The 72,089-nt window shown below is 42.2% G+C and overlaps 1 long non-coding RNA gene across 1 annotated transcript; it reads left to right on the forward strand.

The window, feature by feature from the left end:
- Window positions 1-24,222: 24,222 nt before the first annotated feature.
- Window positions 24,223-27,385, forward strand: LOC310842230. The gene is made up of 3 exons (XR_014563019.1): window positions 24,223-24,336; window positions 25,612-25,729; window positions 27,268-27,385. It is a non-coding gene; the product is annotated as an uncharacterized lncRNA (long non-coding RNA).
- The last annotated feature ends 44,704 nt before the right edge of the window (window positions 27,386-72,089 follow it).

Raw genomic sequence — 72,089 nt, forward strand, 5'->3', positions numbered from 1 at the left:
AAAAAAAATGTAGTTTAGTGTTACATGCAAGGTGCCTTGGAATAATTTCCATTCCAAGGATTGTGATAAAAATAAGTTATCAATGCAATAAGTTATTAACGCAATCAGAAAGATCTAAAGGAAATAAAAAGACAGACAGAACAAATTAGAGGAGAAATTACAGAAATGAGTAGGGCACAGGAGGAGATGTTGGATAATTTATCTACTCTGGAGATGTGTCAAAAGGAGCAAAATCTGAAATTCAGGGGCCTCCCAGAGACGCCAAATGAGAACATAAGAGATAAAATAATAAGAGAACTGGTTGGGTGGATGGAACTAAGAGAAGAAGATATTGGCCCAATGATAATGAATGTCTTTAGAATAAAGGTTAGATCAGTGAAAGCAAGGGCAAAAAAGCTTCCTGGAGGTGTTCTAGTCATGTTTAACTCATTGGACATAAGAAATAAAATACTGAGACTGAATTACAACAAAAATCTATGCATAGATGGAGTGAAAATCTTGATTTTTAGGGAGATCCCTGCCAGGTTTCTGAAACGAAGGGGAATTTATAAACAAATGGTGAGTCTATTGAAAAGAAATGGAATTCAGCATAGATGGGAAATCTCTTTTTACTTTAAAGATAAAAGATTCAAACTAACTAGCCCCCAAGAGTTAGAAGAATTCTCTAGAAGATACGACAAAGAGTTAGGGAGGACAGGGAAAATAAAACCAAGACAGGACCAGAAAGAGGAAGGAAAGGAAAAGGAGAAAGAAGAAGAACATCAGGAGGAAGAGGAGGAACAAGAAGAAGAGAGAGAGGGATCAGAAGAAGACAACAACAAAGAACAGTAAACTTAGCGCAACTGAGTGGGAACTCTTAGACAAAAGAAATAATGAACCTGAAAGTATTTTCCTGGAATGTCAATGGGATGAACAATTTAAATAAGAGATGAAAAGTTAACCATGTTTTGATTAAACGAAACCTAGATATCATATGCCTGCAAGAAACACATGTAGCAAAAAAGCACAAAAGAATTTTAAGTAATAAAAAACTGGGCCAAGATTTTATCGCGTCAGATTCAAACAAAAAGAGAGGTGTGGTAATATATGTAAAAGAGAAGCATGATCCAAAATTAATTTTTAAGGAGGATGAGGGAAGAATATTGATTGTACAAATTGGGTTTAAAGGGGGAAAATGGCTGATTGTGGGGATTTATGCACCAAACGATAAGAAAGCTGAATTTTATACAAAGTTGAATGAAATAATGTTAGAGTATTTAGATCAGAAATTGATACTACTGGGAGATTTCAATGGAGTGGTGGTACCGGATTTAGACAGATTAACAAAGAGGCGAAATACATATGAAGGTAAACTGCCGAAGGCCTTCTTTGATATGGCCAATACATTGGGAGTAATTGATATCTGGAGATTAAGGAATCCAACAGTAAGACAATTTTCATTCCACTCTGAACCAAACCAAAGCTTCAGCGGAATAGATCAGATCTGGGTTTCTAAGATTCTAACACCAAGAGTAACTAGAATTGAAATTCTCCCGAAAACCCTGCCAGATCATAATCCGCTATATATGGAATTAAAAGGAAAGGACCCCTCTACACATAGATGGAGAATGAATGAGAGCTTATTTAATGACCAGAGAGTAGTGGAAACTGCAAAAGAGACAATAACAGATTATTTTAAATGGAATCTAAACAAAGAAACACCATTTGAAACAGTCTGGGACGCAAGCAAAGTGGTGATAAGGGGTTTCCTGATTCAAAAAAACAGCTTCCAGAAAAGAGGGAGAGAGAAGAAGAAAGAAGAGATCCTGTCCCAGCTCATGGAGAACGAAAAACAGCTTATAACAAAACCTAAAGATGAAATAATAAAACGAAATATAAAAATGTTGCAGTCTCAGTTCTCCATGGTGGTGGGACAGGAGATCGAATGGAAAATAAAAGCCATGAGACAAAAAAAATTCGAGTCGGCCAACAAAGTTGGGAGATTCCTGGTGTGGCAAATAAAAGCAAGACAAAAACAGAACACATTTTGTAAAATAAAAGATGGGGATAAAATGATTGAGGACCCGAAAGAAATGAGAAAAGTATTTCAGAGATTCTATAGAGATCTTTATAGGAAAGATAAAGAAGACAATAAGAGAATAGAAAAGTATATCCATGACCATAAATTGCATCAAATCTCAGAAAAAGAAAAAAGAATGCTTAACCAGGAGATAACAGAACAAGAGGTCATAAAGGCAATAAAAAGAATGAAAATAGGGAAGACCCCAGGACCGGATGGTATCTCAGCAAAGTATTATAAAACACTATCGCAATAGCTGACACCTGTTCTATGTGAAGTAATGAATAAAGTCTTAAGAGAAGGAAGGATGCCAAACACTTGGAAAGAAGCCTATATTACACTGATCCCGAAGAAAGAGGTGGATATATTAGATGTAAAAAATTTCAGACCGATTTCGTTATTGAATAACGATTATAAGCTATTTGCGGATATACTAGCGAATAGACTAAAAATGGTGTTAAATAAGGTGATACACAAGGACCAAACAGGCTTTCTGCCGGGAAGGCATCTAAGGGACAACGTAAGAAACTTGATAAATATAATTGAATACCTTGAAGTCAGAAATGAGAAACAGGCAGTATTAATGTTCATAGATGCGGAAAAAGCGTTCGATAATGTTTCTTGGTATTTCATGAAAGAAAACTTAAAAGTATTAGGAATTGGTGAAATTTTTTTGAGAGGTATTGACATGATCTATTCAGACCAAAAAGCAAAGTTAATAATTAATAGCAACATATCAGATAATTTTGAGATAACTAAAGGTACTAGTCTCCCTTGCTATTTATTACCGTCCTAGAGGTCTTGAACAAGTGGCTAAGAGAATCATCAGAAGTCAAAGGCATTAAGGTGGGACGAAAAGAATTTAAGTTAAGAGCCTTCGCAGATGATCTAGTCTTAACGTTGGAAGAACCAAGACAAAGTGTGAAAGAGGCAATAAAAAGAATGGAAGAGTTTGGGAAGGTATCAGGGTTTAAACTCAACAAAAACAAGATGAAAATGCTAGCAAAAAATCTGAAGAAAGAAGAGATGGAAGAATTACAAGTAGACTCAGGAATTGCGATAGCTAAAAAAATAAAATATTTAGGAATTTGGATGACAACAAAAAATATAAACCTGTACAAGGACAACTATGAGGTGATATGGAAAGAAATTAAGAAAGATATGGACATATGGAGCAGACTAAAATTGTCATTATTAGGAAGAATCTCTGTGATAAAAATAAATATACTACCTAGACTGTTATTTTTATTTCAAGCAATACCAGTGGTAAAAGGGATAAGACAATTTAAGGATTGGCAAAAAAAATTAGCGAAATTTGTCTGGCAGGGGAAAAGGCCAAGGATAAAAACGAAGATACTAGTAGATAAGAAAGAAAGAGGAGGTTTTGATTTACCAGACCTGACTTTATATTATGAAGCTTCGTGCTTGGTATGGTTAAAAGATTGGTTGAGTTTAGAAAATACTGACCTATTAGATCTAGAGGGCCACGACAATAGATACGGTTGGCATTCGTACCTATGGTACAACAAAGTAAAGGTACATAAAGGTTTTCTAAACCATGTGATCAGGAAATCTTTATATGAAGTATGGAATCGGAATAAAAACCTCCTGGAAAGATATCCTGGTGGATATCACCAATTGAGGTGCTGACAACAAAAAAAGTAAACATGGAAGGGGAAAGAGTAACATATGAGGATATTACTAGGAACACAGACCAAGGGATAAAGCTCAAACCATATGACCAAATTGAAAAGATGTTAACAGGGTGGCTGCAATACCACCAGATCAGTGACTTATTAAAGGAAGACAAAAAGAGAAATGGGTTCGAAGATAAAAAAATCGAAATTCCAAATCGAGTTAATAGACTGTAAAGATAAAATTTTATCAAGAATGTATAGTTTATTGCTAGAATGGTATACAAAAGACGAAGAAGTAAAGGAATCAATGATAAAATGGGCAATTGATATTGGGCATAACATTGAATTGGATGCGTGGAAAAGATTATGGAAGGAGGGTTTGAGATTTACAGGATGCATGGCTTTAAAGGAAAACTTGCTAAAAATGATGTATAGATGGCATTTGACGCCAGTAAAATTAGCTAAAATGTATAGGAAAAAAGAAAGAAAATGTTGGAAATGTAAAAAGGCAGATGGCGACTATTTCCATATGTGGTGGACCTGCGATAAGGTAAAAAAATTTTGGGAATCAATTTATAATGAACTCAAAAAAATATGTAGATATACTTTCCCCAAAAGACCGGAAGCATGTCTATTAGGCTTAATAGGAACAGAAATTAAAATAGAAGATCAAAATTTGTTCATGTATGCTACAGCTGCCGCGAGGACCCTTCTGGCCCAAATATGGAAAGTACAAGATATACCAACTATTCAGGAGTGGCAGGCAAAGTTGACAGAATATGCAGAACTTGCCAAACTGTCAGGGAGGATCCGGGACCAGGGAGATCAAAGATACCAAAATAACTGGAGTAAATTTCAAAACAATTTTTTTTTCTTCCAGTAGCACCTTAAAGACCAACTAAGTTAGTTCTTGGTATGAGCTTTTGTGTGCATGCACACTTCTTCAGATACAATAGAGCACATGAAAGCTCATACCAAGAACTAACAGTTGGTCTTTAAGGTGCTACTGGAAGAAAAAAAAAATTTGTTTTGACTATGGCAGACCAACACGGCTACCTATCTGTAACTGAACTGGAGTAAATTTATTAAATATTTAAAGAAGAATTGTAAAGAGGTCAAGACACTAGCAGGATTGACATAATACCTCCAATGTATAATAGTACTAATATGAGAATGATGTACGTGATGGAAAGAGGATAAATATACCAGTTGTGGGGAGGGAGGGGGGTCGCGACTCGGCAGAGTCAAAGGGAATGTATGGTGCTATTACAATTTGTTGGAAAAGAATATGTAAGGAAAACAATAAAAATTCACTTGAAAAAAAAATCTTTTTTTTTTTTTTACTTATTCTTATTCTTTCTTTTTCATTGAATCATATGTTAGCGTTCTTGGGCTTTAAGACCCATCAACCCCCATCAATGCAGATAGAGATTGTGGGACTTGTAGTCTAAAAAGTATGGAGGGCACCAGGTTGGAGATGGATGCACTTTTGCCCGATTTGGTTCACTGTTTGCAAATAGGCGACACCTGTGAATTTTTTTTGGTGAAAATTCACTAAAAGGCTCCACAATTCCTTTTATTTTTGATATCCCGCCCCCAAAGAAAAACCTCAACAATTTTTTCCACCCCCAAAAAGTAGCTCAAGAACTCCACCCCCCCAAAAAAAAACAGTTCTGTCTGAATATTAACATTTTGAAACATAAAAAATTCCTTCCAGTAGCACCTTAAAGACCAACTAAGTTAGTTCTAGGTATGAGCTTTCGTGTGCATGCACACTTCTTCAGATACACTGAAACAGAAGTTACCAGACCCTTCTATATAGTGAGAAGGTGGGGAGGGGTATTACTCAGAAGGGTGGTGGGAATGGGTGATTGGCAGATAGCTGTGATGAGCCTGTTGACGACTCTTAACGACTGCAATAGGTCTTACAGGAAAAGCAAGGGGTGAGAAGGTGAAAAATGGCTTTGTCATGTATAATGAGATAAGAATCCAATGTCTTTGTTCAGACCAGGTCTCTCCATGGTTTTAAGTTTGGTGATAAGTTGCAATTCAGCAGCTTCTCTTTCCAGTCTATTTCTGAAATTCCTTTGTAGTAAAACAGCTACTTTGAGATCTTGTATAGAATGTCCTGGGAGATTGAAGTGTTCTCCTACTGGTTTCTCTGTCTTGTGATTCCTGATGTCTGATTTATGTCCGTTTATTCTTTGGCGTAAGGTTTGGCCTGTTTGTCCAATATAGAGAGCTGAAGGACACTGTTGGCATTTGATGGCATACACAATGTTAGACGATGAGCAATTAAATAGTCCCGAGATGGTATGTGTGATGTTGTTGGGGCCAGTAATGGTGTTGTCCGGGTGTATGTGGCAGCAAAGTTGGCATCTGGGTTTATTGCAGGCTCTGGTGCCAGTGTCTGTGTTAGGTCTGGTTGTAGTATTATTGTGGGTTAGGAGTTATTTAAGATTGGGTGGCTGTCTGTAGGCAATGAAAGGTCTTCCTCCCAGAGCTTGAGAAAGATAACTGTCATTGTCCAGGAGAGGTTGTAGATCTCTGATGATGCGTTGTACTATTTTAACTTGGGAGCTGTATGTGATGACTAGAGGTGTTCCGTTCCGTTATTTTCTTTTTTGGGTCTGTCTTGCAGCAAGTTCTCTCTGGGTATCAGTCTGGCTCTGTTGATCTGTTGTTATTTTTGTTCTGCATATAGTTTTATATCCCTTCTGTGATAAAATAAATTTATTTCTTAATCTGTACTTAGTCTCTTAGTCTTTATTTATATTTACTATTTGTATTTGTTTATTGTAAGTGTATTACTCAAATCCTACTAGTGAGTTCATTTCCATATATTGTTTCTGTATAAATATCTTAAAAGGTTCCCAATCATGTTTGAAGTCATTATTGTCTTTGTCTTTAAGTCTCTCAGCTTCACCATTTCCGTGTATTCCATGTATTCCATTAACTTTTCTTGCCATTGGTATTGCATCGCTTTTCCATCTTTGAGCTAATAACATTTTCGCCACTATTGTCGCATACATAAATAAATTCTTCTTGTCTATTGCTATATCTTGTCCTGTAATACCTAATAAAAAGGCTTCTGGATTTTTAACAAAGGTTATCTTAAACATTTTTTTTCATTTCATTATAAATCATGTCCCAATAATTTTTAATTGATTTGCAATTCCACCAATAAAGTACCCTCCTTTTCTTTGCATTTTCAACACTTGTTAGAGCTCATTTTGTACATTTTTCAACACTTGTTAGAGCTCATTTTGTACATTTTTGCCATTTTCACCATTGTAATATACCATCTATACATCATTTTCATATAATTCTCTTCCAACAGATACCAACAGTATACAATTTGTGAATTTCAGATTACTCTTCCATAGCTTTTCCTATTCTTCCAAATATATGTTATATCCTACGTCTTGTGACTAATTTCACCTCTTCGTCTTTTGTCTCCCATTCTAATAGTAAACTGTAAGTTTTCTTTAAGTTTATTATTCCCTTCTATTGTTTCTTTTTGAAATCTAGAAACAATATAACTGAATCCTTTCTTACTATACTCCTTAAAAATCTCATCTAATTGTCAATGTTGCAGCCAATCACAAACATCATCCTTAATTTCTTCATACTCTTTTAATTTTAATTTCCCTTCTCTTTCTATCAATAAGTCTCTATATGTTAGCCATTTTGCCTTCATATTTATTCTCTTGGTTGACATCGCCTCTGTAGTAGCCACCCGCCAAGGTTTTTTTTGCTCTAATAAATCTTTATATTTTCCCCCTTACTTTTATTAGTTCTTTTCTGATCATATGATTGTGGAATCCTTTATGTATCTTCCCTTTATTGTACCATAAACATGCGTGCCAACCAAATCAGTTATCATGTCCTTCCAAATCTAATAAATCAGTATTTTCTAATTTAATCCAGTCCCGGATCCAAGTAATGCAACTTGCCTCATAATGCAGTTTGAAATCTGGAAGGGATAAGCCTCCTCTATCCTTCACATCTGTTAGTATTTTATACTTTATTCCCAGTCTCTTCCCTTTCCAGATAAATTTAGATATGCCTTTTTGCCCCTTTTTGAGGGAAACAACATCACTTATTATCGGTATTGTTTGGAATAGAAACAACATTTTTGGCAAAACATTCATCTTGACTGCTGCAACTCTTGCTAATAAGGAAAGGTTCATTCTTCCCCATATTTCTAGATTTCTTTTTATCTCATTCCAACATTGTTCATAATTATCTTTATGAATGTTAATGTTTCTAGTTGTGAGATATTCCTAAATATTTAACTTTTTATGGATTTTTTTATGTCATCTATTCTAATGTTTCTTGCCAGGACCTCTAACACTACTATAAATAATAAAGGTGATAACAGGCATCTTTGTCTTGTTCCTTTTTGTATTTTGCATTCCTCTGTTACCACCTGGTTAACAATTAATTTTGCTTTTTGTTCTGAATATATAGCTTGAATTCCTTTCCTAAATTTACCTCCAAAATTCATTTCTTGTATAGTTTATTCCATAAATTCCCAAGAGACATTGTCAAAGGCTTTTTCTCCATCTATAAACATCAATGTCGCTTGTTTTTCATTTTGGACTTCCAAGTACTCTACAATATCAATAATATTTCTAATATTGTTTTTCATTTGTCTGCCTGGAAGAAAACCTGCTTGATCTTGATGTATATATTCTTTCAGTACTAATTTCATTCTATTAGCCATTACATCAGCAAACAGTTTATAGTCATTATTTAGTAATGAAATCAGTCTGTAACCAGTGACCGCCAACACATCGGCTTCCTGTTTTGGAATTAAGGTTATGCATGCCTCTTTCCATGTCTCTGGGACCTTACCTGAAATTAGAATTCCATTCATTATGTCCTGTAGCGGTCTCAACAGCTGGTTACCTAATTTTTTATAGTATTTTGCTGATAAACCGTCTGGTCCTGGCTATTTCCCTGTTTTGGTGGAAGTAATTTCTTCTGATATTTCCTGAGTGGTTATATAAGCATTTAGCATTGCAGATTTCTCTTCTGTTATTTTTGGAAGACTGCTAACTTTGAGATATTGGTCGATCTCTTTACTTTTTCTTTCTTTCTTATATAAATCTGTAAAATAATTAACAAAAGCTCTCCTGATTTATTTTGGGTTATCTATCATTTATCATTTAATTTTACCTTGTTTAAAATATTTTTTTCTCAGTTTTGTTCAACTGCCATGCCAATAATTTTCCTAGTTTATTTGCATGTTCAATAATAATAATAATAATAATAATAATTTATTTATACCCCGCCCATCTGGCTGGGCCTCCCCAGCCACTCTGGGTGGCTTCCATAAAAACCAAAAATACAGTAAAATATCACACGTTAAAAACTTCCCTGAACAGGGCTGCCTTAAGATGTCTTCTGAATGTCAGGTAGTTGTTTATCGCTTTGACATCTGCTGGAAGGGCGTTCCACAGGGTGGGCCCCACTACCGAGAAGGCCCTCTGCCTGGTTCCCTGTAGCTTTGCTTCTCGCAATGAGGGAACCGCCAGAAGGCCCTCGGCGCTGGACCTCAGTGTCTGGGCAGAATGATGGGGGTGGAGACGCTCCTTCAGGTATACTGGACCGAGGCCGTTTAGGGCTTTAAAGGTCAGCACCAACACTTTGAATTGTGCTCGGAAACATACTGGGAGCCAATGTAGGTCTTTCAAGACCGGTGTTATATGGTTTCGGTGGCCGCTCCCAGTCACCAGCCTAGCTGCCGCATTCTGGATTAGTTGTAGTTTCCGAGTCACCTTCAAAGGTAGCCCCACGTAGAGCGCATTGCAGTAGTCCAAGTGGGAGATAACCAGAGCATGCACCACTCTGGCGAGACAGTCCGCAGGCAGATAGGGTCTCAGCCTACGTACCAGATGGAGCTGGTAAACAGCTGCCCTGGACACAGATTTGACCTGTGCCTCCATGGACAGCTGTGAGTCCAAAATGACTCCCAGGCTGCGCACCTGGTCCTTCAGGGGCACAGTTACCCCATTCAGGACCAGGGAATCCTCCACACCTGCCCGCCTCCTGTCCCCCAGAAACAGTACTTCTGTCTTGTCAGGATTCAACCTCAATCTGTTAGCCGCCATCCACCCTCCAACCGCCTCCAGACACTCACACAGGACCTTCACTGCCCTCACTGGTTCTGATTTAAAAGAGAGGTAGAGCTGGGTATCATCTGCATACTGATGAACACCCAGCCCAAACCTCCTGATGATCTCTCCCAGCGGCTGCATGTAAATGTTGAAAAGCATGGGGAGAGGACAGAACCCTGAGGCACCCCACAAGTGAGAGCCCAGGGGTCTGAACACTCATCCCCCACCACCACTTTCTGAACACGGCCCAGGAGGAAGGAGCGGAACCACTGTAGGACAGTGCCCCCAGCTCCCAGCCCCTCAAGACTGTCCAGAAGGATGTTATGGTCGATGGTATCAAACGCCGCTGAGAGATCCAGCAGAACTAGGAAACAGCTCTCACCTTTGTCCCTAGCCCGCTGGAGATCATCAACCAGTGCGACCAAGGCAGTTTCAGTCCCATGATGAGGCCTGAATCCCGACTGGAAGGGATCCAAATGGTCCGCTTCTTCCAGGCATGCCTGGAGTTGTTCGGCAACCGCTCGCTCTATCACCTTGCCCAAGAATGGAAGATTTGAGACTGGGCGATAGTTGGCCATTGTGGCCGCATCTAAAGATGGTTTTTTAAGAAGCGGTTTAATAACCGCCTCTTTCAGTGGGTCTGGGAAGGCTCCCTCACGGAGGGAAGCATTCATCACCCCATGAAGCCCATCGCCCAGTCCTTCCCGGCTAGCTTTTATCAGCCAGGATGGGCAAGGATCCAGAAGACAGGTGGTTGGTTTCACTCGTCCAAGCAGCCTGTCCACATCCTCGGAGGTAACAGATTGGAATTGATCCCACTCAACTTGACTAGACAGAACTCTAGCACTCTCCTGCCCTGGCCCTGCTCCCACGGTGGAGTCTACTTCTTCCCGAATCTGAGCGATTTTATCTGCAAAAAACTTTGCAAAATCATTGCAGGAGAATATGTGGCCCGTACTGGGCCCCGATGTTACAGGTGGTTCCGCTAAATTGTGAACCACCTGAAAAAGTCTCCTGCTGCTGTTTTCTGCAGATGCAATAGAGGCGGTGAAGAAATTCTTCTTCGCCGTCGCTATCGCCACTTGGTAGGCTCGATGTTGAGCTCTAACCTGTGTCCGGTCAGATTCGCAATGAGTTATCCGCCACCGGCGCTCTAGCCGTCTCAATGATTGTTTCATTGCCCTCAGATCCGTGGAAAACCACGGAGCTCTCCGGGCTCCATGCAATCGGAGAGGGCGCTTCGGAGCCAAACAGTCAATAGCCCTGGTTAATTCCGCATTCCAGCGGGCCACCAGGGAATCAGCTGAAAGGCCATCAACATGGGATAAAGCATCCCCTACCACTCTCTGGAAACCATTTGGATCCATTAAGTGGCGGGGGCGGACCATCCGAATCGGTCCCACCTCCCTGCAGAGGGGATGGGTCGCAGAGAAGTCCAGTTGCACCAGGAAGTGATCTGACCATGGCACTTCTTTTGTTTCACTTTTACTTAGTGTCAGATCACCAACATCCATAGAGGTAAACACCAGGTCCAAGGCATGTCCGCAGCTCTGGGTTGGGACAGACTTATTCAGGGACAGCCCCATGGAGGCCATGCTTTCCACGAAGTCCTGAGCTGCCCCTTGTAAGGTCGTGTCGGCATGGATGTTAAAATCCCCTAGGATGACCAAGCTAGGTTTCTCCAGGAGAACATCTGCCACGACCTGAAGCAGCTCGGGCAGGGAATCCTTGGTGCAGCGGGGAGGTCGGTACAGCAAAAGGAATCCTGTACTGCCCCTATTGCCCAACTTCCAGAACATGCACTCAGAAAACTGGGTCTTCCCAATAGGACGCCTGGTGCAAACTAATGACTTTCTAAAAATCACTGCAACCCCCCCTCCCCGCCCACATGACCTGGGTTGCTGTGCGTAAGAGAAACCTGGTGGACAAGCAGTGGCAAGGACAGGCCCATCTGCTTCATCCAACCAAGTCTCTGTTACACATGCCAGGTCAAGTCCTCCATCCATGATCAAGTCATGGATGGCAGTGGTCTTATGAATCATGGACCTGGCATTGCACAGCAGCACCTTCAGGTCATGTGGGTATCCCTTGTTGATTCTAGTATCCATCCGGTCAGGACAGACCCGGAGGCAGGAATAGTCCTCAGACAACGACTAAACCTGCCTCCTCTGTAATGACATGGTCTGGTCTTAGCGTAACTCCTCCTCCTACCCGTGATCACTGAGATCGGTTGTCCCAGTGCATTCCCCGCTGTGGAACATGCCCCAGCCATTTTGTGGGCTGGGGCCCACTCTCCGGCAGCCCTGACCCCTCCCCCTAAGAACAAAATAACAACTTATACAAACAAACTAAACCAATAAAACAATACAAAAAATTGTAAAAATTACAAAAACATCAAAATAAAAAAAATAATTCCCCAAACCCAACCAAATATCCATCCCACCCCTACCCCCCACATACAAAAAATCCAAAAGAATTTTTTAAAAAACATTTTAAAATCACTCTGTGCCCCTCCTGCAGTAACACTGTCCTAGTGAGGCCTGTCAGGCCCCGTCCTGGGCCAGGTGGTAAGTGGGAAGAGCAGGGCCCTCAGGCACTTACTCAGGGGAGTCCTCCTGGGCAGCAGGCAGCAAGCAGCATGCAGTCCTTATGAGGCTTCAGGCCCTGCCCCAGGCCAGATGGTAAGTGGCAAGAGCAGGGCCCTCAAGCACTCACTCAGGGGAGTCCTCCTGGGCAGCAGGCAGCAAGCAGCACGCAGTCCTTATGAGGCTTCAGGCCCCGCTTTGTTTCATTCTTTTAGTCTTCTACTCTACCTCTTGATTTATGATCATTGAGTAAATATTTTCTACTCTTCTTTAAATATACGTTCTTGCTCTCTTATTCTTTCTTTTATCTATGGTGACATTTTATTTATTTATTTTTACTTATAGGCCACTGTTCACACAGAGAAGCACACAAATCTGCCCTACTTCTGCTTTTCATTTAAAAAAAACCAGTGGGGAATAATATAATGTTATATCAAAGGGTTAATTTGCTTGCTTGACTTAACAGGATTTTTATATCTCTTAATCATTCATACTCTCTAAGAAGTTGGCACTGAATGGAAAATATTCCTTTAACTCTTGATAAAAATAAATGTTAAAAGCGAGTTAACCTCAAGATAAGAAAGATTTATATCTATGTGCCTCTCTCTCTTCTTCTGCTCTTACCAGTCATGAAGCTGGTGACCATTTGTTTACCAATTGCTTTACTTTACTTTACTTTATTACCATTACTACAACCTAGTTTCCTGCTGAGTCAACCAATGGACTTTCTGGATCCTCATGACCTCCCTGACATGAAGGCGAAGCAAAGAAAAATCCACTATAAGGTGGTACATGGGCATACATGGTTCCTTGGTTTAGCCCAATCCATATTTGGTTCACTCCCGAACACAAAATAGAAGCTAACACTTCTTGGGGAAACACACTGTTCTAGTCATGCCCTGTTGGTGGACTCCGATATGCATCTGTCTGGCCGCCATCAAAAAAGGCTTCTGGATGAGTTGAGCTGCTGGTCTGATCTCGAAGAATCTTCTTCTGTTCTTACCAGTCATGTCACCAGTGCTGCCAGAAAACATGAGGACTGCCAGGAAACCATCAAGACCCATTAACCCAAAGTGCATATGAACTTAAACCAGAACAGTTCCAACAGTTCTGCATTTACTAAATGTTACCATGTTCCTTTTATATGCCTGTTGTCTTTGTCTATGAGAGTCCCATGGACTGCAAGAAGATCAAACCTCTCCATTCTTAAGGAAATCAGCCCTGAGTGCTCACTGGAAGGACAGATTGTGAAGCTGAGGCTCCAGTACTTTGGCCACCTCATGAGAAGAGAAGACTCCCTGGAAAAGACCCTGATGTTGGGAAAGATGGAGGGCACAAGGAGAAGGGGACGACAGAGGATGAGATGGCTGGACAGTGTTCTTGAAGCTACCAGCATGAGTTTGACCAAACTGCGGGAGGCAGTGGAGGACAGGAGGGCCTGGCGTGCTCTGGTCCACGAGGTCACGAAGTGCCGGACATGACTAAACGACTAAACAACAACAACCATGTTCCTTTAAAAAAAGAAAAACCCTTTTCAGGACAAGTGCTCACTGTACTAATTTCAATGTACTGCTCATTTCATTTCAATAGTAATGCGTGGTAGCAGCCGGAAATAGGAAAGAAAATACAGACAATAAAAACTATGAAAATATTAAAAAAGCATGTTTTCAGTCCACTGAATCCTGAATATACAGTATGTTCAAGTTAATCTACTTTCCTTCCTTCCTTTGGGTACATTGTGATTTCATGAGGAGCAGAGGACCAAGACTTATTACTATCACATCCATTACTTCAGGAATACTGTGTCATCAAGCTTACATGTACACCTATAAAGATCTGAACAAACAGATTTTTGGATAACACAGGAAATCAACAGCACTATTGGTCTTCCTCTTTTGGTTTCTGACTTGAGATTCCTAGTCTTCAGCAATGCAGTTTGGCATCGTTTACATTGTTGCCCTTTCATGGATGCTCTTAACTTTTCCAGGCAAGGCATACATCAACATCAGAAATATCGAGACCTAAAGAAATATAGGCTTGTGGTTCGAGGACCTGATCCCCGCATAGTGGAATGAAAACACAAGGACACATGATATAAGGTTAATGGGCAAGAACTTTATTGATTTCAGCAAGTGAAAAGGTATTGGCTTAGGCATTGGATTACGTCAGTTGACTCCACCCACTCGCAGAAGCCGAAAGGAGACCCCATATTTGGAAGGGGCAAAGTGTAAACTGAATAATCCATCTACTCCTACCTTTGGGATAAATTAATATGCCAGTTTCAGTTTCTCTGCTCTGTTTACCCCATTTCTGAAAAGAATTGCTGATTCTTTTCTAATTTTCACACAAAGCTGTGAACAATCATTGGTGTTCGTTCTCACCCAAAAGATGCTTTTCTGTTCGTAGTTTTACTCACTCTATGTGTAATTGCAAGAAAACTCTCCTGATGTAAGGCATTATTATCCAAATATTTCTCTAAAATAAATCCAATAATAGCTGCATTGTTTTCTACTCCTCCTCCTGATTTAGATTTGCTCCTGAGGTTTCAGGGTTGTGATACAACCATTTAAAAAAAAAATCTGGAAAACTAAATTGTGACGTAGGAAGACATGTGTGCTGCATAGTAGGATGGCTGTGTTTCAGTTCATACATCGGCTCAGGAAATGCAAAGGAAGGAAGTTCACATTAGACTTCTGCACCAAATGAATTTCTCCCCATCGGATCTCACCCATCCCAGGAGTTCTCTGTGCATGGGGGAACATATAGTCCATCCCTTTTCAGTGTCACCCCTGAAGTGCAATGTACAATGCTGAGATAATATCCATCACCTACCATACAAATGCTTCATTTGATGCATTTGAACATTCAAAACGCCAAAACATGCTGACCATCTTCAGAGGCAACCCCATGTATTACATTGGAGTAGTCTAACCCAAAGGTCAGCCTAGCATAGACAACAGAAGTTAGGCTATCCTTGTCCAGGGAGGTGCCACCAGCCGAAGCTGATGGAAGGCACTCTGGGCCACTGAAGCCACCTGACCTTCAAGCAACAGCAAATGATACAGAAATGCCCCCCCCCCAGCTAAGTACCCGCTCCTTCAGAGAGCGAGTAACCCCTTTAGAATCTTCGTGATGCTTTGGTCTGTTGTCTTGTTGGTAAATCCTCACTTGAATGCTGCACTGTAACTCTGTTGGTTTATTTCCACCCTCTAGAACATTTTGTGTAATGTCTCTATTAACAACATAACCCTGGAAATCTTAAAATAAATCTCTTTTCTTTCTTCAGAGTTGCGTAAAGTGGAGGGCAACTAGATTGATCTGTTATTTGGCAGAAAATACTTCTATGGGATAGATTTTTTTAAAGGGGTGGAGGAGAGAATCTGTACTATTTCGAATAAACATGTTGCTGGGAAATATATGTAGACTTGTGTCCTTGTGAGATATGGATCGCCAGTTATGGCCAATTTGCAAAGCGACAGAAATCTTTTTATTCGTAAAGTTAAGGAAATTGCCATGTTTGTTTTTTAGACATATATCAAAAATTGTGCTCAAGTTAAATAAAAAATGGTGCTGAAGTTAAAACAGCACTAGGTGTTGAATTTTTTTGCACCTAGAGCAATTGCCTCTTTGACCTCCCCCCCCCCCACATGCCGCTAGCCACACATTCTTATCAGTGCTAGGAGGACTTTCTTCTATTTTCCTGTTTCATTTTTTAAGCTCAGATCTCAGATGGTTTCACACTCTATGGTTTTTAATTTTATTTTGTATATTTTGAAACTCACATTTCATGTACAATATTCATTGGATGTTCAGTCAAATTCATTCCTTTGTAAATTTTCACTTGAATGCAGGAATATAGCTGCTTTGCTTATTCCCACACTCCAGGCATTATGTGTAATGTTCCAGTTAAAACTAAACCCTGGATTTTATGAAATAAATCTCTTTTCTTTTTTCAATGTTCAGTGGAGAGAACCATCTGATTCTTTCAGCAACTGACAAAACCCAAGCAACTGGATTAATCTGTTATTGACCTCCAGAAAATACTTCAATGGAATGGATTTATTTTGGGGCAGGGAACTGTAATATAATAATAATATAATAATAAATATGTGACATATTGCTGGGAAATGCGGGGGGCAGGCTTGTGTTGAGTTTACAGTGCAATAAACTGTTACCAAAGGTGCTAAACTGTCATTGATTAGTGAGGCAGACACTGATTAGTAGATTTCCTGTCTTGGCAGGCTGCTGGCCTACATGACCTGATATGATAGCCATGTTCAAATATATAAAAGGATGTCACATAGAGGAGGGAGAAAGGTTGTTTTCTGCTGCTCCAGAGAAGTGGACACGGAGCAATGAATCCAAACTACAAGAAAGAAGATTCTACCTAAACATTAGGAAGAACTTCCTGACAGTAAGAGCTGTTTGACAGTGGAATTTGCTGCCAAGGAGTGTGGTGGAGTCTCCTTCTTTGGAGGTCTTTAAGCAGAGGCTTGACAACCATATGTCAGGAGTGCTCTGATGGTGTTTCCTGCTTGGCAGGGGGTTGGACTCGATGGCCCTTGTGGTCTCTTCCAACTCTATGATTCTATGATTCTATGACCTTTTAGGTGCCTTACAATTCCCTTATTCTAGTAGAACTGCAACCCACAAATTCCTGATGCATAGGAACTGCCTGCATGGAGGTGTAAGACTGAATTTAGAGGAGGTCACCTCTTTCACAAGTTTCTAACTACCTTCCAGCATAACACAAAACAAGCTCACTTGCTTCCTGCCCACATAACCAAGAGTGTTAGTGAAATTTTAGACACGCTCCTGACATTCAGGTTCTACACATGGTTTATAACACAACCTTTGCCTTTAGTGTGAAATTGTTTTTTGCCATATCTTCCTTCCACCTTTACTATCTATCAGGGGATGGGGGGCACAGGAGGTACTGTGGTCTAAACCGCTGAGCCTCTTGGGATTGCCGATCGGAAGTTCAGCTGTTTTAATCCATGTGACAGAATGAGCTCCCGTTGCTCTGTCCCAGCTTCTGCCAACCTAGCAGATCGAAAGCAAACCAGTGCAAGTAGATAAAGAGGTACCACTGCACTGGGAAGGGAAACAGCATTTCTGTGTGCTATAGCACTTGTCACAATCCTCCATGTGCCAGTAGCAATGTAGTTATGCTGGCCACATGTCCCGGAAAGCTATCTGTGGACAAACGCCAGCTCCCTTGGCCTGAAAAGCTAGATGAATGCTGCACCCTATAGTTGCCTTTGGCTGGACTTAACTGTCCAGGGGTCCCTTACCTTTACCTTTTATCTGCTGCTCCAAATAATAAAGCATTTATTTACTGACATTATTTGCATGCTGCTCAACAAAAGATCTTGCAATAAATAAAACAAGTTAATAGAAAGTAAGATATAAAATTGCAAAGTGAAGGCAGGTGTCAACACTGATGGCATTCCTCTATGACTGCCACTAATTATGATCAGCTGACATCTGTTTTGACCTAATATTGCCTGCCATTTTATTCTTCCTTCTGCTTCCAGAAATTATTGCACCTGGGCCCCATGCTTACATTTTAAACCCAGCAATATGGAAAGATTCTTTCATTTGCCAAGTACTAGTGAAAAGCGAAAAAGGGGAATTCCCACTTATGCACAATTGGCATGCATGTTCCTTTTTACATGCATGCTGAAAATAGTGCCGGAGATGAGCAGGCTGCAATGGAGAATCCCCACGTACTTGCATCCTCGTGAGGTGCACAGGGGACCAGAGCAGAACCCGCAGAAAAGTGGGGATTGCCTGTATGGTGGTACCTTGGTACTCAAATGACTTGACTCCTGAACAAATTGGCTCCCAAATGCAGCAAACCTGGAAGTAAGTGTTCTGGTTTACAAATGTTTTTTGGAAGCCGAATATGGTTGGGCAAGGGAGTTGTGGATTCAAAAAGATTGAAAACCACTGCCATATGTGCCTGAGAGTCATGAACACATCTGCCCCAAGTAGAGAAGCACAGCATGAGTACTAACACAGACAGCCGGGAGCAGTCCACCTCCCCCTCTCTCTGACACAGAATGGAATGTTGATAAGGCATTAGCAGACAGTGGGGGGGATGAAAAGTCAGTTCACTCAAGAAGCACAGCCAGACTTGGAAAAGCAGAAGGAATAGCATTTCCTCACTGGAAGAGGAGGAAGTTAATCATCTGAACCCAAAGACTTGATGTATGGGGAAGGTATTAGACAGGAAGCAAACCCAGAAAGGTAAAGGTTATAGATTCAGGATGTTCTGCAGAACCAGGAAGCATTCTTCAGAAGGGTCAACTGTTTCGTAAGCCACAGACATTCGGTTAGACTTCCGAGGCTAATTGTGTGTTAAATCTTCAAGCTAACTACGACTTGCGTGCTGTGTTATCCAGATGACAGCCTGGGCTCCTGACACTGAGGACTGCCAGGAAACCGACCTGCCCATTAACCCAAAGTGCATACCAGCCTAAGCCAGAGATTTTGCCCAGCAGGAGGTTTTTGCAGTGCTGTGTGTTACAAAATGTGGCCTCGTTCTTTAAATTAACAAAAACCAAATAGCAACTTGCTTTGCGATTAGTACAGAGGGCTCACTGTACTAATGTGCATGCACTCTTCAGTTCAGTTCATTAGTTTTAGCAATGGACCATAGCAGCCAGAAAGTGGAAAGAAAATACAGGCAATTATTTTTTTAAAAAATAGACATTGAAAACAATAAAAATCATGTTTACATCTGGCTGGACTCTGAATGTACAAGTTAGTGTATTTTACTTCTTTTTGATGCTCCAAGACTTGAGGAGCAGTGGACCAAAACTTTCCTGTGATCACAACCTTTACTTTGGTAATCTTAAATCTGAGGGCTGACTTGCAAGTGCCATTTGCAGACCTATAAATATGTGTGCATGCATTCTTTTTGATGACACATGAAATCGAGAACACTCTTGGTCTCCCTTCCTTGGTTTCTGACTTGAAATTCAAAGTCAAACTTCAGGATGCAGATCAGCATCTTTTACATCATTGCCCTTTCAGGGATGCTCTTAGCTTCTCCAGGTAAGCCGTACATCAAAATCAGAATGTTCAGAGATGATGTGAAAATTGGGATTCAATAACCAAGATATCCTTCTCCTCCAATTCTGCAGAAGACTTTCCCCTGAAGATTAAGATGAAGACTACATGCCCTCGTCTATCTTGCTCTCTCCTCCTCCTCCTTATCTAGATCTCTCTCATTCCCTCTTCACACACCTCTCCTCTCACTCCTTCGTTCTTGCTTCAGTTGAGCAATTGCTGCTGTCCTCCTTGGACTCTTCCACCTGCCCATCATCCTGTCTTGCCCAAGCCATCTCTTTACCGTGCTGCCTGCTCTCGCTTATAAGGGGGTGTGCAGATGAGTTTGAGAGGTGGATTTCTAAAATAATGGGTTTCTTGTTCCTCTAACACTGATAGACATCTAACTTTGAACACCATACAAAATGCAAAGTGGCATGGGCTGGTGAATATGTATCCACAGAAAACTCAGGGGAGAAAATCTCTCAGTACTGTACAAGCAAAAGGAAGGAGTGTGGAATGGATAGGTGAACCCTTCTTTAGAAGAGAGGAAGCATTAGCAGAATAATATATGACTCCCTTCCCTTGTGATGAATTAATCTGTGGGTGTTTGGTTTCTCTGATTTCTCCTGCTTGCATTTCTGCACCAGTCTCTTTTTTAAAAAAATGATTCCACACAAAGCTGTGACCATACATTTGTCTGCATTTTCACTTAACATACAAATTTCTGTTCATCATTTTCCTCCATATATGTGTTTTCGCAAGCAATGCATTGTCACCAGAAAGTACACAATGCTAACCAAAGGACAATGCATGCTGAACTTCAGTACAGTGGTACCTCAGGTTACATACGCTTCAGGTTACATACGTTTCAGGTTTCAGACTCTGCTAACCCAGAAATAGTAGCTCGGGTTAAGAACTTTGCTTCAGGATGAGAACAGAAATCGTGCTCTGGCGGCGCGGCGGCAGCAGCAGGAGGCCCCATTAGCTAAAGTGTTGCTTCAGGTTAAGAACAGTTTCAGGTTAAGAACGAATTAAGTACTTAACCCGAGGTACCAATGTATTATTATTAGAGGGTTAAAGGGTAATCCGTTCCATTCCAAAGCAACAGCAGCAGGTTGCGATCTATAATTATCAAGTAAGAATGAGTGAATCCCTTAATCAAACAATGTTCCCTTTCTCTAGGATCTGCAACTTGGCCAAAGAAAGCAGAAACTAGTGAAGATTGCAGTAATGCTGAAGGATTTTGCACTGACGAGCCTAAATGCAACACACCTCAACCAGACCTAGGAACATGTGGGAATGGAACATTATGCTGTACAGCGTAAGATTAATATTTTATCTATGAACTCTAATGGAACATGTATTTCAGCCTCCACGTCTCTGTTCCTCATGTTATAATCTGATGGCATGATCTCAGAAGTCACTCCTCAACTTGGAATGAGAAGGATTTGGCTGTTCCATCTTTCAAATATGTTTGGTGACATTTTTATATATTTATTTGTGTTTATATACCACTGTTCATCCACATAGGTCAAGAGGTCGTTTGTGGGTCTCCCCTTACTCCATTATTTAATAAATTAACAAAGTTGGCGATAAAAAGCCAGAACAACCACGTACTGTTTAATCAAAGGATCCATTTGTTTGTTTGATTTAACAGGAGTCTTATATGGCTTTATCATCCATAATTTCTAAGAAGTTTACATCCCATATAAAGTCAAACATTAAAAGCAAAGTTAATCTTGGGTTGCCATATTTCAAAATGTGAAAATTCAGACAGAGTTGTTGAGTTTTTCTCTCTTTTTTTGAGGGGAGTTCTTGAACTGCTTTTTGGCTGACAGAAAAATTATTAAGGTTTTTCTTTGAGGAGGATTTTTTTTAAAAAAAGGAGTTGTGGAGGTTTTAAATGAATATTCACCCCCCCCCCAATAGTGCATGGAACAAAATCGGGGGAAAGTGCATCCATCTCCAACCTGGCGCCCTCCATACATTATGGACTACAGGTCCCACCCAAAATAAAAACATTCCTTCCATTAGCACCTTAGAGACCAAATAAGTTTGCTATTAGTAGGAGCTTTCGTGTGCATGCACGATGGGGGTTGATGGGTCTTAAAGCCCAAGATCACAAACATATGATTCAATGTTCTGAAAAAGAAGAAGAAGAAGTAGTAAAAAAAAATAAGAAGACTTATTTATATCACAATCCTTGGAATGGAAATTATTCCAAGGCACCTTGCATGTAACACTAAACTACATTTTTTGCAGCGCACACACTGTATCGAGGTCAGGGGTGAGGGAAGTATTCAGCCTGAGGGCCTCATTCCAGTGGTGGGTGTGCTGTTTTGTTTTGCATTTTCCCCCCGTGCATTATAAAAGTCAGATTTAGTGCTGCATATTAGTTGGATGTTCAGTCAAATTTGCTCATATGTAAATTTTCATTTGAGAAATTGTCAAAATTAATAATCTACAGGTCATTGGCATTTTTGTGACATGAAAGTTTGTTGCTTATGGAGTTTCCCCCATATGTTTGTGTGTGTGTGTGTGTGTGTGTGTGTGTGTGTGTGTATACTGTCTCTGTGTTAACACATAATCACAGAATATATGTTTTTCTTTCTGCAGATTTCATTAAGGGTAAGGTGGAGAGCAACTTTTGCTTATTTCAGCAACTGATATTACCCAGATGAATAGATTGATCTGCTGTTGTTTGGCTTCCAGAAAATAATTCAGTGGAACTGAATTATTTGAAACATCAACAACAACCCTGTATACAATTTTGAATAAAATGTAATATGTTGCTGGAAAATGTGTGTGGGCTTGTGTTCTTGTGAGATGTGAATCCATTCTTGCAGAGGATTTACGAACTTCCAGAAAGCTTTCCAGAAAGTTAAGAAAACCATCAGGTCCTCCATGTTGGTTCTCTATGGGTATACCAATAATTCTGAACATGTTTTCTGCAAAGACTCCCCATTGCTAGCAAAGTGGTTTAAATACCATTTGGCTATCAGATGACCGAAAGCCACCACTTCATCAATATTAACACATTTCTCTGAAGTATTATGAAAAACGTCTCAATGGGATGCCTTCATTGACAGGAAAACAGACTGTCCCTGTTGATAATAGACAATCCTTGATTAGTGGGTTTGGTGAAGAGGCTCAACCAATACCTATTATTGATGGCATATGAGTGGATTTCTTGCTTTGGGGCCTTTGAGGTTCCTTAGAATTCCCCGATTCTGCTGGAGATGCTACCCACGAATCCTGGATGGATGGGAACTGCCTGAAAGGAGATGCAGAACTGCCCTTAGAAGAACCCATCGATTTAGCAGGCTTGTAACTATATATAACAAAGATACTAGCTCACTTACTTCCTGTAACATAATCCAGGTGGCTAGGAGCCCAACATTCAGGTTGTAAATGTGGTTCATCACCCAGCCTTTCCCTTTAATGTGAATTTGGGTTTTGCATGATTCACCCCTCCACCCTTGAGAGGTCGGAGTGCTGTGTACAGGTTAAAAGCTTTGACTGGTACCTGTTTATATGAAAATTTGCTATGGAAAGCTACCCTATCTGTGTTAAACCTGCTCTGCATTCTAGTTCCAACTCCAGTAGTTATTCAGGAGCAAATTATATCTCTTAAGAACAAAGTTATGCTTCCCCCATTTGCATTCATTACTATGGGTTTTGGTGGAGCCTGCCCTGTGGAATGCTTCCCATCAGATGTCAAGGAAATAAACAACTTTCTGACTTCTAGAAGACATATGAGGACCGCCCGGTTTAGGGAAGTTTTAATGTTTGATGTTTTATTGTGTTTTTAATATTCTGTTGGGAGCCGCACAGAGTACTGGGGAGACCCAGTCAGATGGAATAAATTATTATTATTATTATTATTATTATTATTATTATTATTATTATTATTACCACCATAATTTTTAATATTTATACTTAGATGCCAATGGTGAAACAGCATTCCCCACCACCCAAACACACATGAAGATTATCCCTGACAAATTTCAGTAATTACAACTTCAATGTCTTCTCAGAGAATTAGAGACTCAGAGACTTAAGGTCAGGAGTCCAGTCCCAGCCTTGATAACACAGAGCCTCTGAATACCACTTGTGGGTGAGGCACACTCCTGTGGTTATGTCTTATTGGTGGGCTTCCCATGGGCATCCGGCTGGCCACTGTCAGAACAGGATCTTGGATGAACCTTTGGTCTGATCCAACAAGGCTCTCCTTTTGGCCACATCTTCTTGCCAGTCATGGGAGCAGTGGTGCCAGAAAACCTGAGGACTGCCTTATCAACTGAAAGTGCACACCAAACTCATCCAGATATTTTGCCCAGTTGGAGTTTCCCCCCGAGTTCTAGATGTGGCCTTATACTTTAAAATAATAACAACAAGGAAACCTTGTTTTAAGACAAAGAGACTCAAAGTGCTCACCATACTAATTTGTACATCCTGTTCAGTTCATTAGTTTTAGCCATGAACTATAGCAGCAGGAAACAGGAAGAAAAATACAGGCAATTTAACAAAAACACAGAAAACAATAAAATTACTGTCTTGAGCTGACTGGACTATCAATGTACAAGTTAGTGTATTTTACTTCTTTTTGGTCCACCGGGACTTTATGATCTGTACAGGACTTCCTGCTATCGCATCCGGTACTTTTAGGACACAAAATCCTAGGGCTGACGTGTAAGTGCTGTTTGCAGACTGATAAATACGTGAACATGCAATCTTTTGGAAGACAGAGGAAATCGACTCTTGGTCTCCCTTCTTTGGTTTCCAACTTGGCATTCCCAGTCAAACTTCAGCAATGCAGATCAGCATCTTTTACATCATTGCCATTTCAGTGATGCTCCTAGCTTCTCCAGGTAAGGCATAGATCAAAATCAGAATGCTCAGACATAATGTAAAAATTGGGATTCGTTAACTAGCATGGCTTTCTCCTCCACTTCTGCTAAAGACTTTTCCTTCAAGGCTAATATGAAAGCCATATGGCTTGATCTGTGATGCTCCCCCTCCTCTCTCTTTCTATACCTCTCTCTTTCTCTCCTTCTGCACCTACTCTCAACACTTCCCTCCTTCATTCTTGTTTCCCTTGATCTATGCTGTCACCCTTCTCAGACTCTGCTCCATCATCCAATCCTGTTCACACCATCTCTTTGCTATGCTGCATTTTCCAGATTTATGAGGGTGTGTGTAAATGTGTTTTGAACATGAGATTAGGATTTCTAATATAAAAGATTGTCTGACATTCATAAATATTTGCCTTTTACTGCCATATGAAGTGCAAAGTCTGATATGTCCAAATAAAGTTCATTGGGGGAAAATATTGAAGAACAAGCAAGGTCAAGCAGGAAAAGGGTTTGCCCGGGAAGGTGATTCTGTGAACTGTGAGAGCCCTGAATTAACAGAGACAAGACACCAGACATTGGTTTAAATCAGGACAAAACTTTATTGACTGCAGTAGGCAAGGCAGGGTTGACATGGCAGTAGGGCAAGGTTCAGCTCTTCATTCCACTAGCACTTACTGATGGGGTACAAGCTGTTGGGAAGTACTAAGCCCCTTCCCTGGACGTCACGCAGCATTGAAACCTTGAATACTGCAAGCCAAGCACCCAAGCCAAGTGAGGATTTCAGACCAGAAAACCAGGAGAGTCAGAAAGGATAGAGGAGGAACTGGAGAAGGAATGGGAAGAGTGGGAGAAGGAAAGCTTTCCTGCATTCCTGAAGAAACTGTCCCAGGGATGAGGAGGTGTCACTGCTGTGGCCAAGGAGGCAGGAAGGTGAGGGCAGCAGCCAGAGGCAAATCTGCTACCCCTTCCAGATTGCAACTTGTGGCAACTGCCTCTCCAGAGGTTTGGCCCTGTTCACTGGAGGAAACATGTAATCCATTACGTTCCAGTGTCACTCCCGAAGTGGAAAGCTCAGTGCAGACATAGTAACACCCACCTTATGAAAACTGAATTGAAATCATCTGAAAATTCAAAATGTCAATACATGTTGATCTCTGGTATTCTTATGAGATGGTTAAAGATAGTCCACTGCAGCTCAAAGAAGCAGCTGCAATGGCGGGTGATAATGGGGTCAGGAATGTCAGAATGTGGAAATGCCTTCATAAAATAAAATAAAATCTCTCTATCTAGGATTTGTCCATGCAGGGGATACTCATACATGCCAGTCGGTTGGTGGGAAATGCAAGTCTAAATGCGAGAAGGTCTTGAGTGATGCAACTTGTCTTACAGGCGTGCCATGCTGTGCACCGTAAGTTCTCTTCCTAGTTCTTCCATGGAACTCAAATGGAACATGTTTCTTAAATTATTGATAAAATAAAATGCTTAAAGAAATTAGTCTCGAAACTTAGATTTCTTTATAAAGGGCTGACTTCAGGTATCTTCTAAAGGTTGTATAGTTGCTTATCTCCTTGACTTGTGGGTCACATAACCCCATACCCTCCAATGAAAATAGAGACATCCTACAATGCCCTCCAACATGTCTCCAATGAAAATAGGGATGTCCTCAGAAAAAGTGGGACATTGCTGAATCAAATCTGAAACTGGGAAAGCTTCTGTGAATCTGGGACTGTCCCTGGAAAATAGGGACACATGGAGGGTCTGCAGTACATTGAGGCCATGTTTAGTGAGATGTTTTTAAAAACCAAGAGCCATATTTCCTTTTGAGCATCGTTCCAAGGGCCCCATCCCATTGGTGGATGGAGTCAGAGACAAATGTGGGTGTGGCAACAAGAATAATTCTGACTTTTGTATGTGTGCATACATCTCCCTGTCTTCCTTCTGTCTTGCCAAATGCAAGATGGTTCTTTTAAGTTTAGATTCAGAATCAATACCAACGCTAGTGGTTGAGAAGATAACAGATTTTATTCCAAACAGCAAGCAGTATATACATTACCAAGCACACACTGCAATCAGCCACTGGGAAGCCCTGTGGCGAAGTGGCAAAGTTACCCCCAGCCTACGCAGAGCTCCCAACTGGCATGCTAAGAAACTAGGTACCGTATTTTCCGCTCTATAAGACGCACCAGACCACAAGACGCACCTAGTTTTTGGAGGAGGAAAACAAGAAAAAAAATATTCTGAATCTCAGAAGCCAGAACAGCAAGAGGGATCGCTGCGCAGTGAAAGCAGCAATCCCTCTTGCTGTTCTGGCTTCTGGGATAGCTGCGCAGCCTGCACACGCTCCATAAGACGCACACACATTTCCCCTTACTTTTTAGGAGGGAAAAAGTGAGTCTTATAGAGCAAAAAATATGGTATTTTATGGATGCTGTGCCCTGTTAGGATAATACAGGCTCAACTACGAGCGATTCTACATCCAAAGACAAAAATGCCAGGCTATACATCAAAGGCTTTGCTGACCAGTGTCACCAACACATCAAAATACCTTTTCACAAGGGATATTGAAAGCAATAAAACACAGAAACCAAAGTCAGGAAGGGACCAGAGGCAGAAAAGCTGACCATGCCAGATCATTATCTCCTCGAAGTACAATAATCTTCTGCAATAATTATCCCATACACCTTCCAAGAAAGAGGAAGGGATTATTTCAATGACACATTCCTGGCAGGCAAGGTAGATCCAGTATTTTGTGTGACTTTGAGAGAGAATGTGTAGCTCTGGCTGTCAAGGGTCAGATGGGGAGGCCTGGAAGGCCACATTCAGACACTGGCTTTGAGTCTTCCCCCCACTCTGGTTCAGTCTACAGAAATGTTTGTGTGTCTGTGTGCTCTCTCTGTTAACACATAAACCTGTGAATCACTAAAGAAATCTATTTCCTTTATTCAGAACTCCTTAAGATTAAAATGGAAAGAAACACCTGCTTCTTTCAGCAACAGATATAACCCAAAGAATGAGATTGACACGCTGCTAATTTGGCCTGCGAAAATACTTCCATGATGTGGGGATTTTGAGAAAATTTGTGTACTATTATGAATAAATATTTGATATGATGCTGGAAAACGTGTGTTGGTTTATGCCTTTCTGAGATGTGGATACCCCTTGTGGACAATTTGTGAAGCTACAGAAATCTCTCTTTTTTTGTACAGTTCAGGAGGTCCATGTTTGTTCTCTACATTTATACCACAAATTGTGCTCAGGTTAAATAACACTTTTCTGCCAAGACTCACCATTAGTGCCAGTTTGGTTTTAATGCCATTTGGCCTGCAACAATAACAACACATTTCACCAAGGTATTAGGAAGAACCATGATTAGTTACTTTGAGGAAGAGACCTATCACAGATGTTGATTTCCTGCCATGGCAGGTCTCTGGTCTACATGAGCTTTCACGTTCTTTGCAATTCTCTGATTCCGCTGTTCATTCTACCCACAAAACCCACTTGAATGGGAACTGCCTGCATGGAGGCGTAGAACTGACCTTTGAGGAGGTCACCCATTCTTCAAGTCTGTAGCTACATAGAATCCAGCTAGAGGGTAATTTACTTCGAGAGGAATAACTCACATGTCTAAAGGCCTGAGTGACATGTCACACACACTCCTGACATTCAGATTGTTGATGTGGTCACAAGAGGAAGTTCACCTGTTTCTGGTGGCGCTGGAAACACCCGACTTAGAAGGGACATCTTTGATTTATGAATGGATGACTACAATAGCCACTCCAGAGAACTCTGTTTGTTCTTGCATTAAATCTTCTTTTTAATTAACTATGCTTGTTGTTATCAAGAGTCCCCAACAGGGATTGTATCTGTAGCGATAGAAATCCACCCAGTCTTACACCTGATTTGTGTCTTCTTTCCAATAGTTATTCAGAAGGAGATTAGGGACCCAGCTACATTAGGTGTGGGTGGTTGTTTTTTAAGTGCTTTAAATACGTTATAACACTGCGATGGAGAGTTCGAACATTCGGCAAATTGATTTCCCATTATAAGCTTTACAATGCTTTTCCCTGAAACACTTCTTTTGCTGTTTCTAGAGCCAACCTAGGTCTGTTAAAAACAAAGTTTTCTGCTCCTCCAATTCTTCCTAGGGGATTTGGTATGTGCCCAATTTATCCCCCACTCGAGGGTGGGAGCAAAACTGCTTAAGAATAAGGCACCGTCAGTTTCCTTCCATTACTCACCTTCAATGCACCTCAGAACAGTACACACTGGTGAACATCAGGTCTTTGATATTACTGAGAACTTGGAGAGCATTCTGTGATTATCTTCCTTCCTTCCTCTTCCCCTTGAAAACCCAAATGGCACTTTCACGTCAGCCCTAGGATTGAAGATTACCAAAGTAAAGGTTGTGGTAGCAGGAAGTCTTGGTCCAGTGCTCTTGATGAAGTCTTGGTACACCAAAAAGAAGTAAAATACAGTAGCTTGTACATTCAGAGTCCAGCCAGATGGAAACATGATTTTATTGTTTTCAATGTCTACTTTTAAAAAATTAATTGCCTGTATTTTCTTTCCATTTTCTGGCTGCTATGGTCCATGACTAAAACTAATGAACTGAACTGAACAGTGCATGCAGATTAGTTCATTGAATATTATGTGCCTCTTTGTCTTAAAACAAGTAGTTATTCTGTTTGGGTTTGTTTGTTTTTAAGTAGAAGCACAGGGAATCTTGATCTCACTCTTGGTCTCCGTCTCTTGGTATCTCACTTGAGATTCCTAGTCTTCAACAATGCAGTTTGGCATTGTTTACATCATTGCTGTTTCATGGATGCTGTTAGCTTTTCCAGGTAAGGCATACATCAAAATCAGAAATATCAAGTCCTAAAGAAATATAGACCGGGGGGGGGGGGGGCGGAGGCAAAAAGATGGAATGTGGCCTTCTCCAAAAATTCTGCTGAAGACTTTACTTTGTTCTCTCTCACTCTACTTTTCTAGATCTCTCTTTTTTCCTCTCACATGTCTTCCATTCTTCTTTCACTTGATGAGTTCATAATACTGCTGTCCTTCTTGGAGTCTCCTATGACTTTGGTATGCTATCTTCCTTTTGTTTAAAGGGGCCTTTTACGTGAGAAACAGATGTCAAGGTACAGGGTTGGGGATTTGGACACTACTGCTTTGCCCCCAACTGTGGCCCCAGCTCCAGAGCGGTCACTAATGGAAGGTGAGGCTCTACCTACATCTTCCTCACAAACTGCTGGCATGGAGCTGAGCCAAGCTGTTTCAGTGGGTCTGCCTGGCTCTCCAGAGACTTGGAGAACTGCCGTGCCTGACTGTCCACCAAGTTTGCTTGCATGATAAAACCTCAAACTTAAACATCTGTCCTCAGATGTCTTCTAGAAGTCAGATAGTTGTTTATTTCCTTGACATCTGATGGGAGAGCATTCCACAGGGCAGGAGCCACCAAAACTCAAAGCAATGAATGGGAATGGGGGAAGCATAACTTTGTTCTTAAGAGATATAATTTGGTCCTGAATGACTACTGGAGGTGGAACTAAAATACAGAGCACGTCTAACACAGATAGGGTAGATTTTCATAGCAAATTTTCATATAAACAGGTACCAGTCAAAGCTTGTAACCTGTACACAGCCCTCCGACCTCTCAAGGGTGGAGGGGTGAATCATGCAAAACCCAATTTCACATTAAAGGGAAAGGCTGGGTGATGAACCACATTTACAACCTTGGGTGTGTATCTAAAATATCACTTGGGCTCCTAGCCATCTGGATTATGTTTCAGGAAGTAAGTAAGCTAGTATCTTTGTTATATATAGTTACAAGCCTGCTAAATCGATGGGTTCTTCTGTGAATGGTTTCAGAACTCACAGGGTTAAGGAGTTCTGAAAGTCGTCTCTCCATTCCTGAGTTGTGACTCAGAAGGAGGGAGGAGTTATTCCTCACTGCCTGTTTTTCTCTGTGTCCGAAAGAGACCGAAGTAAAATGTGTGAGCTGAGTCCAGGAAAGCTCCGTAATTGTTTTACTGCTTCAATAAACACTGACAAATAAACACACTAATGACTGAGTGTGTTTCATCTTCTAAACACCGAGAAGCAACAGCCGCTGTGTTTACTCTGCATGCGTGGCGAACGGTGAATCGGAGCAACGAAGAGGCGCAGCTAGAGGGAAACGTGCCAGGCTCCAGTTTGATTAAGCTACGGCTAATTGGGGTCGTAAACCAATTAGCTACGCCACGCCCCAATATCTTCTAAGGGCAGTTCTGCATCTCCTTTCAGGCAGTTCCCACCCATCTAGAATTCCATCTCCAGCAGAATCAGAGATTTCTAAGGAACCTTAAAGGCCCAAAGACAAGAAATCCACTCATATTCCATCCATAATAGGTATCGGTTCAGCCTCTTCCCCAAACCCACTAATAAAGGATTGCCTATCATCAACAGGGACAGTCTGTTGCCCTGTCAATGAAGGCATCCCATTGAGACGTTTTTCATAACACTTCAGAGAAATGTGTTAATATTGATGAAGTGGTGGCTTTCGGTCATCTGATAGCCAAATGGTATTTAAACCACTTTGCTAGCAATGGGGAGTCTTTGCAGAAAACATGTTCAGAATTTTTGGTATACCCATAGAGAACCAACATGGAGGACCTGGTGGTTTCCTTTACTGTACAAATAAAAAGCTTTCTGGAAGTTTGCAAATCCTCCCCAGCAGTGGATTCACATCTCACAAGAACACAAACCCACACACATTTTCCAGCAACTTATTAAATTTTATTCATAATAGTATACAGGGTTGTTGTTGATGTTGTTTCAAAAAATTCAATTCCACTGAAGTATTTTTTGGATGGCAAATAAGAGCAGATCAATCTATTAATTTGGGTAATATCAGTTGCTGAAATAAGCAAAAGTTACTCTCCACCTTACCCTGAACCAAATCTGCAGAGAGAAAAAAAAATATATTCTGTGATTACTAGGTTTATGTGTTAACACAAAGAGACAGTACACAGACAAACACACACGTATTCGGGGGACACTCCATAAGCAACACACTTTCATGTCACAAAAATACCAATGACCCGTAGTTTATTAATTTCAACAATTTATCAAATGAAAATTTACAAATGAACAAATTTGAACAAAGTCTTGGAGCATCAAGTAAAATACAGTAGCTTGTACATTCAGAGTCCAGCCAGATGGAAACATGATTTTAATTCTTTTCAATGTCTATATTAAAAAAATTAATTGCATGTATTTTCTTTCCACTTTCTGGCTGCTATGGTTCATTGCTAAAACTAATGAACTGAACTGAGGAGTGCATGCAGATTAGTACTTTGAGCACTTTGTGCCTCTTTGTCTTAAAACAAGTTGCTATTTGGTTTTTGTTATTTTAAAGAACGAGGCCACATTTTGTAACACAGCACTGCAAAAAACCTCCCACTGGGCAAAATCTCTGGCTTAGATTGCTATGCACTTTGGGATAATGGGCAGGTCAGTTTCCTGGCAGTCCTCAGTGTCAGGAGCCCAGGCTGCCATCTTGATAACATAGCACGCAAGTCATATTTGGGTTGAAGATTTATTGCAATACAAGCAACCAGGAAGTGATCTCACCATGACACTTCTTTTGTTTCACTTTTACTTAGAGTCAGATCACCCACATCCATACAGGTGAACACCAGGTCTAAAGTTGAAAAACATCAAAGCACAGGACAGTGTGGGGGAGAAATTTCTGGAACAACAATGAGATATCAGCTCTGCCCAAGGCATGACAGATAACAGCAACAACAGGGGGGAAATAGACATAACATTTTACAAGAACAGGAAGAAACACCACAGACAGAATAATTGCCACACACAGGAAGAACAAGCATATAGTTTGAGTGCCTTACTTATAAGTTTGTAAATCATTTAATGTGTCAACACAAATAGAAGTTATTAATATTGCAGTTGTTGTATAAGCGATTATTGATAATGACCAGAATGTAATTTAAATTAATAAGATTTTGGAATGCAGAAATAAAGAAAATCCCCAAAGCATCAATTCTAGCATGCGGGGGGCCACCTTATCAAAATTATATAATTCAGTATTTGAATGATTGGTATTAACAATTTTATTATAAATTGGTATTGATATAATGAGGTTATTATTGGATTGTAATTGAAAACTATAAAATATATTATCAAGAAAAAGAAAAGAAAATCAATAGCAGTTAAAAATTAAATTCTTAGGCAAATTGAGACCATATGGAATGAACGCAAAAGGCCCTAAAGAATTCATTGTTTATTTTATTCCCCCTTTCCAAAAACACCCCCTGCAACTGAACACTATTTGCAAAGTTTAATGACCTGCTTCCTGGTTTCTAATTGAGCACAGTGAAAAACAGGGTGCTGGGTTTAATTGGTCCCTGTGTTTCCCTTTATCCCACTAGTCCTCTTATTCTTTAGTTCCATAACTTATGTCTAATTGTAATTTTGATGTATGACTTACCTGAAGATACCAGGAGCATCAGTGAAAGGGCAGCTATGAAAAGAGAGCAGTTTTGCATGGTCAACGCTTCAGTGTACAGTCAAGTTAGAGTGTCATCTGAAAAGCTGAAGACTCTTCCATTTATAGGGTTTCTATGCTTAGGTTTCATATATACACATTATGTTCATGATGCAACATGCATTTTGGCACCAATGCTTATTGCATTATTTCTTTAAAATGCATGATGTGCCCAAAAGAGGAACTACAATACGGTACATTAACGTTGTATTCCCCCAAGACTGTTCTCAGGGTTCACTGGTTTGGAAATAAGGTTAGAAAGAGTAACTCTCAGAACAGCAATATTTGTTTAAATATTGTGGACCTGTGTGGTCAGCACATGAAGATGGTAAGCCTACCTCATAGACCAGGGATCACCAATCTCTTTTGACCTGTGGGCACATTTGTTTTTTTTTTAAAAAAACATTTTTTTATTGCTTTTTTAAAAGTACAGAAATACAGAAAAAAGAATAAAGAGTGGTTATAAGAAAGAAAGATATAAATAACAAATTTCCATATTCTTTTTCCATCTAACCTATAGGACTTCCCCACATCCTCCGAACCCTGCGTTCTCTGTCTTATAAAGCATCAGCAATTTGTTAACTTATTTCAAAACTTATTGTAACTTCCATTTTATCATGTTCCCTATTTTCAATTTTACTGTCGCTCAATTCTTATATGTTTTATATTAAACACAATAAAGTTATTTCATTATTTTACCTCTGAATTCTTGTGTCTTAATTTTCATTCCAATAACTTACATTTGCTGAAGCTAGAATTTCCTGAAAGGTGCATTTTTTTTAACATTCATACAACTTATAGTGTTTTTTCAAATAGTCCTTAAACTTTTCCCAATCCTCCTCAGTTGTTTCTTCTCCCACGTCTCGGATTCTGCCAGTCATTTCAGCCAGTTCCATATAGTCCATCAACTGCGATTGCCATTCCTCCAGCGTGGGTAAATCTTGTGTCTTCCAGTATTTTGCAATCAGGATCCTTGCTGCTGTGGTAGCATACATAAAAAAGGTTCTGTCCTTCTTAAGCACTCTCTGGTCCACCATGCCCAGAAGGAAGGCCTCTGGTTTTTTAGGTAAGGTAAATCTCAATACCTTTTTTAGTTCATTATGGATCATTTCCCAGAAGGCCTTCACTTTCGGGCAGGTCCACCAGAGATGAAAGAATGTCCCTTCCGCCTCTCCACATTTCCAACATTTGTTGTCAGACAGATGATATATCTTGGCTAACTTGACTGGGGTCATGTACCACCGGTATACCATTTTCATAATATTTTCCTTCAAGGCAGTACATGCCGTGAATTTCAAACCGGTGTTCCATAACCTTTCCCAGTCTGCAAACATAATGTTATGCCCCACATCCTGAGCCCATTTTATCATAGCGGATTTGACTGTCTCATCCTGTGTATTCCACTTAAGCAGCAAGTTATACATTCTCAAAAGTAGTTTACTTTTTGGTTCTAACAATTCAGTCTCTAGTTTCGATTTTTCCACCTGGAATCCAACTTTTTTATCTATTTTAAATACCTCTTGAATTTGCGCATAGTGCAACCAATCTCGTACCTTAGTTTTCAATTTCTCCAAACTTAGCAACCTCCAATTGTCTCCAGTTTTTTCAATTATTTCCCAATATTTAGGCCAGTGGGCCTCCATGTTGGGTCTCTTACGTGCCTTGGCCTCCACCGGTGAGAGCCACCTCAGAGTTTTACTCTCCAATAAGTCTTTGTATTTTATCCAGACCCTCCAAATTGCTCTTCTGACAATATGGTTTTTAAACAATTTGTGCACTTTGGCCTTGTCATACCACAAATATGCATGCCACCCAAACGCATTGTCAAACCCTTCCAGATCCAGGACATCAGTGTTCTCCAATAAAATCCAATCTTTCAACCAGCAGAAGGCTGCAGATTCATAATATAGCCTCAAGTCTGGCAGGGCAAATCCCCCTCTTTCTTTCGCATCAGTTAATATTTTAAACTTTATTCGGGGTTTTTTGCCCTGCCAAACAAACTTAGAAATATCCTTCTGCCATGACCTGTGGGCACATTTGCAAGCTGGACAAAATATCAAGGGGACACACCTCATTGAAAGATGGACTGCAAACTATTCTATTGGCTACAAAAGAATCCTCATTTTAAGCTTAGTTTCAGTGAAGGGAGGGAGGGAAAATTTGGACGCCATGAAGGTCTTTATGTACCCCTATTGTAACAAGGGTTACTAGTCTGGACTTTTAATACAGTGAAGCAGGCATAATATGAAAGGTATCCTTCCTGAACTTTCCATGACCCTGGTACATCTCCTATCTCTTATGAGACCTAAAGTTTTGGCAATTAAATCCTGCCGTCCAGTCAGCGCTTCCCTGCGTAGCTCTGCTGGGGCTGACCTGGGCAAGAAAAACAGAGTCGCAGCGGTCCTGCCATCCGTGTGAGATAGAGGGATAAATCAGTCCAGAGACAGTTCGTTGCTATCTCTAAAAGTGTTTATTTACACAGCAATAAATCCATCAGAACTTTCCGGCATCTCTCCGGTGCTTAGAGCACACGCAGCTTCTTTTCAGCGTCTCTCAGTCTAAAGTGAAACCAACTTTCACAGACAAAGACGGACAAAGCCTGTGATGTACGGCCCTGCGTCAGGCCCCTCCCAGATACAGGACACCAAAGAATTTTAACCCTGTAAACTCCAAACTCCACAAAAGTAACAGTTCACACCTTAACATAAGAATGTAATAAGAGCTTCCTGGATCAGGCCAATGACCCATCTAGTCCAGCATACTGTTCTCACAGAGGCTGAACACAGATGCCTGTGCGTAATATGCAAGCAGGATTCCAGCACAGGAGCCGTCTCCCTTTCTGTGGATTCCAGCCATTGGTGTTCAGGTACATTGTTGCATCCAGCTGTTGGAGGCACAGAGTAGCTATCATGGCTTGCAGCCACTGGTAGCCCCCTACTCCATGATTTTGTCCAATCCTCTTTTAAAGTCATCTAAGTTGGTGGCCATCACTCTGACCCTCTGTGAGAGCAAGTTTCGTAGTTTATCTATACACTGTGTGAAGGTGTCCTTTTATAAAGCGTCTCCTCCTCCCAGAGGGGAGGGATTGTGATCGGGAGCCTTTCCCACGCTTTGCAGAGGGCGTGCCAGCCCCCTGCCCATCATCTCTACTGACGCACCCGCTCCCCGGTCAGTCTTCCAATCAGTAGGATGCTCGGGGGCGGGGTTTGCTCTTCCCCTCATTGTGCTGCTGTTTCCATCAGGTCACCCACCCACCCTCCCTTTAGTTCATCCTTTCTGAATGACCTTGCTATGGACCTTCGGTTGGTCGCCTTGGTTGTCCGAGGGGCCAAGCAGGAGTTTTTTCCCAATTGGCAAATTGGCACCGGCCTCTTGGTTTTTTCGCCTACCTTGTAGCAACTCTTCACAACTTTCTGGTATTGGTGGTTAGGCATTGGAATCTGTGGTTGTTGTATGGAAGGGCAGGGTGTGGCCATCGCCTACCCCTTCCTTATGGGTATTCCATTAAAGGAATCCGGCAGCTGTGGATCCTCTCCGATGCCCTGCTGTGGTGGGGGGCCATGGCACGACCCTCGGTGACATCAGGGGAGAGCTTACAGTTGTATTTGCATCAACAGGCTCCCCCTACTGGTGGTTAACCCCCTTTTAGTCTCCCCCCTCCCTGAGGGGCGGAGTTGAACTTTGAGGTTTCTCCGGTGCCTAAGCCAATACCTCTCACATGCTGTAATCAATAAAGTTGTGGCCTTTTCTAGCCCATTAACCTAAATACTGTGTCCGTGAGTCTTTCTTATCCCCAAGCGTGGGGGGAGGGTCCTTGAATCACAAATCTGTCCTGAATCTTCCAGCAATCAGCTTCATTGGAAGTCCACAAGTTCTAGTGTTATGAAGAAGGGGGTTTCTCTATCAGCCTTTTCCATACCATGCATAATTTTACTAACTTCTATCATTTTACTTCTTACTTGTATTTTCTCTAAACCTTAAAGTGTGAAATACTGCAACCCTTTCTTCATAGAGAAGTCACTCCAACCACTTACCATATTTCTCTCTCTATAGGACGCACCTTTATCCCTCCAAAAATGAAAAGGAAATGTGTGTGCGTCCTATGGAGCGTGCCCCCAGCCCTGCAAGCTCCGGGAGTGGCGGCAAGGCTACACTCAACCTTGCCGCCACTCTCGGATCTGTTCTGGGGGCTGGGGTCGGGGGAAGCTCGGGCTTCCCCTGCCCCAGCCCAGCAGCTAAAACTGCGCGCAGGCTCTCCTGGCTGGAGAAGTTGCGCGTGGCTAAAGAGGAAACCAAGACAGCCAGCGGGATGGATCCCACTCACTGTCTTGGCATCTTTGCTCTTTGGGGCTGGGGGGGGGGGAATAATTTTTTTCCTTTATTTCCCCACCCCCTAAAAAGTAGGTGCACCCTATGGTCCGGTGCGGCCTATGGAGCGAAAAATATGGTAATCATTTTGGATGCCCTCTTCTGAATCATTTCCAACTATACAATATCCTTTTTGAGGTGAGGTGACCGGAACTTTACACAATACTCAAAATGAGTCCACACCATATGTTTGTATAATGACATTGCTATATTGGCAGTTTTATTTTAATTTCCATTTCCTAATGATGCCTAATAGTCTCTAGAATGTAATTTGTGTTTTTCACGGCCACTGCAGACTGGTTTGACATCTTCATAAAGCTATCTACTATGACTCTAATGTCTCGTTCCTGGACTGTCAATGCCAGTTCCGATCCTGTGAGCATATGTGTGATATTAAGTGGGTTGTTTTTTTTTGTTTACTCCAACATACATTTGACATTTTAGCACGCATTTACTCAGTTTGAAGAAGCTGTTTTGGAATGCTTTGGAATCACTTTTTTGTTTTAATGACCCTGAACAATTTAATATCATGAGCAAACTTGGCCATCTTCCTGCTCATTCCTAACTCTGCATTGTTTATGAACAATTTAAAATCATGAGTCTCAATACTAACCACTGGAGACTGCACTTTTTACTTCTCTTAATTCAGAGAACTGTCCATTTATTCTTACTCTTTGCTTCCTGCAGCCTAACCAATTCCTGATCCACGAGAGGACACCTCCTCATATTTCTTGAGTGTGAAGCTTACTCAGGGTATTTGGTGGGTTCCTCTGTGAAAAGCAACTTGAAAGTCCAAGTACACTATGTTAATGGGATCACCTCTATCTAAATCAGTGGTTCTCAACCTTGGGTCCCCAGATGTTTTTGGCCTACAACTCCCATGATCCCTAGCTCACAGGACCAATGGTCAGGGATGATGGGAGTTGTAGGCCAAAAACAGCTGGGGACCCAAGGCTGAGAAAGGCTGATCTAAATGTTTGTTCACACTCTCAACAAGCCTATAGATAGAGTACATTGACTTAATGCATGTGGATTACTGTACTGGACACTAGTCAATTAGTTTCTATCTGTGTTATATGTAGCTACAAACTTGATGAATGGATGACCTCGTCAAAGGTCAGTTCTACGCCTCCATTCAGGCAGTTCCCATTCGCCTGGGATTCATGGGTAGAATGAACAGTAGATTCAGAGAATTGCAAAGAACGTGAAAGCTCATGTAGACCAGAGACCTGCCATGGCAGGAAATCAACATCTGTGATAGGTCTCTTCCTCAAAGTAACTAATCATGGTTCTTCCTAATACCTTGGTGAAATGTGTTGTTATTGTTGCAGGCCAAATGGCATTAAAACCAAACTGGCACTAATGGTGAGTCTTGGCAGAAAAGTGTTATTTAACCTGAGCACAATTTGTGGTATACATGTAGAGAATAAACATCCACCACCTGAAGTTTACAAAAAAAGAGAGATTTTGTAGCTTCACAAATTGTCCACAAGGGGTATCCACGTCTCAGAAAGGCATAAACCAACACACATTTTCCAGCAACATATCAAATATTTATTCATAATAGTACACAAATTTTCTCAAAATCCCCACATCATGGAAGTATTTTCGCAGGCCAAATTAGCAGCATGTCAATCTAATTCTTTGGGTTATATCCTTTGCTGAAAGAAGCAGGTGTTTCTTTCCATTTTAATCTTAAGGAGTTCTGAATAAAGGAAAGAGATTTCTTTAGCGATTCACAGGTTTATGTGTTAACAGAGAGAGCACACAGAGACGCAAACATTTCTGTAGACTGAACCAGAGTGGGGGGGGGGGACTCAAAGCCAGTGTCTGAATGTGGCCTTCCAGGCCTCCCCATCTGACCCTTGACAGCCAGAGCTACACATTCTCTCTCAAAATCACACAAAATACTGGATCTACTTTGTCTGCCAGGAATGTGTCATTGAAATAATCCCTTCCTCTTGCTTGGAAGGTGTATGGGATAATTATTGCAGAAGATTATTGTACTTCGAGGAGATAGTGATCTGGCATGGTCAGCTTTTCTGCCTCTGGTCCCTTCCTGACTCTGGCTTCTGTGTTTTATTGCTTTCAGTATCCCTTGTGTAAAAGTATTTTGATGCGTTGGTGACACTGGTCAGCAAAGCCTTCAGTGTATAGCCTGGCATTTTTGTCTTTGGATGTAGAATCGCTCGTAGTTGAGCCTGTATTATCCTAACAGGGCACAGCATCTATAAAATACCGTACCTAGTTTCTTAGCATGCCAGTTGGGAGCTCTCCGTAGGCTGGGGGTAACTTTGCCACTTCGCCACAGGGCTTCCCAGTGGCTGATTGCAGTGCGTGCTTGGTAATGTATATACTGCTTGCTGTTTGGAATAAATTCTGTAATCTTCTCAACCACTTGCGTTTGTATTAATTCTGAATCTAATCTTAAAAGAAACATCTTGCATTTGGCAAGACAGAAGGAAGACAGGGAGATGTATGCACACATACAAAAGTCAGAATTATTCTTGTTGCCACACCCACATTTGTCTCTGACTCCATCCACCAATGGGATGGGGCCTAGGAAGGATGCTCAAAAGGAAATATGGCTCTTGGCTTTTTAAAAACATCTCACTAAACATGGCCTCACTGTACTGCAGACCCTCCATGTGTCCCTATTTTCCAGGGACAGTCCCAGATTCATAGAAGCTTTCCCAGTTTCAGATTTGATTCAGCAATGTCCCACCTTTTCTGAGGACATCCCTATTTTCATTGGAGACATGTTGGATGGCATTGTAGGATGTCTCTATTTTCATTGGAGGGAATGGGGTTATGTGACCCACAAGAAGAGAACTTACGGTGCACAGCATGGCACGCCTGTAAGACAAGTTGCATCACTCACGACCTTCTCGCATTTAGACTTGCATTTCCCACCAGCCTCGTGGCATGTACGAGTATCCCCTGCATGGACAAATCCTAGATAGAGAGATTTTATTTTATTTTATGAAGGCATTTCCACATTCTGACATTCCTGACCCCATTATCACCCGCCATTGCAGCTGCTTCTTTGAGCTGCAGTGGACTACCTTTAACCATCTCATAAGAATACCAGAGATCAACATGTATTGACATTTTGAATTTTCAGATGATTTCAATTCAGTTTTCATAAGGTAGGTGTTACTATGTCTGCACTGAGCTTTCCATTTCGGGAGTGACACTGGAACGTAATGGATTACATGTTTCCTCCAGTGAACAGGGCCAAACCTCTGGAGAGGCAGTTGCCACAAGTTGCAATCTGGAAGGGGTAGCAGATTTGCCTCTGGCTGCTGCCCTCACCTTCCTGCCTCCTTGGCCACAGCAGTGACACCTCCTCATCCCTGGGACAGTTTCTTCAGGAATGCAGGAAAGCTTTCCTTATCCCGCTCTTCCCATTCCTTCTCCAGTTCCTCCTCTATCCTTTCTGACTCTCCAGATTTTCTGGTCTGAAATCTTCACTTGACTTGGATGCTTGGCTTGCAATATTCAAGGTTTCAATGCTGCGTGACTTCCAGGGAAGGGGCTTAGTACTTCCCAACAGCTTGTACCCCATCAGTAAGTGCTAGTGGAATGAAGAGCTGAACCTTGCCCTACTGCCATGTCAACCCTGCCTTGCCTACTGCAGTCAATAAAGTTTTGTCCTGATTTAAACCAATGTCTGGTGTCTTGTCTCTGTTATTTCAGGGCTCTCACAGGTCACACAATCACCTTGCAGGGCAAACCCTTTTCCTGCTTGACCTTGCTTGTTCTTCAATATTTTCCCCCAATGAACTTTATTTGGACATATCAGACTTTGCACTTCATATGGCAGGAAAACCAAATATTTATGAATGTCAGACAATATTTTGTATTAGATATCCTAATCTCATGTTCAAAACACATTCACACACACCCTCATAAATCTGGAAAATGCAGCATAGCAATAGATGGTGTGAACAGGATTGGATGATAGGGCAGAGTCTGAGAAGGGCGACAGCATAGATCAAGGGAAATAAGAATGAAGGAGGGAAGTGCTGAGAGTAGGTGCAGAAGGAGAGAAAGAGAGAGGTTTAGAAAGAGAGAGGAGAGGGAGAATCATAGATCAAGCCATATGGCTTTCATATTAGGCTTGAAGGAAAAGTCTTTAGCAGAAGTGGAGGAGAAAGCCATGCTAGTTAACGAATCCCAATTTTTACATTATGTCTGAACATTCTGATTTTGATCTATGCCTTACCTGGAGAAGCTAAGAGCATCGCTGAAAGAGCAATGATGTAAAAGACGCTGATCTGCATTGCTGAAGTTTGACTGGGAATGCCAAGTTGGAAACCAAAGAAGGGAGACCAAGAGTGTTCTCAATTTCCTCTGTCTTCCAAAAGATTGCATGTTCACGTATTTATAAGTCTGCAAACAGCACTTACACGTCAGCCCTAGGATTTTGTGTCCTAAAAGTACTGGATGCAATAGCAGGAAGTCCTGTACTCCTCATAAAGTCCCGGTGGACCAAAAAGAAGTAAAATACACTAACTTGTACATTGATAGTCCAGTCACCTCAAGACAGTAATTTTATTGTTTTCTGTGTTTTTGTTAAATTGCCTGTATTTTTCTTCCTGTTTCCTGCTGCTATAGTTCATGGCTAAAACTAATGAACTGAACAGGATGTACAAATTAGTATGGTGAGCACTTTGAGTCTCTTTGTCTTAAAACAAGGTTTCCTTGTTGTTGTTATTTTAAAGTATAAGGCCACATCTAGAACTCGGGGGGAAACTCCAACTGGGCAAAATATCTGGATTAGTTTGGTGTGCACTTTCAGTTGATAAGGCAGTCCTCAGGTTTTCTGGCACCACTTTTCCCATGACTGGCAAGAAGATGTGGCCAAAAGGAGAGCCTTGTTGGATCAGACCAAAGGTTCATCCAAGATCCTGTTCTGACAGTGGCCAGCCGGATGCCCATGGGATGCCCACCAATAAGACATAACCACAGGAGTGTGCCTCACCCACAAGTGGTATTCAGAGGCTCTGTGCTATCAAGGCTGGGACTGGACTCCTGACCTTAAGTCTCTGAGTCTCTAAGTCTCTGAGAAGACAGCGAAGTTGTAATTACTGAAATTTGTCAGGGATAATCTTCATGTGTGTTTAGGTGGTGGGGAATGCTGTTTTACCATAAATATTAAAAATTATTAGACGTTTTTCATAATACTTCAGAGAAATGTGTTAATATTGATGAAGTGGTGGCTTTCGGTCATCTGATAGCCAAATGGTATTTAAACCACTTTGCTAGCAATGGGGAGTCTTTGCAGAAAACATGTTCAGAATTATTGGTATACCCATAGAGAACCAACATGGAGGACCTGATGGTTTTCTTAACTTTCTGGAAAGCTTTCTGGAAGTTTGTAAATCCTCCGCAAGAATGGATTCACATCTCACAAGAACACAAGCCCACACACATTTTCCAGCAACATATTACATTTTATTCGAAAGATCCAAGATGGCGAATGGCACTTAGTCAGCGTGAATGTGAGCTCTCTGACTTATTTTGTCTTTTATCCTTCAAAGCTGTTTTAATGAGTATAGAAACCTATTAATTTTTAACCTTAGTTTTTAGTTTTTAGTTTTAGTTTTAGTGTTAATTGGTAAGGAGGACACCTCTTTCTATCAAGGAGACAATCATTGACCCTGAAACTTGGGGCGGCTGCATGAAGAGAGAAATGACTAAGCAATTATACAGCCCTGCTCGTGGGAGAGGAACTGGGAAACGTGCCAGAGATTCCGGAGATTTAGACGCCACAGAGGAACTGGGATGCCTGCCTCTTGCTAAACAAACAAAATTTAGTGAATCTGAAAGTACAAAGAGTGTCTTTAATGTCCCGGTTTCAAACTCTTTCTCACTGCTAGCAGAGATGAATGACGGGGAAGCCATTGTGAAGGAACCTTTCGATAACCTGCCTATTAAGCCTGCGAGCAATGGTAATACTGGTATCCACATGTATGACTGCACTAGAGCCCGTGAAAGTTGTATTGATGAGATGCTATTTGAACACTCGACTACTCTAGACCTAGTTGCTAAAACAGTGGACTGTATCTTTAAATACATAAAAGACATCCGAGGATCCTTGGAGAAGATTATCTCGCTTGTATCCCTAACAGGTAAAGACAGTTCCCCTGATGTATCACCTGAGATGAAATCCATACAATTGTCCAGAGCACCCGTTTTACCTCACACCTCCTGTACAATTTCTCAAGCTGTTGGCAATCAGAAAAGTGAGCAAAGTGAGCAAAATAAGAAGGAACAACACTATGCACCTCCTTACAAACTGCTGCTGCAAGCTACTAAAATCTGCTTAATGGTTTGCCCCTTTAGAGGCAAGGTGATAAACTGGCATTATAAGAGTGATATAAGGAGACACCTAGCGGAGCTCCTGGGGGTAATCCCTAGCTCTATTGACCTGAAGCATTCTGTCCATATTAGCAGCAGACCTCAGAGGCAGAGAGTGCTGCTCTCCTTTAAAACCAAAAAGCTTCCTGTACTTATTATGTCCTCAAGAAGCCTTCTAATTAACTATGGAATCCTTGCTACAAGAGTCTTTACCAATACCAAGATCTGCCCCCTCTTACCAAACTGCCTGCTCAAAAAGAAAGCAGACAAGTCTGAGGGTTCGCCAATTGCCACGACTCCAACTCCCCTGTCCGCAGATCTAATTAGCTGGACTGACCCCCCCCCCGCCTCCACTGACAAAGGCTACACATCTGGAGAATTCTACGGAGCGTGAGTTACTTCTATCCTTCTCCCAATTGCCAAAACTGGAGCGAACGGAGATAACGGACAGACTGGATGAATTGCTACTCTGTCTCCGTAACTCAGAAGATCATGTTCAGGTAAATAAGATGAATTCCTCACCAACTGAAGAGCAGTCTACACAAGCCCAAGTGGAACCCGTTTTAACGACCTTTGATCGGCAACCTGGCTGTACACGGCCTCGGGATGTCAAGCCTGGGCAGGATATAGTGAAAGATTTGACAACCCTCTGGTCAAACTCGGAAGCTGTGGCAAGACTGAATGCTCTTTTGGAGGCAAACCGAAAAGGATGTCTTCCACCTGCCTTACACTACATGTTCCCTACAGCAACCGCTGACCCAAAAGGCCCACCCCTCTCAATTTTAGAGCATACATTAAATGCGGAGTCTATGGACCTGTCGCTAAGTGATATCCCCATGCACCAGAACCCATCCCCACAGCCACCAAAAATTAAGCCTCAATCCATGGCTGCTGCTGCTGCGGTAAGTGGTGTTTGGAAATTGCCGGGTAAGCAAGCTACAATTACTTCCTTCTTCCAGCCTATTGCCCCCCTCGCCGCACACATTCCCAGGTGGATTCTGCCGTGCCGGTTCTGCAAGGACCGGCATGACTCGAAGGGGTGACCAGGAGATCACTTACTTTCTTATCCTGGAATGTAGCTGGCATTAAACCTAAGCTGATGGACCCATCCTTCGTCGCCTACATAAAAGGCAGTCGTATTCTTTTACTGCAAGAGACCTGGGCTTGTGAGGGCTTCTCCTTATCAGGGTATAAGGGCTTCTACCTGAATGCACAACAGAATTCACTATCACCTGGTAGACCACAAGGTGGACTGGCTACCTTAGTTTCTTTGGCCTTAAATCTGCAGGTGGAACAAATCGACATCCAGTCGTCATCCATGCTGGGTGTAAAGTTACAAACAGCGGAGGAAGTGTTCGTGGTGATTAATGTTTATTTGCACCCAACCTACAAGAAAAACCTGGTGGACCAAAGATGGAGGGGAATTCAACTGACTCTTGAAACTCTCCTAGAGAAATATCCTGAAGCCTCCTTCCTAGTTGCAGGAGATTTCAATGGCCGATTGTCTCACTCTGATAAATCATTATTTGCTAAATATAATAAATATCCCCCACTACCCATTTTAACCTCAGACCTTTTACCCAGGAATTTTAAAGACAGTGTTGCTACATACGCAGGTTTTAAATGCAGACAAACTTTGATGGCTCTTAATTTTCACCTTTTAAACGGAGCTCTCAGTTCTGATTACCCTGCCGAATTTACTTTCTGGTCAGGCTCCCGAGCCTCTACCATAGATTTTATTTGGACATCAGTAGACCTAATTCCCAAAATTTCTAACTTTAAGGTGGTAACGAGGCTGGAAAGTGACCATTTTCCATTAGAACTCTCTCTGACCCTGGATGGAGAATTGGCTACCTATTCCTGTGTGCCTATAACAAATAACCAGTTTCAGATGAGGCCCACTGCCTTAAAATGGACCGACAATTTGGCTCAACGGATAAATGAACTCCTTCGGTCTGACCAACTGCAAGAGACAAGGGACTCCCTTGTCCAGGCAGTTGAGCCACTGCCAATGTATGACAAATTAGTAGAACTGCTAAAACCATTGTTGACTAAGGCCTTGGTAATGAATAGTAACCATTTCTCTCATAAAAAGTGGTTTGACGAGGAATGTAGACACTTCAAGAACAAACTATATAATGAATTCTTGGCATATAGGGCATCAAATGACCCCGCACCTAGCAGTCACCTTATGAACCTCAAGAGAAGGTATAAAGCACTATTAAAGGAAAAGAAGCTTGCGGCAGAAAGAAATGATTGGAACAACCTTCTAAAAGCTGCAGAAAATAGAAATCCCTCCTCCTTTTGGCACCAAATTTCTCAATACCTGGGTAGACCGTTGTCAAGGATAGAACCCCAAATTTCAGCTGACACCTGGGAAAGCTACTTCTCCGATTTATATGCAGCTCACGCTGCCAGCGGAGGAAGGATAGAATTGGCCCCCTTGCCTGAGTGGGATCCTGTTACCTGCTCTGAAGTGGAAACACTTATAGGCCAATTTGAGGCGGGCAAGGCACCCGGAGACGATCTTATCTCCATAGATGTTATTAAAGCCAATAAGGATTGGTGGTGTCCACCCTTAGCAGCTCTTTTTACTTATATAAACAAAACAGCACAATTTCCTCCAAGCTGGAACTCTGCACTGATTGTGTTAATCCACAAGAAAGGGATTAACACAGACCCGGCCAATTTTAGACCAATTAGCCTGCTAAATGTTATCGGGAAGATCTATTCAAGATTTCTACTTAACAAATTAACGACCTAGATGGAAAGCAACAACATCATCGCAGAGGAACAGGCGGGTTTCCGCCCTGGAAGATCAACAACAGACCAAATCTTAATTCTAAATCACTAGGCCACCAAGTATGCTGACAATGGCCTAAAAGCCCTCCACGTCGCCTTTAAAGACTTTAAGCAGGCCTTCGATCTAATTCCCAGGAACCAGCTATGGGCAAAATTGGCAGCGACATCTATCGACCGCTGCCTTCTCCTGCTGATTATTAATTTGCATACAAATACCTTCCTGAGGATTAGGCTAGATAGCAAGGGGCTAGTCTCCAATCCGGTTGCCACCACTAGGGGGGTAAGACAGGGCTGTTTGCTTGCCCCTGCCCTGTTTAATTTCTATATTAATTCGCTAGTGGTGCATATGGCAAATACTGATTTCCATCCACCAAAACTGGCAGGACGAGCCTTGAATGTCCTGCTGTATGTGAACGATGCCACCCTATTAGCTACGTCCCCCATCGGATTAAGGAGGATGCTTCGAGCTCTTCATGAATATGTGACCCAACATGAGCTCCAACTAAATTATGCCAAGACCAAAATAATGGTCTTTGCCGCTCAACCGAAACCTAATTTATGGTCAATTAATGGTATTCCTTTAGAGCAGGTCAGTTGCTTCAAATACCTGGGTCGGGTTGTTAGATCAAATAGGTCCTTCTTGGCGCACAGAGAATACATAGCCTCGAACGCATCGAAAGCAGCCTTGGTGATTAGAACCCTGTACTCTAAGAAACAGGCACAAACTGTCAAAGTTGCCTTGCGACTCTTTAAAATGAAAGTCCTCCCTCTTCTACTGGTGGGCATTGCCTTGGGCTCACGTAGGGACTTTGAAAAATTGGAATCTATCCAAACCCAATTCCTCAGGGCCATACTCAGGATCCCCCCCTCCGTGGCAGGTGCGATCATGAGACTGGAAACTGGTTGCCAAGCCTTTAGGTATGTGGCCCTGAAAGCGAAGTTATGGCTTTGGCTTAAGCTTTGTTTCAGACCGGTAGGTTTGGCCCACTTGATTCTGAGGGATAACTTTAAATCTCCATGGGAAGGGGAGATAGTGGAGGAAGTGCAGAAGTGTGGGTTGTCCTCCCTTTATATAGAGTCCATGACGTATAGCCACGCAAAGGCGGTGATCGCCCAAAGATTAAGGGATATTGCGAGACAGGAGGACATAGCCCGTGTGAAACCAGGGCTGTTTCTGGGGGAACAGATGTACCGAGCTGCTCCAGCTCGCTACCTGGCGGATATCCACTACGTGGAATACCGCAGACTATTTGCCGCGGCTAGGCTGAATGTTCTTGACTCGGCGGTTCTGAAGGGAAGATATGGAGGAGTCCCATATGACCAGAGATTATGCCATTGTGTGTTGGGTGAGGTAGAATCCACAGAGCACATTTTACTGAGCTGTCCCTTCTACAACGATTTAAGACAGTATCTTATAACCCCATACTTACCCCAGCTCAGTCCCCGACAAAGAGGAAAGCAGACAGCATATCTGCTAAATAAGTATTCTAGGAAAACAACTTTGTCAGTGGCTAAATTCCTTTTCCTGGCACTCAAGCGTCGGAAACGTACAATTGAATGCCTTGATGTGGGTTATCTGTGAGAGGTTTAGTGCTGTGGCCCTACCTTATTCATGTACCCCTATGATGTTTTAGTTCATAATTCTGTACAGTGGTGCCTCGCAAGACGAAATTAATTCGTTCCGCAAGTCTTTTCGTCTTGCGAGTTTTTCGTCTTGCGAAGCACGGTTTCCCATAGGAATGCATTGAAAATCAATCAATGCGTTCCTATGGAAACCGCCTTCAGACCAGGTCCGGGGACAGTCTGTCCCCCGACCTCTTCTGAAGGCCGGCGGGGGGGACAAAAGTCTTTGCTTCACCCCGCCTACCTTCCCGGGACAGCGGAGACTTCTCCGCTGTCCCGGGGCGATCTTAAAATGCTGGCAGGCGGCAGCGAAGCCCCCCCAGCATTTTAAAAGCCCCCGGGACAGCGGAGACTTCTCCACTGTCCGGGGCGATCTTAAAATGCTGGCGGCGGCAGCGCTGCCGCCCGCCAGCATTTTTAAATCACCCCAGGACAGCGGATGAATTCTCCACTGTCCTGGGGTGATTTAAAAGCCCCCGGGAAGGCAGGCAGTGGGGACAAAGACTTTTGCCCCCCGCCAGCCTTCAGAAGAGGTCCTGGGTTTTTCCTCCCCTCCGCCAACATTCAGAACAGCATTCTGAATGTTGGCGGTGGGGAGGAAAGCCCTCCTCCCACCGCTGTGCACCTTCCCCTCTGTTCCCGGACCTGTCCTGAAGGCTTGCGGTGGGAGGAGGGCTTTCCTCCCCACCGCCAACATTCAGAATGCTGTTCTGAATGTTGGCGGTGGGGAGGAAAAACCCTCCTCCCACCGCAAGCCCCGGGAACAGAGGAGAAGCCCTTCGCGCCTTGTCCTCTGTTCCCGGACCTCCCACCGCAAGCCTTAGGACAGGTCCGGGAACAGAGGAGAAGGCGCGCTGTGCTTCCCCGCTGTCCCCAGAGATTTCCCTATGGGCTTTCGTCTTGCGAAGCAAGCCCATAGGGAAATTCGTCTTGCGAAGCCGCTAAAAAATCGGAAAACCCTTTCGTCTTGCGGGTTTTTCGTTTAGCGAGGCATTCGTCTTGCGGGGCACCACTGTATTGTGTTTTATTTCTGTGTTTTATTTCTGACTATCGGTCGAATAAAGGAAATTGATTGATTGATTTTATTCAAAATTGTATACAGGGTTGTTGTTGATGTTTCAAAAAATTCAGTTCCACTGAAGTATTTTCTGGAAGCCAAACAACAGCAAATCAATAATATTCATCTGGGTAATATCAGTTGCTGAAATAAGCAAAAGTTGATCTCCACCTTACCCTTATTGAAATCTGCAGAAAGAAAAACATATATTCTGTGATTACCGGGTTTATGTGTTAACACAGAGACAGTATACACACACACACACACACACAAACAAACATATGGGGGCAACTCCATAAGCAACAAACTTTCATGTCACAAAAATGCCAATGACCTGTAGATTATTAATTTTGACAATTTCTCAAATGAAAATTTACATATGAGTGAATTTGACTGAACATCCAACTAATATGCAGCACTAAATCTGACTTTTATAATGCACGGGGGGGGGGATGCAAAACAAAACAGCACATCCACCACTGGATTGAGGCCCTCAGGCTGAACACTTCCCTCACCCCTGACCTCGATACAGTGTGTGCGCTGCAAAAAATGTAGTTTAGTGTTACATGCAAGGTGCCTTGGAATAATTTCCATTCCAAGGATTGTGATATAAATAAGTCTTCTTATTATTTTTTTTTACTACTTCTTCTTCTTCTTTTTCAGAACATTGAATCATATGTTTGTGGTCTTGGGCTTTAAGACCCATCAACCCCCATCGTGCATGCACACGAAAGCTCCTACTAATAGCAAACTTATTTGGTCTCTAAGGTGCTACTGGAAGGAATGTTTTTATTTTGGGTGGGACCTGTAGTCCATAATGTATGGAGGGTGCCAGGTTGGAGATGGATGCACTTTTCCCCGATTTTGTTCCATGCACTATTGGGGGGGGTGTGTGTGTGAATATTCATTTAAAACCTCCACAACTCCTTTTTTTTAAAAAAAATCCTCCTCAAAGAAAAACCTTAATAATTTTTCTGTCAGTCAAAAAGCAGCTCAAGAACTCCCCTCAAAAAAAAGAGAGAAAAACTCAACAACTCTGTCTGAATTTTCACATTTTGAAATATGGCAACCCAAGATTAACTTTGCTTTTAATAAAAAAAATTCCTTCCAGTAGCACCTTAAAGACCAAGTAAGTCAGTTCTTGGTATGAGCTTTCGTGTGCATGCACAATTCATGCACACACGAAAGCTCATACCAAGAACTGACTTAGTTGGTCTTTAAGGTGCTACTGGAAGGAATTTTGTTTTGTTTTGACTATGGCAGACCAACACGGCTACCTATCTGTAACTTTGCTTTTAATGTTTGACTTTATATGGGATGTAAACTTCTTAGAAATTATGAATGATAAAGCCATATAAAACTCCTGTTAAATCAAACAAGCAAATGGATCCTTTGATTAAACAGTACGTGGTTGTTCTGGCTTTTTATCACCAACTTTGTTAATTTATTAAATAATGGAGTAAGGGGAGACCCACAAACGACCTCTTGACCTATGTGGATGAACAGTGGTATATAAACACAAATAAATATATAAAAATGTCACCAAACATATTTGAAAGATGGAACAGCCAAATCCTTCTCGTTCCAAGTTGAGGAGTGACTTCTGAGATCATGCCATCAGATTATAACATGAGGAACAGAGACGTGGAGGCTGAAATACATGTTCCATTAGAGTTCATAGATAAAATATTAATCTTACGCTGTACAGCATAATGTTCCATTCCCACATGTTCCTAGGTCTGGTTGAGGTGTGTTGCATTTAGGCTCATCAGTGCAAAATCCTTCAGCATTACTGCAATCTTCACTAGTTTCTGCTTTCTTTGGCCAAGTTGCAGATCCTAGAGAAAGGGAACATTGTTTGATTAAGGGATTCACTCATTCTTACCTGATAATTATAGATCGCAACCTGCTGCTGCTGCTGCTTTGGAATGGAACGGATTACCCTTTAACCCTCTAATAATAATACATTGGTACCTCGGGTTAAGTACTTAATTCGTTCCGGAAGTCCGTTCTTAACCTGAAACTGTTCTTAACCTGAAGCACCACTTTAGCTAATGAGGCCTCCTGCTGCTGCCGCCGCGCCGCCAGAGCACGATTTCTGTTCTCATCCTGAAGCAAAGTTCTTAACCCGAGCTACTATTTCTGGGTTGGCAGAGTCTGAAACCTGAAACGTATGTAACCTGAAGCGTATGTAACCTGAGGTACCACTGTACTGAAATTCAGCATGCATTATCCTTTGGTTAGCGCTGTGTACTTTCTGGTGACAATGCATTGCTTGCGAAAACACATATATGGAGGAAAATGATGAACAGAAATTTGTATGTTAAGTGAAAATGCAGACAAATGTATGTTCACAGCTTTGTGTGGAATCATTTTTTTAAAGAGACTGGTGCAGAAATGCAAGCAGGAGAAATCAGAGAAACCAAACACCCACAGATTAATTCATCACAAGGGAAGGGAGTCATATATTATTCTGCTAATGCTTCCTCTCTTCTAAAGAAGGGTTCGCCTATCCATTCCACACTCTTTCCTTTTGCTTGTACAGTACTGAGAGATTTTCTCCCCTGAGTTTTCTGTGGATACATATTCACCAGCCCATGCCACTTTGCATTTTGTATGGTGTTCAAAGTTAGATGTCTATCAGTGTTAGAGGAACAAGAAACCCATTATTTTAGAAATCCACCTCTCAAACTCATCTGCACACACCCTTATAAGCAAGAGCAGGCAGCACGGTAAAGAGATGGCTTGGGCAAGACAGGATGATGGGCAGGTGGAAGAGTCCAAGGAGGACAGCAGCAATTGCTCAACTGAAGCAAGAACGAAGGAGTGAGAGGAGAGGTGTGTGAAGAGGGAATGAGAGAGATCTAGATAAGGAGGAGGAGGAGAGAGCAAGATAGACGAGGGCATGTAGTCTTCATCTTAATCTTCAGGGGAAAGTCTTCTGCAGAATTGGAGGAGAAGGATATCTTGGTTATTGAATCCCAATTTTCACATCATCTCTGAACATTCTATTTTTGATGTACGGCTTACCTGGAGAGGCTAAGAGCATCCCTGAAAGGGCAATGATGTAAAAGATGCTGATCTGCATCCTGAAGTTTGACTGGGAATTTCAAGTCAGAAACCAAGGAAGGGAGACCAAGAGTGTTCTCGATTTCATGTGTCATCAAAAAGAATGCATGCTCACATATTTATAGGTCTGCAAATGGCACTTGCAAGTCAGCCCTCAGATTTAAGATTACCAAAGTAAAGGTTGTGATCACAGGAAAGTTTTGGTCCACTGCTCCTCAAGTCTTGGAGCATCAAAAAGAAGTAAAATACACTAACTTGTACATTCAGAGTCCAGCCAGATGTAAACATGATTTTTATTGTTTTCAATGTCTATTTTTAAAAAAATTAATTGCCTGTATTTTCTTTCCACTTTCTGGCTGCTATGGTCCATTGCTAAAACTAATGAACTGAACTGCAGAGTGCATGCAGATTAGTACAGTGAGCCCTCTGTACTAATCGTAAAACAAGTTGCTATTTGGTTTTTGTTATTTTAAAGAATGAGGCCACATTTTGTAACACACAGCACTGCAAAAACCTCCTGCTGGGCAAAATCTCTGGCTTAGGTTGGTATGCACTTTGGGTTAATGGGCAGGTCAGTTTCCTGGCAGTCCTCAGTGTCAGGAGCCCAAGCTGTCATGTTGCTAACACAGCACGCAAGTCGTATTTAGCTTGAAGATTTAAAACACAATTAGCCTTGGAAGTCTAACCGAATGTCTGTGGCTTACGAATCTGTTGACCCTTCTGAAGAATGCTTCCTGGTTCTGCAGAACATCCTGAACCTATAACCCTTACCTTTCTGGGTTTGCTTCCTGTCTAATACCTTCCCCATACATCAAGTCTTTGGGTTCAGATAATTAACTGCCTCCTCTTCCAGTGAGGAAATGCTATTCCTCCTGTTTTCCAAGTTTGCCTGTGCTTGAGCGAGCTGACTGTAAGAAGGAACATGCATGCCAATTGTGCACAACTGGGAATTCCACTTTTTCGCTTTTTACTAGGTAAAGGTACCCCTGCCCGTACGGGCCAGTCTTGACAGACTCTGGGGTTGTGCGCCCATCTCACTTAAGAGGCCGGGGGCCAGCGCTGTCCGGAGACACTTCCGGGTCACGTGGCCAGCGTGACAAAGCTGCATCTGGTGAGCCAGCGCAGCACACGGAAACGCCGTTTACCTTCCCGCCAGTAAGCGGTCCCTATTTATCTACTTGCACCTGGGGGTGCTTTCGAACTGCTAGGTTGGCAGGCACTGGGACCGAGCAATGGGAGCGCACCCCGCTGCGGGGATTCGAACCACCAACCTTTCGATCGGCAAGCCCTAGGCGCTGAAGCTTTAACCCACAGCGCCACCCACGTCCCTATGTTCGCTTTTTACTAGTGCTTGCCAAATGAAATAATCTTTCTATATTGCTGGGTTTAAAATATAAGCATGAGGCCCAGGTGCAAGAAATTCTGGAAGCAGAAGGAAGAATAAAATGGCAGGCAATATTAGGTCAAAACAGATGTCAGCTGGTCATAATTAGTGGCAGTCATAGAGGAATGCCATCAGTGTTGACACCTGCCTTCACTTTGCAATTTTATATCTTACTTTCTATTAACTTGTTTTATTTTTTGTTGAGCAGCATGCAAATAATGGCAGTAAATAAATGCTTTATTATTTGGAGCAGCGGGTGGTGACTGGGTGATTTTCCATAGCTACAGCTACAAGTGAAGTCTAGCAACTGGTTCATACCCCAATCTATAAGGTAAAAGGTAAAGGTAAGGGACCCCTGGACAGTTAAGTCCAGCCAAAGGCAACTATTGGGTGCAGTGCTCATCTAGCTTCTCAGGCCGAGGGAACTGGCATTTGTCCACAGATAGGTTTCCGGGACATGTGGCCAGCATAACTAAATTGCTACGGGCACTTGGAGGATTGTGACAAGTGCCATAGCGCACAGAAATGCTGTTTCCCTTCCCACTGCAGTAGTACCTCTTTATCTACTTGCACTGGTTTGCTTTCGATCTGCTCGGTTGGCAGAAGCTGGGACATAGCAACAGGAGCTCATTCTGTCACACGGATTCGAACAGCCGGCCTTCCGACTGGCAAGCCCAATGGTTTAGTGGTTTAGACCACAGCATCACCTGCCTCCCCCATCCCCCAATCTATAAGACTGATAGATAGTAGAGGTGTAAGAGAAACGATGAGTTATGTAAGCAAGATATTGCACTAAAGATATTCACACTAAAGGCAAAGGTTGTGTTGCAAACCATGTGTACAACCTGAATGTCTAAAATTTCACTAACACTCTTGGTTATGTGGGCAGGAAGCAAGTGAGCTTGTTTTGTGTTATGCTGGAAGGTAGTTAGAAACTTGTGAAAGAGATGACCTCCTCTAAAGTCAGTCTTACACCTCCATGCAGGCAGTTACTATGCATCAGGAATTTGAGGGTTGCAGTTCTGGTAGAATAAGGGAATTATAAGGTGCTAGCAGCCTGCCAAGAGAGGAAATCTACTAATCAGTGTCTGCCCCACTAATCAATGACACTTTAGCACCTTTGGTAACAGTTTATTGCACTGCAAACTCAACCCAAGCCCTCCCCCCGCATTTCCCAGCAACATGTCACATATTTATTATTATATTATTATTATATTACAGTTCCCCGCCCCAAAATAAATCCATTCCATTGAAGTATTTTCTGGAGGTCAATAACAGATTAATCCAGTTGCTTGGGTTTTGTCAGTTGCTGAAAGAATCAGATGGTTCTCTCCACTGAACACTGAAAAAAGAAAAGAGATTTCTTTCATAAAATCTGGGGTTTAGTTTTAACAGAGATGTTACACATAATGCCTGGAGTGTGGGAATAAGCAAAGCAGCTACATTCCAGCATTCAAGTGAAAATTTACAAAGCAATGAATTTGACTGAACATCCAGTGAATATTGTACATGAAATGTGAGTTTCAAAACATATGAAATAAAATTAAAAACAATAGACCACGGAACCATCTGAGATCTGAGCTTAAAAAATGAAACAGGAAAATAGAAGAAAGTCCTCCTAGCATTGATAAGATAAGAATGTGTGGCTAGTGGCATGGGGGGAGATCACAGGGGCAATTGCTCTAGGCGCAAAAAGAAATTCAACACCCAGTGCTGCTTTAATTTGATTTAACTTGAGCACAATTTTTGATATATGTCTAAAAAACAAACATGGCAAATTCCTTAACTTTACGAATAAAAAGATTTCTGTCGCTTTGCAAATTGGCCATAACTGGTGATCCATATCTCACAAGGGCACAAGTCTACACTTATTTCCCAGCAAAGTGTTTATTCGAAATAGTACAGATTCTCCCCGCTGCCCCCTTTAAAAAATCTATCCCATAGAAGTATCTTCTGCCAAATAACAGATCAATCTAGTTGCTTGGGTATTTTTAGTTGCAGAAATAAGCATATGTTTCTCTTCACTTTACTCAACTCTGAAGAAAGAAAAGAGATTTATTATTCCAGGGTTATGTTGTTAAAAGAGACATTACACAAAATGTTCTAGAGGGTGGAAATAAACCAACAGAGTTACAATGCAGCATTCAAGTGAGGATTTACCAACAACACAACAGACCAAAGCATCACAAAGACTTCTAAAGGGGTTACTCGCCCTCTGAAGGAGCGGGTACTTAGCTGGGGGGGGGGGCGCGTTTCTGTATCATTTGCTGTTGCTTGAAGGTCAGGTGGCTTCAGTGGCCCAGAGTGCCTTCCATCAGCTTCGGCAGGTGGCCCAGCCATGCACCTCCCTGGACAAGGATAGACTAACTTCTGTTGTCTATACTATGCTAACTTTTGGGTTAGACTACTCCAATGTAATACATGGGGTTGCCTCTGAAGATGGTTCAGAAACTTCTACTAGTGCAGAATTCAGTAGATCCTTCTTTGTGTGAACAATAAGGTGGCATAAAAAAGTTAAAGGTAAAGAACCCTTGACAGTTAAGTCCAGTAGTGAACGACTCTGGAGTTGAGGCACTTATCTCGCTTTACTGGCCGAGGGAGCCGGCGTTTGTCCGCAAACAGTTTTTCCCCAGGTCATGTGGCCAGCATGACTAAGCTGCTTCTGGCAAACCAGAGCAGCACACAGAAACACGGTTTACCTTCCCACCAGAGTGGTACCTATTTATCTACTTGCACTTTGACGTGCTTTCGAACTGCTAGGTTGGCAGGAGCTGGAACCGAACAATGGGAGCTCACCCCATTGCGGACCTCCGGAACAAATTAAGTTTGAACTAGAAGTACCACTGCATATGTGGAAATAAACCATATATCGTCATATAATGAACTGCCCTGAGACCTCAGGGTATACAGCGGTATATAAATTCAATAAATGAAATGAAATAATAACAACACAGTTGTGCCTCATTTTCAGAAGGAAACATAAACCCAGGGTAAGCACTTGTAACCCCTGGAATTTGCACCACTCAAAGATTGGGGTTTTGTGCAACAATATTAGCAATAATTTGGCATTTTGAATGTTCAAATGCATCAAATGAAGCATTTGTATGGTAGGTGATGGATATTATCTCAACATTGTACATTGCACTTCAGGGGTGACACTGAAAGGTGATGGACTATACACAGAGAGCTCCAGGGATGGGTGAGATCCAGATGGAGAGAAATTCATTTGGTGCAGAAGTCTAATGTGAACTTCCTTCCTTTGCATTTACTGAGCCGATGTATGAACTGAAACACAGCCATCCTACTATGCAGCAACATGTCTTCCTACGTCACAATTTAGTTTTCCAGATTTTTTTTTAAGTGTTTAATTTTTTCCCTCAGGAGCAAATCTAAATCAGGAGGAGGAGGAGGAGATAATAATGCCTTACATCAGGAGAGTTTTCTTGCAAAAACACATAGATTGAGTAAAACTATGAACAGAAAAGCATCTTTTGGGTGAGAACGAACACCAATGATTGTTCACAGCTTTGTGTGAAAATTAGAAAAGAATCAGCAATTCTTTCAGAAATGGGGTAAACAGAGCAGAGAAACTGAAACTGGCATATTAATTTATCCCAAAGGTAGAAGTAGATGGATTATTCAGTTTACACTTTGCCCCTTCCAAATATGGGGTCTCCTTTCGGCTTTCCTTTGCCTGTAGTTATATAACTTCTCCTATGAGAAGGCCACATTCATTCTTGTTACCCAATTTTGCATAAAGACTCTCCTCCTGCAAAAGAGGGGAGTGGTTGTGAGCGGGTCTCCGCCTCAAGCAGGGGGCGTTAGCCCCCTGCCTCCCACTCACCTGGCTGGCGCCCACGCCCACAGACAGGCAGCCAATCAGGTGCCTTCGAAGGGGCGTGGACGGCAGCGTAAATTGCTGCTGCGCCAGCTACCCAGCCTCACTCTTTGTCGTCCCGTCGTGAGTCAGCCACCCTCCACTCCCTTAGAGCTCAGGGTCTCAGTTTTCTTTTGGCTTTGCTATGGACCTTAGGTTGGTCACCCTGGTTGTCCGGGGGGGCTGGTAGGAATTTTTCCATTTGGCATTAGGCTTTGTGGTTTTTTCGCCTACCTCGTAGCAATTGTCACAACTTTCGTGGTATTGGTGGGTAGGTTAGGCATTGGAATAATGTGTGTGGAAGGGCTAGGTGTGGCCGTCGCCTATGCCTTCCATTTTGGGGTATTCCGTTAAAGGAATCCGGCAGTCGTGTATTCTGTCCGATGCCTGCATGGCAGGGGGCCATGGCACGACACTCAGTGACATCAGGGGAGAGCTTATAGTTGGATTAGCATCAACAGGCTCCACCTACTGGTGAATAACCCCCCCTTTTAGACTCACCGCTCTCCGAGTAATGCAATGACGTAATGCACTGACGTAATGCAATGCCTAAGCCAATACCTTTTCACTTACTGTAATCAATAAAGTTGTGGCCTTTTCTTGCCCATTAACCTTATATCACGTGTCCTTGTGTTTTCATTCCACTATGTGGGGATTGGGTCCTCGAACCACAAGTCTATATTTATATCTCTTTAGGTCTTGATATTTCTGATGTTGATGTATGCCTTACCTGGAAAAGTTAAGAGCATTCATGAAAGGGCAACAATGTAAACGATGCCAAACTGCATTGCTGAAGACTAGGAATCTCAAGTCAGAAACCAAAAGAGGAAGACCAATAGGGCTGTTGATTTCCTGTGTTATCCAAAAATCTGTTTGTTCAAACTTGATGACACAGTATTCCTGAAGTAATGGATGTGATAGCAATACGTCTTGGTCCTCTGCTCCTCATGAAATCACAATGGCCCCAAAGGAAGGAAGGAAAGTAGATTAACTTGAACATACTGTATATTCAGGATTCAGTGGACTGAAAACATGCTTTTTATTATTTTCATAGTTTTTATTGTCTGTATTTTCTTTCCTATTTCTGGCTGCTAACATGCATTACTATTGAAATGAAATGAGCAGTAAATTGAAATTAGTACAGTGAGCACTTGTCCTGAAAAGGGTTTTTCTTTTTTTAAAGGAACATGGTTGTTGTTGTTTAGTCGTTTAGTCATGTCTCACTCTTCGTGACCCCGTGGACCAGAGCACGCCAGGCACTCCTGTCTTCCACTACCTCCCGCAGTTTGGTCAAACTCATGTTGGTAGCTTTGAGAACACTGTCCAACCATCTTGTTCTCTGTTGTCCCCTTCTCCTTGTGCCCTCCATCTTTCCCAACATCAGGGTCTTTTCCAGGGATTCTTCTCTTCTCATGAGGTGGCCAAAGTATTGGAGCCTCAGCTTCACAATCTGTCCTTCCAGTGAGCACTCAGGGCTGATTTCCTTAAGAATGGATAGTTTTGATCTTCTTGCAGTCCATGGGACTCTCATGGACAAAGACAACAGGCATATAAAAGGTAACATTTAGTAAATGCAGAACTGTTGGAACTGTTCTGGCTTAGGTTCATATGCACTTTGGGTTAATGGGTCTTGATGGTTTCCTGGCAGTCCTCATGTTTTCTGGCAGCACTGGTGACATGACTGGTAAGAACAGAAGAAGATTCTTCAAGATCAGACCAGAAGCTCATCTCATCAAGAAGCCTTTTCTGATGGTGGCCAGACAGATGCATATGGGAATCCACCAACATGTCAGGGAGGTCATGAGGATCCAGAAAGTCCATTGGTTGACTCAGCAGGAAGCTAGGTTGTAGTAATGGTAATAAAGTAAAGCAATTGGTAAACAAAGGATCACCAGCTTCATGACTGGTAAGAGCAGAAGGAGAGAGAGAGGCACATAGATATAAATCTTTCTTATCTTGAGGTTAACTCGCTTTTAACATTTATTTTTATCAAGAGTTAAAGGAATATTTTCCATTCAGTGCCAACTTCTTAGAGAGTATGAATGATTAAGAGATATAAAAATCCTGTTAAGTCAAGCAAATTAACCCTTTGATTTAACATCATCTTATTTCCCACTTTTTTTAAAAAAAAATGTAAAGCAGAAGTAGGGCAGATTCGTGTGCAAACAGTGGCATATAAGCACAAATAAATAAAATGTCACCATAAATAAAGCAAATAATAAGAGAGCAATAAGAATGTATATTTAAAGAAGGGTAGAAAATATTTACTCAATGATCATAAATCAAGAGGTAGAGTGGAACACTAAAAGAATGAAACAAAGCGGGGCCTGAAGCCTCATAAGGACTGCGTGCTGCTTGCTGCCTGCTGCCCAGGAGGACTCCCCTGAGTGAGTGCTTGAGGGCCCTGCTCTTGCCACTTACCATCTGGCCTGGGGCAGGGCCTGAAGCCTCATAAGGACTGCATGCTGCTTGCTGCCTGCTGCCCAGGAGGACTCCCCTGAGTGAGTGCTTGAGGGCCCTGCTCTTGCCACTTACCATCTGGCCTGGGGCAGGGCCTGAAGCCTCATAAGGACTGCGTGGTGCTTGCTGCCTGCTGCCCAGGAGGACTCCCCTGAGTGAGTGCTTGAGGGCCCTGCTCTTGCCACTTACCATCTGGCCTGGGGCGGGGCCTGAAGCCTCATAAGGACTGCATGCTGCTTGCTGCCTGCTGCCCAGGAGGACTCCCCTGAGTGAGTGCCTGAGGGCCCTGCTCTTCCCACTTACCACCTGGCCCAGGACGGGGCCTGACAGGCCTCACTAGGACAGTGTTACTGCAGGAGGGGCACAGAGTGATTTTAAAATGTTTTTTAAAAAAATTCTTTTGGATTTTTTGTATGTGGGGGGTGGGGGTGGGATGGATGTTTGGTTGGGTTTGGGGAATTATTATTTTTATTTTGATGTTTTTGTAATTTTTACATTTTTTGTACTGTTTTATTGGTTTTGTTTGTTTGTATAAGTTGTTATTTTGTTCTTAGGGGGAGGGGTCAGGGCTGCCGGAGAGTGGGCCCCAGCCCACAAAATGGCTGGGGCATGTTCCACAGGGGGGAATGCACTGGGACAACCGATCTCAGTGATCACGGGTAGGAGGAGGAGTTACGCTAAGACCAGACCATGTCATTACAGAGGAGGCAGGTTTAGTCGTTGTCTGAGGACTATTCCTGCCTCCGGGTCTGGTCCTGACCGGATGGATACTAGAATCAGCAAGGGATACCCACATGACCTGAAGGTGCTGCTGTGCAATGCCAGGTCCATGATTCATAAGACCACTGCCATCCATGACTTGATCATGGATGGAGGACTTGACCTGGCATGTGTAACAGAGACTTGGTTGGATGAAGCAGATGGGCCTGTCCTTGCCACTGCTTGTCCACCAGGTTTCTCTTACGCACAGCAACCCAGGTCATGTGGGCGGGGAGGGGGGGTTGCAGTGATTTTTAGAAAGTCATTAGTTTGCACCAGGCGTCCTATTGGGAAGACCCAGTTTTCTGAGTGCATGTTCTGGAAGTTGGGCAATAGGGGCAGTACAGGATTCCTTTTGGTGTACCGACCTCCCCGCTGCACCAAGGATTCCCTGCCCGAGCTGCTTCAGGTCGTGGTGGATGTTCTCCTGGAGAAACCTAGCTTGGTCATCCTAGGGGATTTTAACATCCATGCCGACACGACCTTACAAGGGGCAGCTCAGGACTTCGTGGAAAGCATGGCCTCCATGGGGTTGTCCCTGAATAAGTCTGGCCCAACCCATAGCTGCGGACATGCCTTGGACCTGGTGTTTACCTCTATGGATGTTGGTGATCTGACACTAAGTAAAAGTGAAACAAAAGAAGTGCCATGGTCAGATCACTTCCTGGTGCAACTGGACTTCTCTGCGACCCATCCCCTCTGCAGGGAGGTGGGACCGATTCGGATGGTCCGCCCCCGCCACTTAATGGATCCAAATGGTTTCCAGAGAGTGGTAGGGGATGCTTTATCCCATGTTGATGGCCTTTCAGCTGATTCCTTGGTGGCCCGCTGGAATGCGGAATTAACCAGGGCTATTGACTGTTTGGCTCCGAAGCGCCCTCTCCGATTGCATGGAGCCCGGAGAGCTCCGTGGTTTTCCACGGATCTGAGGGCAATGAAACAATCATTGAGACGGCTAGAGCACCGGTGGCGGATAACTCATTGCGAATCTGACCGGACACAGGTTAGAGCTCAACATCGAGCCTACCAAGTGGCGATAGCGACGGCGAAGAAGAATTTCTTCACCACCTCTATTGAATCTGCAGAAAACAGCAGCAGGAGACTTTTTCAGGTGGTTCACAACTTAGCGGAACCACCTGTAACATCGGGGCCCAGTACGGGCCACATATTCTCCTGCAATGATTTTGCAAAGTTTTTTGCAGATAAAATCGCTCAGATTCGGGAAGAAGTAGACTCCACCGTGGGAGCAGGGCCAGGGCGGGAGAGTGCTAGAGTTCTGTCTAGTCAAGTTGAGTGGGATCAATTCCAATCTGTTACCTCCGAGGATGTGGACAGGCTGCTTGGACGAGTGAAACCAACCACCTGTCTCCTGGATCCTTGCCCATCCTGGCTTATAAAAGCTAGCCGGGAAGGACTGGGCGATGGGCTTCATGGGGTGATGAATGCTTCCCTCCGTGAGGGAGCCTTCCCAGACCCACTGAAAGAGGCGGTTATTAAACCGCTTCTTAAAAAACCATCTTTAGATGCGGCCACAATGGCCAACTATCGCCCAGTCTCAAATCTTCCATTCTTGGGCAAGGTGATAGAGCGAGCGGTTGCCGAACAACTCCAGGCATGCCTGGAAGAAGCGGACCATTTGGATCCCTTCCAGTCGGGATCCAGGCCTCATCATGGGACTGAAACTGCCTTGGTCGCACTGGTTGATGATCTCCAGCGGGCTAGGGACAAAGGTGAGAGCTGTTTCCTAGTTCTGCCGGATCTCTCAGCGGCGTTTGATACCATCGACCATAACATCCTTCTGGACAGTCTTGAGGGGCTGGGAGCTGGGGGCACTGTCCTACAGTGGTTTCGCTCCTTCCTCCTGGGCCGTGTTCAGAAAGTGGTGGTGGGGGATGAGTGTTCAGACCCCTGGGCTCTCACTTGTGGGGTGCCTCAGGGTTCTGTCCTCTCCCCCATGCTTTTCAACATTTACATGCAGCCGCTGGGAGAGATCATCAGGAGGTTTGGGCTGGGTGTTCATCAGTATGCAGATGATACCCAGCTCTACCTCTCTTTTAAATCAGAACCAGTGAGGGCAGTGAAGGTCCTGTGTGAGTGTCTGGAGGCGGTTGGAGGGTGGATGGCGGCTAAAAGATTGAGGTTGACAAGACAGAAGTACTGTTTCTGGGGGACAGGAGGCGGGCAGGTGTGGAGGATTCCCTGGTCCTGAATGGGGTAACTGTGCCCCTGAAGGACCAGGTGCGCAGCCTGGGAGTCATTTTGGACTCACAGCTGTCCATGGAGGCACAGGTCAATGCTTTGTCCAGGGCAGCTGTTTACCAGCTCCATCTGGTACGTAGGCTGAGACCCTATCTGCCTGCGGACTGTCTCGCCAGAGTGGTGCATGCTCTGGTTATCTCCCGCTTGGACTACTGCAATGCGCTCTACGTGGGGCTACCTTTGAAGGTGACTCGGAAACTACAACTAATCCAGAATGCGGCAGCTAGGCTGGTGACTGGGAGCGGCCACCGAAACCATATAACACCGGTCTTGAAAGACCTACATTGGCTCCCAGTATGTTTCCGAGCACAATTCAAAGTGTTGGTGCTGACCTTTAAAGCCCTAAACGGCCTCGGTCCAGTATACCTGAAGGAGCGTCTCCACCCCCATCATTCTGCCCAGACACTGAGGTCCAGCGCCAAGGGCCTTCTGGCGGTTCCCTCATTGCGAGAAGCAAAGCTACAGGGAACCAGGCAGAGGGCCTTCTCGGTAGTGGGGCCCACCCTGTGGAATGCCCTTCCAGCAGATGTCAAAGCGATAAACAACTACCTGACATTCAGAAGACATCTTAAGGCAGCCCTGTTCAGGGAAGTTTTTAACGTGTGATATTTTACTGTATTTTTGGTTTTTATGGAAGCCACCCAGAGTGGCTGGGGAGGCCCAGCCAGATGGGCGGGGTATAAATAATAAATTATTATTATTATTATTATTATTATTATTATTATTATTATTATTGAACATGCAAATAAACCAGGGAAATTATTGGCATGGCAGTTGAACAAAACTGACCAAAAAATATTATAAATAAGATAAAATTAAATGATAAAGTGATAGAAAACCCAAAATAAATCAGGAGAGCTTTTGTTAATTATTTTACAGATTTATATAAGAAAGGAAGAGAAAAAGTAAAGAGATCAAGCAGAAACACTAGAATAGATGACAAAGTTGTTTCTATTCCAAACAATACCGGTACTAAGTGATGCTGCTTCCCTCAAAAAGTGGCAAAAAGACATATCTAAATTTATCTGGAAAGGTAAGAGACTAGGAATAAAGTATAAAATACTAACAGATGTGAAGGATAGAGGAGGCTTCTCCCTTCCAGATTTACAAATTGCATTACTTGTATCAGGGACTGGATTAAATTAGAAAATGCTGATTTATTAGATTTGGAAGGACATGGTAACAGATTTGGTTGGCACGCATGTTTATGGTACAATAAAGGGAAGATACATAAAGGATTCCACAATCATATGATCAGGAAAGTACTAATAAAAGTATGGGGGGAAAATAAAGATTTATTAGAGCAAAAAACCACTTGGTGGGAGGCAATGTCAATCAAGAAAATAAATATGGAGGCAAAATGGCCGACATATAGAGATTTATTGATAGAAAGAGAAGGGAAATTAAAATTAAAAGAGTATCAAGAAATTTAGGATGAGGTTTGTGATTGGCTACAACATCGACAATTAAATGAGATTTTTAAGGAAGATAGTAAGAAAGGATTCAGTTATACTGTTTCTAGATTTCATTTTTTTTATAATATTTTTTATTGAGTTTATGAAATACAGAAAAAAGAATAGAAAACAGATTATAGGAATAAAATAAAAAGTTACAAATGTCCATGTTCTTTTTTCCATCAAGTCTAATGGACTTCCCCGCATCCTCCCAACCCTGCATTCTCTGTAGTACAGAACCTCAGCAATTTGTTAACTTGTTTCAATACTTATTGTATCCTTCATTTTATCATGTTACCTAATTTCAAATATGTTATAACCCAAATCATGTACATTTTCATTTAAACACAATAAAGTTATTTCATTATTCTACCTCTGACTTCTTGTGCCTTAATTTCCATTTCATTAATTTATCATTGCTGAAGCTAGAATTTCCTAAAAGGTGCATTTTTAAACATTCGTACAGCTTATAATGTTTTTTCAAATAGTCCTTAAATTTTTTCCAGTCCTCCTCAATTGTTTCTTCTCCCAAGTCTCGGATTCTGCCAGTCATTTCGGCCAGTTCCATATAGTCCATCAACTGCGTGTGCCATTCCTCCAGCGTGGGTAGATCTTGTGTCTTCCAATGCTTTGCAATCAGGATCCTTGCTGCTGTAGTGGCGTACATAAAAAAAGTTCTATCTTTCTTAAGCACTCTCTGGTCCACCATGCCCAGGAGAAAGGCCTCCGGTTTCTTAGGTAAGGTAAATCTAAGTACCTTTTTTAGTTCATTATGAATCATCTCCCAAAAGGCCTTCACTTTCGGGCAGGTCCACCAGAGGTGAAAGAATGTCCCTACCGCCTCTTTACATTTCCAACATTTATTGTCAGACAGGTGATATATCTTAGCAAGCTTGACTGGGGTCATGTACCACCGGTATATCATTTTCATAATGTTTTCCTTCAAGGCACTACATGCCGTAAATTTCATTCCGGTGTTCCATAACCTTTCCCAGTCTTCAAACATAATGTTATGCCCCAAATCCTGCGCCCATTTTATCATGGCGGATTTGACTGTCTCATCCTGAGTATTCCATTTAAGCAGCAAGTTATCCATTCTCGAAAGTAATTTATTTTTTGGCTCTAACAGTTCTGTCTCTAGTTTTGATTTTTCCACCTGGAATCCAACCTTCTTGTCCACTTTAAAAACCTCTTGAATTTGTGCATAGTGCAACCAATCTCGCACCTTGTTTTTTAGTTTTTCCAAGCTCTGCAACCTCCAATTGTCTCCAATTTTTTCAATTATTTCCCCATATTTAGGCCAATTGGCCTCCATGTTAAGTCTCTTACGTGCCTTGGCCTCCACCGGTGAGAGCCACCTCGGAGTCTTACTCTCCAATAAGTCTTTATATTATGTCCAGACCATCAAAATTGCTCTTCTGACAATGTGGTTTTTAAACAATTTGTGCACTTTAACCTTGTCATACCACAAATATGCATGTCACCTAAAAGCATTGTCAAACCCTTCCAGATCTAGGACATCAGTGTTTTCCAGTAAAATCCAATCTTTCAACCAGCAGAAGGCTGCAGATTCGTAGTATAACCTCAAGTCTGGCAGGGCAAATCCCCTCTTTCTTTCGCATCAGTTAATATTTTAAACTTTATTCGGGGCTTTTTGCCCTGCCAAACAAACTTGGAAATATCCTTCTGCCACTTTCCAAAACATTCCACCTTGTCCACGATCTGTAGGGCCTGAAACAAAAATAACATTTTCGGCAATACATTCATCTTTATAGCTGCTATTCGGCCCAACAAGGAAAGTTTCAATCTTGACCATGTTTCCAAATCTCTTTTGATTTCTGACCAACATTTCTCATAGTTATCTTTAAACAAATTCAAATTTTTGGAGGTCAGATACACCCCTAAGTATTTTACTTTTTTAACCACATTTAGTTCTGTTTCTTTCAGGAACTCATCTGTTTCTGTAGTTGTCAAATTTTTTGCTAGAACCTTAGTTTTTTGCTTGTTCAGCTTAAATCCTGCCACCCGACCAAAGTCAGAAATTAATTCTAACACTCTTTTAGTACTATAGACTGGCTCCTGTAATGTTAATACCAGGTCATCTGCAAATGCTTTCAATTTATATTGTTTCACTCCGACCTCAATTCCCTGTACCAACCGGTCCTTTCTAATCATGTTCAATAGCACCTCCAGAACTGAAATAAACAATAGGGGGGATAGAGGGCACCCCTGCCGTGTCCCTTTTTCAATTTTAAACTCCTCTGTCACCACATTGTTTACTATCAATTTGGCTTTTTGTTCTGAATATATTGCTTCTATTCCATTTTCAAACCCCCGCCCCACTCCCATCCCTTCCAAGTTTCTCTTCATAAACATCCAAGAGATATTGTCAAAGGCTTTCTCCGCATCAATAAAAATTAAAACCGCTCTAGTGTTAAGATTTGTTTGTAGAAGTTCCAAAATGTTGATAATGTTTCTTGTGTTATCAAACAAATGCCTACCAGGGAGAAAGCCGGCCTGGTCCTTATGGATCACTTCATTAAGCACTTTTTAAAACCTACTTGCCAAAATGTCCGCAAAAATTTTGTAATCCACATTTAGGAGTGAGATGGGGCGGTAGTTCTTAAGCTGGGTCTTTTCAGTTTCTAGTTTGGGTATCAATGTGATGAAAGCTTCTTTCCACGTTTCCGGTGCCTTCCTCCCCTCCATAATCTGGTTACAGACCTCCAACAAAGGTTGTGTCAAATAGTCCTTCAAAACCTTATAATATTTGGAGGTAAGTCCATCGGGGCCTGGAGATTTGCCTAATTGAAGGTTCTGAATGGCACTTTCAATTTCTTGCTGTGTGATATTACTATTCAGGGTTGTTCTCATTTCCTGAGGTATTTTCTGTAATCCGTTAGTTTTAAGAAATTGGTCCACCTCCGAATCTTTCTGCGGCCCTTGTGAATAAAGTTCTTTGAAATATCTCTGGAAGCACTTTCTGATTTCCTCGGGTTTCTGAACCATTCTCCCTTCAATCTCTAGATTTGTAACTGTATTAAGTTTTTGTCTCTTTTTCAACTGCCATGCTAGCAGTTTCCCACACTTATTTGCTGATTCAAAAGATCTTTGTTTCATTTGTTTAATTTTCCATTCCACCTCTTGATTTATCAATTTCAAATATTGTGCTTGGAAAAATTTCACTTCTCTCAGCACTTCCTTCGACTTGGGCCTGGATCTTAATTTTTTCTCTCCATCTCTTATTTTTTCCAATATCTTCTCCTTCTTTTCATTCCAGAGCTTTTTCTTGATCGTGTTTTGTTGTATTAGAAACCCTCTCATAACTGCTTTACTTGCGTCCCAGATTGTTCTTTTTTCCACAGTGGTATTTGTTTCTAGATTTCAAAAAGAAACAATAGAAGGGAATAATAAACTGTTAAAGAAAACTTACAGCTTACTATTAGAATGGGAGACAAAAGACGAAGAGGTGAAATCAGTCATGATTAAATGGGCACAAGACGTAGAACATAACATATATTTGGAAGAATGGGAAAAGCTATGCAAGAATAATATGAAATTCACAAATTGTATACTGTTGAAAGAGAGTTATATGAAAATGATGTATAGATGGTATATTACACTGGTGAAAATGGCAAAAATGTACAAAATGAGCTATAACAAGTGTTGAAAATGCAAAGAAAAGGAGGGTACTTTTTATCACATGTGGTGCAATTGCAAATTAATTAAAAATTATTGGGACATGATTTATAATGAAATGAAAAAAATGTTTAAGATAACCTTTGTTAAAAATCCAGAAGCCCTTTTATTAGGTATTACAGGACAAGATATACCAATAGACAAGAAGAATTTATTTATGTATGCAACAACAGCGGCAAGAATTGTTATTAGCTCAAAGATGGAAAAGCGATGAAATACCAACGAAAGAACAACGGCAGAAGAAGAAGAATTTGGATTTGATATCCTGCTTTATGACTACCCGAAGGAGTCTCAAAGCGGCTAACATTCTCCTTTCCCTTCTTCCCCCACAACAAACACTGTGAGGTGAGTGAGGCTGAGAGACTTCAGAGAAGTGTGACAACCCAAGGTCACCCAGCAACTGCATGTGGAGGAGCGGAGAAGCGAACCCGTTTCCCCAGATTACGAGACTACCGCTCTTAACCACTACACCACACTGGCAAGAAAGGTTAATGGAATACACGGAGATGGCAAAGCGGAGAGACTTAAAGACAAAGACAGTAAGGACTTCAAAAATAATTTGGAACCTTTTAAGATATATATACAGAAACAATATATTGAAATGAACTCACTTGTACACTTACAATAGACAAATACAAATAGTAAATAAAAATAAACACTAAGAGACTAAGTACAGATTAAGAAATAAATTTATTTTATCATAGAAGGGATATAAACTATATGCAGCACAAAAATAATATATTCAAAACCCAAAAGGGAACTTGGGGGAATTGAATAATATATTCAAAACCCAAAAGGGAACTTGGGGGTATATTGAGTATATAAAATGTAATTTGAGATTTTTGAATATGTTAAAATTTGTTTAAAAACTTAATAAAAATTATTATTTATTTAAAAAATAACACCTGCATTTTAGTAAATGTGGTCTTATACAGTGGTAGCTTGGGTTACATATGCTTTAGGTTACATACGTTTCAGGTTAGACTCCGCTAACCCAGAAATATTACCTGGGATTAAGAACTTTGCTTCAGGATGAGAACAGAAATCGCGCAGCAGCAGGAGGCCCCATTAGCTAAAGTGGTGCTTCAGGTTAAGAACAGTTTCAGGTTAAGAACGGACCTCCGGAACGAATTAAGTACTTAACCCGAGGTACCACTGTACATAAAAGAAAGAAAAACAACTTGTTTTAAGACAAAGAGGCACAAAGTGCTCAGTGTACTAATCTGCATTCACTGTTCAGTTCAGTTCAGTTCATTAGTTTTAGTCATGGACTATAGCATCCAGAAGGGATGCGGGTGGCATTGTGGTCTAAACCAAAGAGCCTGTGGCTTGAAAATCAGAAGGTCAGTGGTTTGAATCCCAGCGATGGGGTGAGCTCCCGTTGTAGTCCCAGCTCCTGCCCACCTAGCAGTTCAAAAGCACGTCAAAGTGCAAGTAGATAAATAGGTATCGCTCCAGCGGGAAGGTAAATGGCTGCTCTGGTTCGCCCGAAGTGGCTTAGACATGCTGGCCACATGACCCAGAAGCTGTCTGTGGATGAACACCGGCTCCCTCGGCCTATAGAGCGAGATGAGTGCCACAACTCCAGAGTCGTCCGTGACTGGACCTAATGGTCAGGGGTATCCTTACCTTTACCTATAGCATTCAGAAACAGGAAAAATTACAGGCAATTTAATTTTAAAAAGGCATTGAAAACAATAAAAATCATGTTTTGAACTGGCTGGATGGACTCTGAATGTACAAGCTACTGTATTTTACTTCTTTTTGATTTACCAAGACTTAATGAGGACCACTGGACCAAGACTTCCTGCTATCACATCCATGACTTTAGGAATATTAAATCTGAGGGCTGATGGGCAAGTGCCATTTGCAGACCTATGGGACGTATGAGAAAGGTATTAGACAGGAAGCAAACCCAGAAACGTAAGTGTCAGGGACGCAGCGGGAGCGCAAGGAGGGGAGGAGATGGAGAGCGAGGGGGAGCAATCCGAAGCAGTGTAGGAGAAGATGACAGTAGCTCGAGAGATTCCATGAGCCTCTCCAGTGAATCGGAAGATTCACAGAAGGGGGCGCCAGTGGCAGGGGCAAGGGGGGCCCCAAGGGGGAAACCCGAGGAGCAAGGGGCCAGCGGGGATTCCCAGAGCAGAAGTTGGAAATCAGGACCAGCTTCCCCACCAGAGCGTAGTGGGGTGGAGGAGTCCCAGGTATAGGGGACAGTGCATTCACCACCAGCAAGAGAAGATGAGTCAGGATTGACCACGCCTCCATCGGAGAGCGGGGGAACGGTCAGGAGAAAGGTTACCGGCTGGGCGCGCGCGCCAAGTTCAAATGTACAGGCGAGCGGCACAGCAGGTAGCCCGGATAGGGAACCAGGTCCTAAAGCCCGCCGGAAGGAGGGGCAAGAATCAGGGGGGTCAGCGTCAGAAGAGTCCAGAAAGGGTGAAACCCCAGCGGGCAGGAGGACCCAGAGGAGGAAGGAGCTAAGGAAGAGGTGGAGCAAGGCTAGAGTCTTAAACTGGTGTGGAAGGGGAGGAGATTCAGACGGAACTTCGCCGGTCTAGCGTTTAAGACGTAGAGCTGCGCGCCGCAGCTTTGGAATGGAAACTGAACTTCAATAAAGACTTTTGTAAATAACAACGATCTGGCGTTGGTCCTCTGTGAGCTGGGACCTAGAGGCAGCTCTGACAGTAAGGGTCATAGGTTCAGGATATTCTTCAGAACCAGGAAGCATTCTTCAGAATGGTCAACTGATTCATAAGTCGCAGACATTCAGTTAGACGCCCAAGGCCAATTGTTTGTATTGCAATAAGTCTTCATGTAAAATACGACTTGTGTGCTGTGTTATCAAGATGGCAGCCTGGGATCCTGACACTGAGGACTGTCAGGAAACTGCCCTGCCCATTATCCCAAAGTGCATAGCAACCTAAGCCAGAGATTTTGCCCAGTGCTGTGTTACTAAATGTGGCTTCGTTCTTTAAAATAACAAAAACCAAATAGCGATCTAATCAGCATGCACTCCTCAATTCAGTTCATTAGTTTTAACAATGGACCATAGCAGCCAGAAAGTGGAAAGAAAATACAGGCAATTAATTTTTTTTAAAAAATAGACATTGAAAAAAATAAAAAAACCATGTTTCCATCTGGCTGGACACTGAATGCACAAGCTACTGTATTTTACTTCTTTTTGATGCTCCAAGACTTCATTAGGATAGGTGGATCAAAACTTTCCTGCTATCACATCCAGTACTTTTAGTACAGCAAATCCTAGGGCTGACGTGTAAGTACCGTTTGCAAACCTATAAAAATGTGAGCATGCATTCTTTTTGATGACACATGAAATCGAGAACACTCTGGGTCTCCCTTCCTTGGTTTCTGACTTGAATTCCCAGTCAAACTTCAGCAATGGAGATCAGCATCTTTTACATCATTGCCTTTTCAGGGATGCTCTTAGCTTCTCCAGGTAAGCCGTACATCAAAATCAGAATGTTCAGAGATGATCTGAAAATTGGGATTCCATAACCAAGATATCCTTCTCCTCCAATTCTGCAGAAGGCTTTCCCCTGAAGATTAAGATGAAGACTACATGCCCTCGTCTATCTTGCTCTCTCCTCCTTATCTAGATCTCTCTCATTCTCTCTCCACACACCTCTCCTCTCACTCCTTCGTTCTTGTTTCAGTTGAGCAATTGTTGCTATCCTCCTTGGACTCTTCCACCTGCCCATCATCCTGTCTTGCTCAAGCCATCTCTTTACCATGCTGCCTGCTCTCACTTATAAGAGTTTGTGTAGATGAGTTTGAGAGGTGGATTTCTAAAATAATGGGTTCCCCTTTCCTCTAAATTGATAGACATCTAACTTTGAACACCATACAAAATGCAAAGTGGGATGGGCTGGTGAATATGTATCCATAGAAAACTTAGGGGAGAAAATCTCTCAGTACTGTACAAGCAAAAGGAAAGAGTGTGGAATGGATAGGTGAACCCTTCTTTAGAAGAGAGGAAGCATTAGCAGAATAATATATGACTCCCTTCCCTTGTGATGAATCAA

The sequence above is a fragment of the Podarcis gaigeae genome (genome assembly GCF_964106915.1).
Source record: "Podarcis gaigeae genome assembly, chromosome: 3".
NCBI classification, from domain to species: domain Eukaryota; kingdom Metazoa; phylum Chordata; class Lepidosauria; order Squamata; family Lacertidae; genus Podarcis; species Podarcis gaigeae.